The 60,948-nt window shown below is 42.1% G+C and overlaps 1 protein-coding gene and 1 non-coding gene across 2 annotated transcripts; one reads left to right on the forward strand and one right to left on the reverse strand.

Annotated features, from left to right (window-relative positions):
* The first annotated feature begins 12,338 nt into the window (after positions 1-12,338).
* RPF2 (ribosome production factor 2 homolog) lies at positions 12,339-54,223 on the forward strand. Its single transcript, XM_038001007.2, has 10 exons — positions 12,339-12,438; positions 15,252-15,384; positions 19,270-19,307; positions 22,248-22,287; positions 26,825-26,906; positions 29,468-29,544; positions 37,745-37,844; positions 45,090-45,192; positions 52,273-52,417; positions 53,505-54,223. The coding sequence occupies exons 1-10, from the start codon at positions 12,416-12,418 to the stop codon at positions 53,682-53,684; spliced, it is 921 nt and encodes a 306-aa protein (XP_037856935.1). The 5' UTR covers positions 12,339-12,415; the 3' UTR covers positions 53,685-54,223.
* On the reverse strand, positions 37,974-38,077 carry LOC119625451 (U6 spliceosomal RNA). The gene has a single exon (XR_005241650.1). It is a non-coding gene; the product is annotated as a U6 spliceosomal RNA (small nuclear RNA).
* Positions 54,224-60,948: the final 6,725 nt, after the last annotated feature.

Here is a 60,948-nt window from a genome sequence, read left to right on the forward strand (position 1 = left end):
CGCCTCTGTACTCTCGCCTGGGTGACACAGTGACACCCTGTCTCAAAAAATAAGTAAAATGAAATATTTTTAAATGACTTTAGGGACCCTTCTGAGTCCTTTAAATTCAAGGTTTTATTAAGTATATAAAGTTTTCCTTGGAGGCTGTCAAAAATTATTACAAAGTCAGTGACTTAACACAAATGTACTGTCTTACAGTTTTGTAGGTGAGAAGTGTGGCACAGGTCTTACCTGGGCTAAATTCAAGGTGCTGGCAGGAATGCATTCCTTTATGGAGGTTTTGGGTTGGGGGGCAAATCCATTTCCTTGTTTGTTTAGTTGTTGGCAGAGTTCAGTGCTTTGCAGTTAAAGGATCAAAGTCTTCTTTCCTTGTTGTCCATTAGCTCAGGGTCATTTCTAGCTTCTGAAGGCTGCCTTCGTTCCTTGGCTCATGATCCCCTTTTCTTCAGAGCCTGCAATAGTGGGTGAAGTCCCTCTCCCATTTTGAATCATTCCTGTTACTTCTTCCATCATCCCTCTCTCTGACCTACCCTTCTGTCTTCCATTTCCACTGTTAAATGTCTACTTGATTACTCTGGGCCCACTTGGATAATCTCCCTATTTTAAGGTCGATAATTTTTTTTTTTTTCTTTGAGACAGGGTCTCGCTCCGTCACCCAGGCTGGAGTGCAGTGGCGTGACCACAGCTTACTGCAGCCTTGAACTCCCAGGCTCAAGCCATCCTCCACCTCAGCCTCCTGAGTAGGTGAGACTACAGGCATGCACCACCATGCCAGGCTGTTTTTCTTTTTAACTTTTTTTTAAGAGATGGAGTCTCATTATGTTGCTCAGGCTGGTCTTGAACTCCTGGGCTTTAGTGATCCTCCTGTCTTGGCCTCTCAATGTGCTGGGATTATAGGCGTGAACCACTGCATCCCACCGAAGGTGTATAACATTAATTCTGGCCAGGTGCAGTGGCTCACACTTGTAATCCCAGCACATTGGGAGGCCGAGGTGGGCAGATCACAAGGTCAGGAGTTTGAGGCCAGCCTGGCTAACATGGTGAAACCCCGTCTCTACTAAAAATACAAAAATTAGCCAGGTGTGGTGATGCACACCTGTAATCCCAGCTATTCAGGAGGCCGAGGTAGGAGAATTGCTTGAACCCGAGAGGCAGAGGTTGCAGTGAGCTGAGATTGCGCCATTGCACTCCAGCCTGGGTGACAGAGTGAGACTCCGTCTCGAAAAAAAACCAAAAAACCAAAAAAACATTAATTCCATCTGCAAAGTCTCTTTTGCTAGATCATTTAATATACACAGGCATTAATACTAGAGATTAGGGCATGGAAATCTTTGGGGCTATTTTTAATCTACAATAAGTATTTTATCGAGAAAAAGAATTTTGAAGTGCTTAAGGATAAAGGAACAATTCCACATATTCCAGATGTAATTTTGCTCCTTTCCCACTTGAGAAAGATTATTGGAATTCAGCTGTATTCGTTATTTTATTATGGCAGTAAACTAAATCTGTGCTAGTTTATATTTTTTAAGTAAATTATTCACACCCTTTGATACTTTGTTACAGGTTGAGCTGTGTAAAACTGCCAATATTTGATTGTTTCCAACTACAAAAAACAGCAATTTCCTGTAGTTTAACCTAGTCCCAGTAAGTTACATACCTCATGTTAATTACATCTCACAATTGGTGGAGATATAACTATTTTAACAGATTAGAGAGCTCATGTTCTAGGATGAATAATTTTTTTTTTTTTAAATCAAGTTCTGGCTCTATCACCCAGGCTCTAGTGTAGTGGCACAATCTGGGCTCAGCAACCTCCGCCTCCTGGGCTTAAGCCATCCTCCCACCTCAGCCTCCCTAGTAGCTGGGACTACAGGGGTGTGCGACCACACCCAGCTTATTTTTGTATTTTTTGTAGAGATGGGGTTTTGCCATGTTGCCCAGGCTGGTCTCAAACTCGTGAATTCAAGTGATCCTCCTGCCTTGACAAAGTACTATAATTACAGGTGTGAGCCATCATGCCTGGCCCAAAGAATTTTTTTCTTCAAAAAGTTTTATATTTAATTGGAAAATGACTTATCTTGATAAAAAGCATTTTCAAATCATAAGCAGATGATTATAAGCATAATCTTCCCATGTCTATATGACTTTTTAATTTTTTTACTTTTTTTGAGATAATCTGTCACTCTTGTTGCCCAGGCTGGAGTGCGGTGGCACGATCTTGGCTCACCACAACCTCCACCTCCCAGGTTTAAGCGATTCTCACACCTCAGCCTCCCAAGTAGCTGGGATTACAGGCATGTGCCACCATGCCCAGCTAATAATTTATGACTTTTTTTAGTCTCAGTTTTTATTGACAGCTTATTGTTCCCCCTGTATGTATGTATAGGAGAGAATGCTCATTGCCTGACCCAATTATCTGTTCTCCTTTTTTTGCTTTGTATCAGAATCCCAGAATTTATTCAGGTTAGCAATGTGCCTAGCTTTCCTAGCAGATACATGTGGTCATATGACTAAGTTCTGGCATTGACATGGAATAAGAAGTGCTGAGTGATGGAAAAAAAGAAGAAAAAAAACAAGTGCTGAGTGGTGCTTCTGGGACTTCCTTAAACTTAAAGGCTTAAAAGGAAGCAGGTGGGCTCATCTTCTGTTCCTGCTGGAACATGGATGTGGTAGCTAGAGCTCCATCCAGGATTCTTGGACTTCAAAGTAACTTTGGAAATAGAAGCCAAGAATGGCAGAGCAGCAATATAGAAGACTGGGTCTTGATACTGAGAGATTACCCTGGACTGCTATGAGTAAAGGGTTAATAAAACCCTTTCTTTTTTCCCGTCTAAATGACCTCGAATTTCGCTTTCAGCACTGTTTCTCTGGAAACCTACTAGGCAAGGTAATAATGGAATGTCAGCTGTAATATTAGGCAATATTGTTTATGATTAAAAATGAGCCCTTAGCTGGGCGCGGTGGTTCACAGTTGTAATCCCAGCACTTTGGGAGGCCAAGATGGATGGATCACTTGAATCCAGGAGTTTGAGACCAGCTTGAGTGGTTTGGCAAAATCCTGTCTCTATAAAAAACAAAAAAAGTAGCTGGGCATGGTGGTGTGCGCCTGTAGTCCCAGTTACTTAGGAGGCTGAGGCAAGAGGATTGCTTGAGCCTAGGAGGTGGAGGTTGCAGTGACCCGAGATCACACCATGCCACTGTACTACAGCTGTGGCAGAACCTTGTCTCAAAAAAAAAAACAAAAAAAAAACAGACACCTTATTGGTAAATTGTTTGGACCAGGAAGAATAACACGTACTACAAATGCCCACTGGAAAACATGGGCTTTGGAATTCCTTAAGTGTGGTGTTCCTTATTGCAAATATTTCTGGAAGCAACACTCATGTACTGTTTCAACAGGGATTGGTTTTTCTGGAGCATAAAGCTTCTAAGCCTCATGGCTTCTGCACCCATCCAAAATGATCTAGTTTCTTTACCCCTCAGCTGACACTTGGGAGGCTGGAATAAAGACTCCTGCAGAAATAAGTTTCATGCTGCTGTGTTGCTGTGCTGTTCCTTGTGTATCCTGGAATACTAAGTGAGCTGGGTGCCAGATTGCGTTCCACAAGGCTTACTGGGGTCCTGTGATTGTGAGTGTCATTCCAAACCTGTAGCTATTGCTGATGTTTAGGCAGAGAAGGCATTGAGGCATTGCCATTTTCTACCTCTGGACTTCTTTTACATAAAGAGGGAAATTAGCTGCTCTCTTTGTTAGGTCACTCTGTAATAGCCAAACATAATACTAATTGATACATATATATTTTTTTTGTTTTGTTTTTTGAGACAGTCTTCACTCTGTCGCTGAGGCTGGAGTGCGGTGGCACGATCTCAGCTCAGTGCAACCTCTGCCTCCTGGGTTCAAGCAATTCTCCTGCCTCAGCCTCCCGTGTAGCTGGAATTACAGGCGTGAACCACCATGCCTGGCTAATTTTTTGTATTTTTAGTAAAGACCGGGTTTCGCCATGTTGGCCAGGCTGGTCTCCAACTCCTGACCTCAAGTGATCCACCTGCCTTGGCCTCCCAAAGTGCTGGGATTACAGGCATAAGCCACCGCACCCGGCCTGATACATATGTATTTTAGAAAACATGAAAAATATTAAAGAGTAGGCCAGGCACGGTGGCTCATGCCTGTAATCCCAGCACTTCGGGAGGCCAAAGCAGGAGGACTGCTTAAACTAGGAGTTCAAGACCAGCCTGGGCAAGACAGCAAGACCTCATCTCTATTAAAAAAATGTATAAAGAAATAAAATATTCCCGATTTGTAATCTTGCCAAAGAAACTGATCTACACTATAGTGTAGTTCTACCTTAAGTTGAAGAGGAAAATGAAATCTTAAATTCTGATGAAAACATGTGTTAAGCTCCTTACCTATTTATAAGTGTTTCAAATTTAGTAAAATAGTCTTATTTTTTAACTATATAATATTTTGTGAAACTAGAATTTCATTTATGAATTTCTTTGCCATTAATTGCCTTAGTAACTCAGTAGGATTACCTAAAAGCTAATGTTAGAACCAGAGTGCCTGTATAGTTATCACACTAAGTACTACTTTTAAAAAAAATTAATAATATTATTTTTAAAAAATAGAGAAGGGGTTTTGCCAGTTGCCTAGGCTGGTCTTGAGCTCCCGGGCTCAAGCCATCTGCCTGCCTCGGCCTCCCACTAAGTACTGCTTTTGACAATAAATACAGTGGATTGCTTTTGTTGACAAATAATACTTTTCAATTTAGAAGGATCATATCGTTGCCTGGGCGCGGTGGCTCACGCCTGTAATCCCAGCACTTTGGGAGGCCGAGGTCGAGGTAGGCAGATTCCTTGAGGCCAGGAGTTCGAGACCAGCCTGGACAACATGGCAAAACCCCATCTCTACAAAAAATATAAAAATTAGCTGGGCATGGTATTGCACACCTGTAGTTGCAGCTACTCAGGAGGCTGAGGTAGGAGGACCACCTGAGCCCAGGGAAGTCAAGGCTGCAATGAGCTGTGACTATACCACTACATTCCAGCCTGGGCAATAGAGCAAAACCCTGTCTCAAAAAAAAAAAAAAAAAAAAAAAGACTGTATTGTTAAGGTGCATCATGGAGAATTATTCCTTAAGCCCATTACAAAATATGTTTGCGGCTGGGCACGGTGGCTCACACCTGTAATCCCAGCACTTTGGGAGGTCACGGCAGGTGGATCATAAGGTCAGGAGATTGAGACCATCCTGGCTAACAAGGTGAAACCCCATCTATACTACAAATACAAAAACATTAGCCAGGTGTGGTGGCACACGCCTGTAGTCCCAGCTACTTGGGAGGCTGAGGCAGGAGAATCGCTTGAACCCAGGAGGTGGAGGTTGCAGTGAGCCAAGATCGTGCCACTGCACTCTAACCTGGGCAACAGAGCGAGACTCTGTCTTAAAATGTTTGCAAGTTCACTTATTTATTCATCATGTACTGCATGGCAGATCATAAATTTATAGACAGCCAGCTCAGTGAAACTATTGACGATATATACTTTTCTATTCGTATAGCAGCAGTTTTTAATTTTTTAGAATCTGTTTTTATTTCCTCTTGTTCCAATAGCTTAAGTGAAAATATTCAACTTTCCTAATATGTCTAAGGTTTACATGGAATTATCTTCCAGAAATGTTTGTATTGATTTTGGAGAGGAATTTGCTACATTTTATGACTTTGACCATTATTTCCTTGTGGAATGAGAAAATGCTGTTTATAAAATTGTCTACAAGTACATTTTACTTTATCAATACAGTACAAAGTAAATATACACCTTTGTTAATGTCAATTTGTAGCTGGTAGTTACTGATAGTACATGGGTTCAAGGCAGCCATACACCTGCCCTTTTTTTTTTTTTTTTGAGACAGAGTCTCACATTGTCACCAAGGTTGGACTGCAGTGGCACGATCTCTGCTCACTGCAACCTCTGCCTCCCAGGCTAAAGTGATCCTCCTACCATAGCCTCCCAAGTAGCTGGAACCACAGGCACATGCCACGACACCCAGCTGTTTTGTATTTTTTGGTAGAGACAGGGTTGCACCATGTTGCTCAGGCTGTTTCCTGAGCTTAGGAGATCCACCTGCCTCAGCCTTCCAGTGCTGGGATTACAGGGGTGATCCACGGAGCCCGGCCATACTTGTGTATCATTAATAAGAAAGTCAAAATAGTAGAGGTTCTACTTTTCTCAGATCCAAAATAAGATCTCTTTTACTATCATGTCTTGAAAATTTCATTTTGTACTCATATTTCATGCTCCCATTTGGGCACTGTATTATTTTCCACTATTGCTGTTAACAAATCACCACAAACTTGGTGGCTTAAACCAACATCAATTTATTATCTTACAGTTCTGGAGGTCAAATTCTTAGTTCAAGGCTGGGCGTGGTGGCTAACGCCTGTAATCCCAGCACTTTGCGAGGCCAAGGCAGGCAGATCACTTGAGGTCAGGAGTTTGAGACCGGCCTGGCCAACATGGTGAAACCCCATCTCTACTAAAAATACAAAAAAATTTAGCCGGGCATGGTTGTCCATGCCTGTAATCCTAGCTACTTGGGAGGCTGAGGTGGGAGGATTGCTTGAACCCAGGAGGCAGAGGTTGCAGTGAGCTGAGATCATGCCATTGCACACTCCAGCCTAGGCAATAGAGCAAGACTCTATCTCAAAAAAAAAAAAAAGGTTCGAGTCTTATGGGGCTAAAATCAAGATGTTAGTAGGGCTCCAGGCAGCTCCAGGAGAGAATCTCTTTCCTTGCTTTTTCCAGGTTCTAGAGGCTGCCTGAATTCCTTGGTTTGTAGCTCCTTCCTCCATATTCAAAGCCAGCTGCATTACCTCTTATCTCTCTCACTCCAACCTCTGCTTCCATTATCACATTTCCTTCTCTGACTCTTAAACTTCTACCCCCCTCTTATAAAGTCCATTGTCATTAGATTGGTGCTCATCTGGAAAATCCAGGATAATCTCCCTATTTTAAAGAATCTTAGCCCGTCCTGCTGCAGCCTCCTGGGTGGCTGGGGTTACAGGCTTCTGCTAGCATGCTCGGCTGATTTTTGCGTTTTTGGTGGAGGCAGGGTTTCACCATGTTGACCAGGCTGGTCTTGGACTCCTGACCTCAGGAGATCTGCCTGCCTCGGCCTCCCAAAGTGCTAGGGACCATGTACTTTCTTATAGGGGGTGCTGCTCTAGTATTTGTTTGCATTAGCTTCTTTCCAAAGAATTTGTCAAGAATAACTTGACCTATATTTAGATTTATAAAATATAATATTTTCTATACTTTTACTCAGCTGTATCGTACATTTTTTAAAATGGTGATTAGTAATTGTGTACTGTTAAATACTAATTTTTTCATGAGAGGCCAGTCCAAATTACATGTATATATCAAAACAACTACAATTTAAGGATAAATGAAATACAATTGTATTAACTTATCTTACAACATGTTACTGAAAAGTTATTAAGGGGAGAATGATAGGGACCATGCCATTCACAAATTATTTTCACGAAAACAATTACTTGAATTAATCAATTTAAGTGTGTGACACTTCTGAATATTTTGTTCATGTCATTCATTTGCTGTGCAAATTCTTCACTGTGCAGTGTACTCCCATTTGTATTCTGATAATAATGAGTGGGTTAATAAAGTTTTACTGAAAAAAAAAAAAGATTCTTAGCCGGGTGCAGTGCAGGCTCATGCCTGTAATCCCAGCACTTTGGGGGGCCGAGGCAGGTGGATCACAAGGTCAGGAATTTGAGACCAGCCTGGCCAATATGATGAAACCCCGTCTCTACTAAAAATACAAAAATTAGCCAGGCGTTGTGGTGGGCACCTGCAGTCTCAGCTACTAGGGAGGCTGAGGCAGGAGAATTGCTTGAATCTGGGAGGCAGAGGTTGCAGTGAGCTGAGATCACACCACTGCACTCCAGCCTGGGCGACAGAGTGAGACTCCATCTCAAAAAAAAAAAAAAAAATCCTCAATAACATCTGCAAAATCTCACTAACATCACCACCATTCTTGCCACTTAACAGCAGACATCACAAACTTTTCCAAAAAACTGAAGAGGAGGGAACACATCCCATCTCAATCTGTTAGGCCAGTACTAATCCAATACCGAAGCCAAACAAAGATTCCCACTAGAAAACTACAGGCCAATATGATGAATATAGACACAAAAATCCCCAGCAAAATATCAACAGACCGAATGCAGCAACATATAAAAAGGATCATACACCATGACCAAATAGGATTGATTCCAGGAATGTAAGGTTGGTTGGACATATGAAAATCAGTGTAATATAAAATGTTAATAGAATAAAGGACAAAACCACATGATCATCTCAATAGATGCAGAAAAAGTACACACAAAATCCAACACACTTGCATGATAAAAAGCATAAAAAGCATTCAACAAACTAGGCAAGTAAGTCAGGCTGGGTGCTGTGGCTTACGTATATAATCCCAACATTTTGAGAGGCTGAGGCAAGGGGATTGCTTGAGCCCAGCAGTTTGAGATTAGCCTGGGCAACGTGAGACCCCATCTCTAAAAAAAATTTAAGAATTAGCAAGGTGTTAATTCTTAAATTTTTGGGCTGTGAGACCACAGGCATGGTGGTGCATGCTACTCAGAAGGCTGAGGTGAGAGGACCGCTTGAGCGCAGGTCAAGGCTGCAGTGAGCTGTGTTCACACCACTGCACTCCAGTCTGGGCGACAAAGGGAGACCCTATCTCAAAAAAAAAAGAAAAGAAAAGAAAAGAAAAATCCAAGCTGCCTTTGTTGCAGAAATTGAGAAATTGACCCTAAAATTCATATGGAAATTCAATCTTGCAAAAGAGCAAAATCATAGAAGTCACATTTCTTAGTTTCAAAACTTACTACAATGCTATATGGTAATCAAAGTTGTGGAACTAGCATAATGAAAACCAGACAGATCAATTAAATAGAATTGTGGGTCCAGAAATAAACCCTTACAATTATGGTCAATTGATATTGCAAAAGGATGCTAAGACAATTCAATGGAGAAAGAATAATCTTTTCAACAAATGATGCTGGGACAACTGGATATCCACGTACAAAAGAATAAAGTTGAACCCCTATCTCACACCATATATCAAAATTAAAATGGACCAAAGGCTTAAATATAAGAGCTACAATTAAAAATGTTTGAAAGAAGACATGGGGCAAATCTTTGTGATGTTGGAATAGGGAATGGCTTCTTAGACACAATACCATAAGCACAGGCAACAAAAGGAAAAAATGGATAAGCTGCACAAGCAACAAAAGGAAAAAAATAGGTAAACTGGGCTTGAACAAAGTTCAAAAGATCTGTGCTCAAAAGGACATTAATAAGAGAATGAAAAAACCTAAATTGGAGAAAATATTTGTAAATTATATATCAGGTAAGGGACTTATATCTAGAATACACAAGAAAATATTAGAACTCAACAATAAAAGGACAACCCAATTTAAAAACTGGGCAAAGGATTTGGATAGGCATTTTCCCAAAGAAGATATAAAAATGGGTAATCAATCAGCACATGAAAACATGCTCACCATTATTTGCCATCAGGGAAATGAAAATCACAATGAGATAGCACTCATATCCATTAGGATGGCTTAATAAAACAGATGGACAATGCTAAGTTTTGGTGAGGAGTGGAGAAATTGGAACTTTTGGTAGATAGAATAATGCTTCCTTCAACTCCCAGCCCAAAGATGTTGAGAACCCCAAGTATCTGTGAATATGTACTTTACATGCCCAGAAGGAATTTGCTATACGATTAAGGATCTTCAGATTATCATGGATTATCCAGGTGATGCCCATGTAATCACAAGCGTTTTATTAAGAGGGAGTTAGAAGTGTCAGAGCATCACAGAAAAAGATGTGACAATGGAAGCAGAAGTTCAACTGATGATGGAGAAATGCCAAAGTATGCAGACAGTCTCTAGAAGCTGGAAAAAGCCAAGAAACCTATTCTACCCTGAAGCCTCCAGGTGGAATGTAGTCCTACTGACTTCTTCGATTTATTTATTTATTTATTTATTTACTTACTTACTTAAGAGACAGAGTTTTACTCTGTTGTCCAGGCTGGAGTACAGTGGTGCGATCTCGGCTTATCACAACCTCCACCACCCGCGTTCAAGTGATTCTCCTGCCCCAGCCTCCCAAGTAGCTGGGACTACAGGTGTGCCACCACACCTGGCTAATTTTTTGTATTTTTAGTAAAGATGGAGTTTCACCATGTTAGCCAGGATGGTCTTGATCTCCTGACCTCGTGATCCGCCCACCTCAGCCTCCCAAAATGCTGGGATTACAGGCATGAGCCACGGCTCCTGGCCTTCGTTTTAGACCTGCAAAACTATTTCAGACTTCTGACTTCCTGAAGTATAAAATAATAAATGTATGGTAATTTGTTACAACAGAAATAGGAAACTAATACCAAACCCTCTTACATTGCTCATGGGAAATGTAAGTGGTGCAGGTGCTTTGGAAAACAGTTTACCAGTGCCTCAAAATGTTACACTTAAGAGTTAGCATATGACCCAGCAATTTTACTCCTAGAGAACTGAAAACATATGTCCACACAAAATTTGGAAAATAATATTCAAAGCAGCTGGATGGGGTGGCACGCGCTTGTGGTCCCAGCTACTTGGGAGGCTGAGGCACTAGAATAGCTTGAACCCGGGAGACGGAGGTTGCAGTAAGCTGAGATTGCACCACCGCACTCCAGCTTGTGTGACAGAGCGAGACTGTCTCAGCAACAAAACAAAGCAAAGCAAAACAAAAAAACACAAAGCAGCATAATCCACAGTAGCCAAAAAATGGGAACCACTCAAATGTACATAAGCTGGCCGGGCACAGTAGCTCACGCCTGTATTCCTAGCACTTTGAGAGGCTGAGGCGGGTGGATTACCTGAGCTCAAGAGTTCAGGTAAGACCAGCCTGGCCAACATGGTGAAACCTTGTCTCTACTAAAAAACACAAAAATTAGCAAGGTGTGGTGGTGCGTGCATGTAATCCCAGCTACTTGGGAGACTGAGGCAGGAGAACTGCTTGAACCTGGGAGGTGGTGGGTGCAGTGCGCCAAGATCGCACCACTGCACTTCAGCCTGGGCGACAGAGCAAGACTACGTCGAAAAAAAAAAAAGTACCTAGGTTGACGAACAGATAAAGAAAATGTGGTATATCCATACAAAGCAATATTATTCAGTGCTAACAAAATGGAAGTACTGATCCACGCTACAACATGTATGAACCTCAAAAACAGATAGTGAAAGAAGTCAGACACAAAAGGCCATACGTTGCACGAATTCATTTATGTATGTTCAGAATACGCAAATCCACTGAACATAAAGTAGATTATTGGTTGCCAAGGGCTGGCAGGAGGGGGAAGTGGGGCTTGGACCGCTACTGGGTTTGTGTGTCGAGGGGGTTCTTTTTGAGATGATTAAATATTCTGGAATTAGTGGTGATGTTTGCACACCTTTGTGAATACACGAAAAACCAATGAATTGTACACTTTAAAGGGGTAAATTTTATGGTATGTGAATTATGTGGTAACTTAAAAACTGGGGAAAAAATCACGATCAGCAGTACCTTTTCTGCGCATTTTTTATGTACTGGGCAACTGTGATAGTCATAAACTCTGTCACGCTGATCACACAGTTGTCAACAGTGCCCATTTCACATTAATGTTTTTAGTGATTATGTGAGTACCTACCGTGCAATCAACCTTTCTAGCATCCTGGGATTCCCTGAAGAATAAAATCTGGTTTCTGAATACCTGACTCCAAGTATACAAACTAGCGTGTACATCAAACTGTGAGAGTCTATGTTACTTTTTTTTTTTTTTTGAGGAGTCGTCTCGCTCTGTCGCCCAGGCTGGATTTTGCAGTGGCGCGATCTCGGCTCACTGCAACCTCCCCCTCCCGGGTTCAAGCAATTCTCCCTGCCTCAGCCTCCCGAGCAGCTGGGGTTACAGGCGCCCGCCACCACGACTGACTAATTTTTGTATTTTTAGTAGAGACGGGGTTTCGCCATGTTGGCCAGGCTGGTCTCGAACTCCTGGTATCAGGTGATCCGCCCGTCTCGACCTCCCAAAATCCTGGAATTACAGGCGTGAGCTACCACACCTGGCCAATGTTACTTATAAGTATTACCTCGCACCTGTAATTCCGGGAAAGAGCCAGGGCAAAAATCCGTAACCAAGGGAACAGGGCGCGATTCCAATCAAAATGGCCGCCAACGCCTCCAGGCACCCTCGGCGAGGCCGTCCCCGGAAGTGGCGTTGCGCTCAGCTTCCGGTTCTGCCTGTTCCGGCGCACGTAATCGCCGGGTGCACGTGCATCCACTTAGTTCTAAGAGTTGCAGGGAGCAGTAGCGATGGACACTCTGGATCGAGTTGTGTAAGTTCGCTGGTTCTCCGCCCCGGGGAACGTTGGGGTGAAAGGGTCCCGTGATGAGGGTGGTATTGTCTCGGCCTCTCACTCTTCCTGGTTACCCCTCTTCTTGCCTGGGTGGGAGCCGATCGATCACCAGCCGGGGTTTTCCTCAGCGCGAGCTACTTGCCAGGAGACAGTGGGGAAGCTGTCAGGTGGGAGTCGCGGGATGGGATGTGGGATTGAAGCGTTGGCCGCTTTTATCCTAGTCAGTTGAAAAACATCTGACTTCCGAAGTATGAGACAGATTAGTTAGAGTGGGGTTAAGAGCACAGCCCTTGGAATCCGACAGATCTGGGTGACAGTCTGGCGCGTTCACTTAAAGCTTTGTGACGTTGGGTCATTAAATGTCTCTAAATCTCAGTTTACGCTGTAAAATAGCACTCATCATAGTCATACTTCTTAGAGCTGTGAGGGTTAGTTTTGCGAATGTATGTAGAGCCTTTGCTGCAGCACGTAGAAATGTTCATTAGTTTTGGTTTTTTTCCTTTTCGACTTTGTACACTCCTCTGAGTTGTCCTTGAATGATACCTGTTTTAAATTTGTTCAAGAATATTTATCATGCTAAACAGCCCTGCTGTTATTTGCTGTGGTTTTCTTGCTATTTACGTAGGTTAGTATGTATCCAAAACGACAGTTTTAGTCATTCAGAGATTTTGCACACCTGCTATTCCTCTAGTGTTTGGACTACAAAGAAGAGTCGTTTACTAGGTATTGGGACTAGTTTACACATTAATTGGGAGCCAGGCAGCTAATAAAACATGTTAATCGCTATTTGCATTTGTTGCTGTTTAATGAGTTACAAAAGATAGAATAATTTGTATCTTTATCAACCAGTAAATGATTAGAAGCTTTATATGTGACATTATCTCTGGAGGAGGATTTAAAAAATCTACATGGGAAACTAAAGTGCATGTACAGTCTCTTTCTTCCCAAAGTGTCCATGGGACTGGACGAGGGAGGGTCATAATTATTTGGGAGGAGAATTCTTTCAGTAGATGACAGAGAACTGTCTGAAAAATCAGGGCGCTCATTGTAGAGGAAGCAGAGGTGAAGCCCCTTTTTTGAACAGAAATGTATAAAAATATGCGATTCCTACTGTCACATCATAAAGTCAGAATAATGAATTTATTTTCCCTTAATAGTTTACAGGGTAATTGGTCTACATGAATTTTTAAATCTAGCTTAAAAAAAATTTTTTTTTTTGAGACAGGGTATCGCTCTGACACCCAGACTGGAGTGCAGTAGCCCGATCACAGCTCACTGCAGCCTCGACCTCCCCGGAATCAAGCAGCCCTCCTACCTCAGCCTGCCGTGTAATTGGGACTATAGGCACGCACCACCACAGCTAATTTTTGTATTTTTTTTGTACAGACAGGGTTTTGCGATGTTGCCCAAGCTGGTCTTGAACTTCTGGGCTCAGTGATCCGTCCATCTTGGCCTCCTAGAGTGTTTTTATTACAGGCTGTGGCCGCCCAGCCCTAGCTCATTTTAAAAACTGGCCTGTTTACTTGCTGTGTGATCTTGGGCACATTACCTGTCTGTTCAGTTGCCTCATCTGTAAAGTGAAGATAAGAATTGTAACTTGCCGGGTGTGGAGGCTCACACCTGTAATCCCAGCACTTTTGGAGGCCGAGGCGGGTGGATCACGAGGTCAAGAGGTCGAGACCATCCTGGGCTAACACGGTGAAACCCTGCCTCTACTAAAAATACAAAAAATTAGCCGGGCATGGTGGCGGGCGCCCGCAGTAGAATGGCGTGAACCCTGGAGGCGGAGCTTGCAGTGAGCTGAGGTCGCGCCACTGCACTCCAACCTGGGAGACAGAGAGACTCGACTCAAAAAAAATAAATAAATAAAAAAGAATTGTAACTCTCAGGATTGTGGTGAAGATTAAGCCTTAATAGAGTGACTCCAGGTAAACATCAACCTTATTATTCCCCATTGTTGGCAATAATGTTGACATTCTCAGCAATGATATTGGAGTGCAACAGTGTATACTTCCTGGCAGGCATTGTGGTCTTAAACCTAAAAGAAAGGTAAGCAGTCATTAGTCTCATGTTTAGTGAATGCCCACAGGCTGATCAGCAGTTGATGCTCAATTCTTCGTATTAGGGTACAGGATACAGTTTGACTACTTAAGGCTTGAAGAAAAAAGAGTAAAAATAGCGACAGTATTTACTTGAGCCTTTTATTTTTTACTTAAAAAAAGATTTGAAAAAGCAGTAATAAAAGAATGGTGGGAATATAAAAATGAAAGCTTTTTTTTTAAAAGCTAACAAAACACTTATTTAACAATCATAAGGAAATATATTTTACTGATATCTCCCAAAAAAGTGAGATTTTGGCCGGGCCTTGTGACTCACACCTGTAATCCCAGCACTTTGGGAGGCCGAGGCAGGCAGATCACCTGAGGTCAGTAGTTCGAGAATAGCCTGACCAACATGGTGAAACCCTGTCTCTGCTAAAAATACAAAAATCACCCAGGTATGGTGGTGTGTGCCTGTAATCCTAGCTACTTAGGAGGCTGAGGCAGGAGAATTGCTTGAACCCAGGAGATGGAGGTTGCAGTGAGCCAGATTGTGCCATTGTGTCCAGATTGTGTCCAGCCTGGGCGACAGAGTGAGATTCCATCTCAAAAAAAAAAAAAAAGTGAGATTTTGTTTAAGGGTGGAGTCCTAAATGACAAATGTGTTTTTAAGAATTTGCATATTAGTTAAGTCATGGCTTTGCAATGTGAGGAAGATGTTTAAGTAGTTATGAATTGTGCTTTTCTGAACAGAAAGCCCAAAACGAAGAGAGCCAAGAGATTCCTTGAGAAGAGAGAACCGAAACTCAATGAAAATATTAAAAATGCCATGCTGATTAAAGGGGGAAATGCAAATGCAACAGTGACACAAGTACTTAAAGATGTGGTGAGTATATATACTTAATCTTTAAAAGGTATCGAAGTCATTTTGGAATTTTCAGCATGCTAGGTTGGGCTGCCAGAGAAATACATAGATAAGCTTGCCTTACCATAAGAACTACTAATCTTAGAGAAGAGCTAAAGTTGGGGGGTTCTGTATCCTGCGAGGCACCAACTACTAGTTTTTCTTAAAGCAACTAGTTCTGTTAGTAAATTTTATTATTATCTTTTACGAGCACAGATGGGTCTGGTAGAGTGAAGGTCTCCCTTAGTAAATTTAAGCTGTTTTTAATTACTAGAATTTGGCTTACTCACATTTTAGGAAAAAATTTAATTTGTGAAGAGAAATAACTGCATATTGCTATATATTTAGTCATTCAACAACACCAGTTACTGTGCCTCTGCTGGGAGTTAATAGGTGAGACACAGTTCTTTCAGTGAGCTTAGAGAGACAAACATGTAAAAAGTTCTCACATTGTGCTGTGTTGGAGGCATGGACAGGGTAGGATGGGAAACAGTTAAAATCACATAAGGGAGGCCGGGCACAGTGGTTCACGCCTGTAATCCCAGCACTTTGGGAGGCCGAGGCAGGAGAATCACAAAGTCAGAAGTTCGAGACCAGCCTGGCTAACATGGTGAAGCATGGTGAAAACTAAAAATGAAAAGATTAGCTGGGTGTGGTGGCACATGTCTGTAGTTCCAGCTACTCAGAGGCTGAGGTAGGAGAATGGTCTGAACCAGGGAGGTGGAGGTCGCAGTCAGCCGAGATCGCACCATTGCACTCCAACCTGGGTGACAGAGACTCCATCTCAAAAAAAAAAAAAGAAAATCACATGGGGGACCCCCACACAGGGTAAGTTCCCCCAGAGATAACACTTCAGCTTCATTTTGAAGGAGAAGTTGGTGCAAGAAGTGGGAGAGAAAGAGAAGACCCTCTGAGACTGAGAAAGAAGTTTGTGCAAAAGGGAGTATGAAGGCGCGTTGATGCATTTGGAGAACTGTAAATAATTGGGCATGGCCAAAGGAGAGTGGGCTAGATGAGGCTAGAAGAAGAGGCATGGGTCATATAGTAAAATGGAGTTTGAATTTTAATCTGAAAGCTCCATGTAGTCATTGAAAGATAATAAGCAAGAGAATTAAAAGGACCACCAGTCTTTTTAATTGGCTTGACTAGAGAGGGTTGAGAGCAAATGTAGGAAACTAAACCATTGCTGCCAGCTAGGTGAAGAGCATCTGGAGTCCAGTGGTGGCAATGAAAATGAGAAATGACCAGAAAGAATAGATGTTGAGGGTAGAAGAGTTGGGAACTAGTGAAAAGTATGACTTCCCAGGTTTTTGGCTTGAGTGCCTGATGGGCAATAATGCCAATTAGAAAATGTGTCAAGTGGAGCAGGTTTGGAGAGAAAGGTGAAAGATTCAGTTTGGGACATGTGATTTAAGTAATGAAAATAAAAGCTTTGTTTTTTCTACCTCTGTAGCCTAGTGGCCAGCCCAGTGTCTGTACATAGTAGGTACTCAATATATAGGTAATCAATGAAAGAAAGGCCAGGCGCAGTGGCTCACACCTGTAATCCCGGCACTTTGGGAGGCCGAGGCGGGCAGATCACGGGGTCCGGAGTTCAAGACAGCCTGGCTAACATGGTGAAATTCCATCTTTACTAAAAATACAAAAATTAGTCGGGCTTGGTGGTGGACGCCTGTAATCCCAGCTACTCAGGAGACTGAGGCAGGAGAGTCTGCTTGGACCTGGGAGGTGGAGATTGCAGTGAGCTGAGACCACGCCATTGCACTTACTCCAGCCTGGGCAATAGAGCAAGACTCCATCTCAAAAAAGAAGGCATAGTATGTGGAGATATCTAATAGGTTATTTGACTAATTAGGCCTTCAGTACAGCTAATAGGTCTTTGAATTAAATCAATTAAGTAATTGAATACATTTTTGTTGTTATTGAGATGGCGTCTCACTTTGTCACCCAGGCTGAAGTGCAGTGGTGTCATCTTGGCTCACTGCAACCTCTGCCTCCCGGGTTCAGGCGATTCTCCTGCCTCTGCCTCCCGAATAGCTGGAACTACAGGCTCATGCTACCACACCCGGCTAATTTCTGTGTTCTTTTAGTACAGACAGGGTTTCACCATGTTGGCCAGGCTGGTCACAAACTCCTGACCTGAAGTGATCTGTCTGCCTCAGCCTCCCAAAGTGCTGAGATTACAGGAGTGAGCCACCACACCTGGCGTTGAATACATTTTTAAACTTGCCAAACTCTATGCCTGATAAGCATAGTCAATTCAGATGTCTGAATGCCTTATATAGGCCCATCCCTTTTTTGAAACGTTTGTCTGAATGTCATTGTGCTGACAGGACACTGCCCCTCTCATAGTATATCCATCAGCACAATGATCCTACATATTTAAGTAAGCTTTAAAAGCAGCACAATATTACAGATTACTACAATAATTAAAATCCATCATGATTATCAAAATTCATCTGAGTTATCAAGAAGAGGTGGCAATGTTTATTACACGGAAACAGGGAAATAGTTGGCCAAGAATCATCAAAAGTTTTATACTTAAAAAGGCAGATTTTACTGTTGCATTTTCTTTGTTCACCAACTCTGATAGTTGATGAATGATTATTATACCTTATTTTTCATTGTTTCCCTCATTTACCCATTTCTCTAATGCAAGGTAGTACCTGATGACATCTTTGTTATTCTCTATGGTAGAGCAGTACTGGCCATACAAGTAATAAATGATTATAGGCCAGGTGTGGTGGCTGACACCTGTAATCCCAGCACTTTGGGAGGCTGAGGTGGGAGGATTGCTTAAGCCCAGTACAACAGCCTGGACAACAAAGTGAGACCCCATCTCTATAAATTAAATTTTAAAAAATAGTAAAATACAGGCTCGACAACATGGTGAAACCCCATCGCCACTCAAAATACAAAAATTAGCTGGGCGTGGTGCATGTGTCTGTACTTGGGAGGCTGAGATGGGAGGATCACCTGAGCCCAGGAGTTTGAGGCTGCAGTCAGCTTTAATTGCACCATTACACTCCAGCCTGGGCAACAGAGTGAAACTCTGTCTCAAAATACATAAATAAAATAAAATGAATGATTATTAGTGGATGGGTAGAAGTAGGGGAAAAAATGAAGAACATTGAATAACAGGCATTTTTTAAAGAGCTGTGTTTAACCCCTGGCTAGTATTCTAGTTGTCATCATTGTGACTATTTCTGAGTTTTCTTATCTCCACACAACATCAACCTTTCCTGATATAATTTATTTTTTCTGTTTTTATCTACTACTTTTTTTTTTTTTCCGAGACAGAGTCTCACACTATCACCAGAGCTGGAGTGCAGTGGTGTGATCAAGGCTTACCACAGCCTCAAATTCCTAGGCTCAGGTGATCCTCCCACCTCAGCCTCCCAAGTAGCTGAGACTGTGGGCATGCACCACCATGTCTGGCTAATTTTTGCAGTTTTTTGTATAGACAGGGTTTTGCCATGTTGCCCAGGCTGGTCTCGAACTCCTGGGCTCGAGTGATCTGCCTTGTCCTCCCAAAGTGTTGGGATTACAGGCGTGAGCCACTGTACCTGGCATTGTTTCCCCAGAGAGAGACTGGACTAAGTTGAGTTTAAAGAAATAAAGGAAATGGTTTAAGTTTGATAGACTATTGAAAGGGCATAGAAACTTTTAAATAGGAAAGTCTAGTCCAAGAATATTAAGTTTATGTTTCAAGTTACTGTAAGTGATGAAAAGGGAGCCAGGAAGAAGGCCTCAGGACAAGATTGAGGCCCCAGAGCAATCTTGGAGAGTGACTGTTAAGATGTTTTATTTTTATTTCTGCTTTTCAGAATGTGTTTTGTTTTGAAAGCTATAAATTTTGTTTTACAGTATGCACTGAAAAAACCATATGGTGTACTGTATAAAAAGTAAGTCATGATTTCTTTTACTGTATTTTAAATGATTTTGTTTCGTTATAAAAGTAACCACTTTATGGAAGATTTGGAAAACAAAAAAATTTTTTAAAGATACTAAAATTCCTTACAGTTTTTAATATTATAATTTCTTTCTTTTGTTCTGTTTTTTCATTTGTATCGAATGTCCTTACATAGTTGTGACCATAGCATATGTATTTTATTTTGAAATACTTATAGATTTACAGAAAAGTGCAAAAATAATGCGGAATTCCCATATACCCTTCACCTGGCTTCTCCTAATGTTACATCTTGCATAACCATAATGCAGTGATCAAAACTAATAAATTAACACTGATTCACTAATGTCAATCAAATGACAGACATATTTGATTAGCATCAGTTTTTCTTTTTTCCTTTTTTTGAGACGGAGTCCTGTTGTTGCCCAACTGGAGTGCAGTGGCGTGATATCTGCTCACTACAACTTCCACTCTTCTGCCTTGGCCTCCCATGTAGCTGGCATTATAGGCACATGCCACCATGCCTGGCTAATTTTTTTGTGTTTTTGTTTTGTTTTGTTTTGTTTGAGACGGAGTCTAGCTCTGTCGCCGGGCTGGAGTACAGTGGCACGATCTCAGCTCACTGCCACCTCCGATTCCCTGGTTCAAGTGATTCTCCTCCCTCAGCCTCCCGAATTGGGATTACAGGCACATGCCTTCACGCCCAGCTCATTTTTGTATTTTTAGTCAAGACGGGGTTTCGCCATGTTGGTCAGGCCGGTCTCAAACTTCTGACCTTAGGTGATCTCTGCACCTCGGCCTCCCGAAGTGCTGGGATTACAGGCGTGAGCCACCACCACACCCGGCCCAGTTTTTTTTTCTTTCTTTTCTTTTTTTTTTTTTTCCCGAGACGGAGTTTCACTCTTGTTGACCAGGTTGGAGTGCAGTGGCGCGATCTGGTCTCACCGCAACTTCCGCCTCCTGGGTTCAAGCAATTCTCTTGCCTCAGCCTCCTAAGTAGCTGGGATTATGGGCATGCGCCACCATGCCCGGCTAATTTTGTATTTTTAGTAGAGACGGAATTCTCCATGTTGGTCAGGCTGGTCTCAAACTCCCAACCTCAGGTGATCCACCCATCTCAGCCTCCCAAAGTGCTGGGATTACAGGCGTGAGCCACTGCGCCCAGCTCTAGTTTTCCTTTTAATACTCTTTCTCTTCTAGCATCCCATGTTGCATTTAGTTTTCATGCCTCCTTAGTCTTCGCCAATTTGTGACAGTTCCTTAGTCTTTCCTTGTCTTTGATGACCTTGACATTTTTGACAAGTACTTGTCAGTTATTTTGTAAATTATCCCTCAGTTTGGGTTTAAATTTTCTCATGAATTGATTGAGGTTATGCATGTTTGTCAACAACACTACAAAAATGTTACATTTTCCTCATATATTCTTCTGGATTCTAATCCAGTGTTCTTAATTTTGTTGCTTAAATTGTTCTGTTTGGCAATTGGGAACCCCCCGTTTTTTTGTTTGTTTGTTTTAATTTGAGACAGAGTCTCTGTCACCCAGGATGGCGTGCAGTGGTGCGATCTCAGCTCACCACAACCTCCGGCTCCTGGGTTCAAACGATTATCCTGCCTCAGCCTCCTGAGTAACTGGGATTACAGGTGCCCACCATCACGCCCAGCTAATTTTTGTATTTTTAGTAGAGGCAGGGTTTCACCATGTTGGCCAGTCTGGTCTTGAACTTCTGACCTCAGGTGATCCACCAGCCTCAGCCTCCCAAAGTGCTGAGATTACAGATGTGAGCCACCACTCCCAGCTGGGAACTCTTGGGACGGAGTCTCGCTGTGTCGCCCAGGCTGGAGTGCAGTGGTGCAATCTTGGCTCACTGCAAGCTCCGCCTCCTGGGTTCACACCATTCTCCTGCCTCAGCCTCCCAAGTAGCTGGGACTACACAGGTGCCCACCATGCCCAGCTGCTTTTTTTGTTTTTTTTTTTTTTAGTAGAGATGGGGTTTCACTGTGTTAGCCAGGATGGTTGCAATCTCCTGACCACGTGATCTGCCCACCTCGGCCTCCCAAAGTTGGGAACTCTTTTAGTTTGGTTCCTATGACCTTTCAACATGCCTCCTGTTTTTGAGCACTTCCTTACTTTCTAACATCACAAAATTCTCTGGATTCATCTTGTCATTTTCCTTACCACAGCCCTGGAATAAGCTACAGTCATCCCTCAGTATCTGTGGGCGATGGTTCCAGAAACCTCCCCTTAGATACTAAAATCTGGGTATGCTCGTCTCTTACATAAAATGGCCTGGTATTTGCATATAACCCATGCACATCCTCCTGTATACTTTTTTTTAAAAATGCTTCCCATAAAAGCAAGTCACATATACTTTAAATCGTCTCTCGATTACTTATAATATCTAGTATAATGTAAATACTATGTAAATTGTTATAATGCTGTATTTTCTGGTTTATCCTGCTTTTTATTGTTCTTTTTTCTTTTTATTTCTTGATTAACTTTTTTTTTAGAGACGGGGTCTCACTGTCACCCAGGCTGGAGTGCAGTGGCATGATCATAGCTCACTGTTGTGAGCCACTGTGCCCGGCCCCCCGCTTTTTTTTAAAAACACACTTTCTTTTTCTATTGAATACTAGCAGTCTGTGGTTGGTCAGATCAATCCATGGATGCAGAAGGATGCATAATCCCTATGTACAGAAGACTATTTTCCACAAGCCTGTAAACTCCATGAAAGCGAGCATCTTGTTTGATGTAGTAGTATAGTGTCACTAGCTCCTAGAATGGTGGCCTGGCATATAGTAGGCACTGAATAAATATTTGAATGAATGAATATCCTTTCCATTTTTTTATCATCTGAATATAAAATTACCTTAATATATTAATTGTATATACTTATTGAGGTTATTAAAATTGTGGTCACTTTTTTGATATTCTTAGGAAAAATATTACAAGACCGTTTGAGGATCAGACATCACTGGTAAGTACAATAATCTTTATGATTTAAGAAAACATATAAGTAGTAATTATTCAGATTAATTCATTTGTTCTCCAAATTTGTGATTTTTTTTAAAATTAGAGGTCATCCTATGTGAGGGAATTTTGATGTAAAATGGAGAGGAAATATTTTTAAAAATATCTATAGATCTTTCTTTTCACTCTGGCTGGGAAATGTGTTATTCATTGCCTGCAAATATATTGATAAAATTTTTAAAACTTGGCCGGGCGTGGTGGCTCACGCCTGTAATCCCAGAATTTTGGGAGGCCAAGGCGGGTGGATCACCTGAGATTAGGAGTTCAAGACGAGCCTGACCAATGGAGAAACCCCATCTCTACTAAAAATACAAAAAAAATTAGCCGAGCGTGGTAGCAGATGCCTGTAATCCCAGCTACTCAGGAGGCTAAGGCAGGATAATCACTTGAAGCCAGGAGGCAGAGGTTTAAGTGAGCCAAGGTTGCGCCATTGCACTCCAGCCTGGGCAACAAGAGTGAAACTCCAGCGCAAAAAAAAAAAAAAAAATTTAAAACTTGAGTTGCATTTAAAGGACATAATGAATTTTCAAAAGGAAGTTTATTATAGGTCTATTTTTATAAAGCAAGTTTGAGTTCTAAAAATATGATTCTTCCTTCCGATGCTTTTACTTTTTTTTTTTTTTTTTTTTTTTTAAGACTGGGTCTTGCTATGTTGCCCAGGCTGGTCTCAAACTCCTGAGCTCAAGCAATCCTCCTGCCTCAATCTCCCAAGTAGATGGGACTACAGGTGTGCACCACCACAACCAGCTTGGATACTTTTAAAACAAGAAACACTACCTGAATTATTGGTAACAGATGTCATTTGTTTTCCTAGAGTTAATCAGATTCTTGTTTGAGTATATAGTCAACCAAAACTAAATGAAAAAACTAGTAAATGAAATCAAAGATTGTTTATAGTAAATGGGGAATGATGAATGGACTTTCAGTATGTGATATTAGTTTCTTCCTTAAGAAAATTAGTTTCTTCCTTAAGAGTTGGGCCAGACACAGTAGCTCACACATATAATCCCAGCACTTTGGGAGGCCAAGGCAGGAGGATTGCTTGAGCTCAGGAGTTCGAGACCAGCCTGGAAAACATAGCAAGACCCCGTCTCTATTTAAAAAAATTAAAAGAACTTAATATGATTATGTTTTCTTGATAGGAACCCGTTGTTTATTTTGAAATAGGGTCTGGCTCTGTTGCCTAGGCTGGAGTGCGTTGGAATGATCTCTGCTTGCTGCAGTCTCCACTTCCCAGACTCAAGCCATTCTCCCACCTCAGAAGGGGGCACTACAGGTGCACAACACAATGCCTGGCTAATTTTTGTAGAGATAGGGCTTTGTCATATTGCCCAATCTGATCTTAAACTCCTGAGCTCAAATAATCTGCCCGCCTTGGCCTCCTAAAGTGCTGGGATTATGGGTGTGAGCTATCGCACCCAACCAGGAACCCATTATTTGTTGTTGTTTTTTCCTTAAGCTCACTTGACTTTTGTAGTGTTTTTTTCTTTTAGTTAGCGAATTTTAAAAGAAAGAAATTAATGATTAATTAGATTAAAATCATATAATCTTATTGTAACTAACTGCAGTGAAAATTAAGATAGTATCGATAAAATGCATTTTACTCAGTTTTTTTCAAATTACTTTTATTTGTCTCATGTATTTTACAGTCATTTGTTGAAGAGATCCTGGAAGTAAAAATAAAAGATTTATCTCAGAAGTCTCTGTTTCATATACCACTTAATCAAGGCCTGGTTTTGTTTTGTGATACCATAATGCTTTTAGTTGCATGACCACTTTGTGGCAGTGTTCCATAGTAAAAGCTGTAGCACTTGAGCTTTTTTAGTCTAGTGTTGATATAACAGCTTTTCTTACTCTTAAGTTTGTGACATTCCCTCTCTTTGATCTCCTATCTCCAGATATAGGATATATTTATTAGCTCTCTGAATCTCAGACCTACAGAGCTCAAAATGGCTATGGAAGGAGTGGTTGTGTTGGAAATAGTGGTCAATTTTCTCCTCCTGACCCTCTCCACACATTTTTTTCACTACGATCTTGGAGAAATGAGTTTTGCTGCTTTAGAACAGGGGTTGGTTGGCAAAAATACACTGCTTGCAAACCAAATCCCTCTTTGTGTGAGGCTCATGAGCTAAGAATGGTTTTTACATTTTTAAAGAGTTGGTTAGGCTGGGCGTGGTGGCTCACACCTGTAATCCCAGGGCTTTGGGAGGCCAAGGCGTGTGGATCACCTAAGGTTAGGAGTTCGAGACCAGCCTGACCAACACGGATAAACCCCGTCTCTATTAAAAATACAAAATTAGCCAGGCATGGTGGCGCATGCCTGTAATCCCAGCTACTCGGGAGGTGAGGCAGGAGAAGCGCTTGAACCTGGGAGGCGGAGGTTGCAGTGAGCCGAGATCGTGCCATTGCACTCTAGCCTGGGCGACAAGAGTGAAAATCCATCTCAGTTAAAAAAAAAAAAGAGTTGGTTAGGTTGGGCACCATGGTTCATACCTCTAATTCCATTGTTTTGGTAGGGTGAAGTGGGAGGATTGCGTGAGGCCAGGATTTCTAGACCAGCCTAAGCAGCATATTGAGATCACATCTCTTAAAAAAGTAAGAGATTTTTTTTTTTTTTTTTGAGATGGAGTTTTTGCTCTTGTTGCCCAGGTCGGAGTGCAATGGCGTGATCTCGGTTCACCGCAACCTCCGCCTCCTGGGTTCAAGTGATTCTCCTGCCTCAGCCTCCCAAGTAGCTGGGATTACAGGCATGCACCACCATGCTTGGCTAATTTTGTATTTTTAGTAGAGACAGGGTTTCACCATGTTGGCCAGGCTGGTCTCGAACTCTGACCTTAGGTGATCCGCCCACCTCGGCCTCCCAAAGTGCTGGGACTACAGGTGTGAGCCACTGCGCCCGGCCTTTTTTTTTTTTTTTTTCTTAACAAGAGGCTTTCCAATTGATTTTTGGACTAAAACATGTTGATTCTAATTTTTCTGCTAAGAGTGGTGATCTCAGTAAACTGAATCAAAGCATGTGGGATGTGGAGACTATAGGTATAGTGTAAAAAGAGCTGTCTAGGATTAGAACCCCACACTTAGATTTTTTACTACTCTGAAATCTGTAATGAAAGTCTATACTTCTGAGAACCAAATGGATAAGATCCCTCTCTTTCTTTTATCCAAGATGTTGTCACTGTGTCACCCAGGCTGGAGTGCAGTGGTGTCATCACAGCTCACTGCATGTAGCCTTGATCTCCTGGGCTCGAGTGATCCTTCCTCCCACCTCAGCCTCCCAAGTAGGTGGGACTATAGGTGCTCACCACCATACCCAGCTAATTTTTTGTATTTTTCATAGAGACGGGGTTTCACTATGTTACTCAGACTGGTTTTAAACTCCAGATCTCAAGCCATCCACCTACGTCAGCCTTCCAAAGTGTTGGGATTACAGGCGTGAGCCACTGCACCCAGCCAGATAATTTTTTTTTTTTTTTTAAAGACAGTCTCGCTCTTGTCACCCAAACTGGAGTGCAGTGCTCTTGTCGCCAAGGCTGGTATGCAATGCTCTTGTCGCCCAGGCTGGAGTGCAATGGTGTGATCTCGGCTCGCTACAACCTTTGCCTCCCAAGTTCACTGAATTCTCCTGCCTAAGCCTCCTGAGTAGCTGGGATTACAGGCATGCACCACCACTCCTGGCTAATTTTTTTTTATTTTTAGTAGAGACACGGTTTCACCATGTTGGCCAGGCTGGTCTCAAACTCCTGACATCAGATGACCTCAGGTGATCCAGCTGCCTCAGCCTCCCAAAGTGCTGGGATTACAGGCATGAGCCACCTTACTGGGCCTCGTGTGTTTTAAATGTTTGCAATGATAGTAGTGATATCCTGTGAGTTAAAGGGATTTGTTCAGCAAATGAACACTTGGTGTGCTATTCCAAAATGACAGCATAACAAAATAAATGGTTTCATTTTATTTATTAACTGAATAGTTTTCATGTATTCTTAGTCTTGAAATGTACATCTTTTCCCTAAGTACCCCAAATCAGAAAACTTGAAGTAAAAAGCTAGAAATACTTTTCCCCTGTATTTTCCTTTCTGGTTCATTAAGTCTTCATTAACTTCCACTGGAAAAAAAAAAAAAAAACTGGTATAGTTGTTTTGTTTTGTTTTATTTTTTTGAGACAGTCTTACTCTGTCCCCTAGGTTGGAGTGCAGTGTCGCATTCTCAGCTCACTGCAACCTCTGCCTTCTGGGTTCAAGCAATTCTCGTGCCTCAGCCACTAAGGTAGCTGGGATTACAGGCATGTGCCATCACACCTGGCTGTCTTTTGTATTTTTAGTAGAGACAGGGTCTTATCTTGTGATCTCAAGCAATCCACTTGCCTCAGCCTCCCAAGTGCTGGGATTACAGGTGTGAGCCACCATGCCTGGCCTGAGTTTAAAGGTAAGATTCTTAAAGTTCTTAAATTTATGTGTTGACTAAATGGGATTTATTTGGTTTTATAGGAATTCTTTTCAAAGAAGTCAGATTGTTCTTTATTCATGTTTGGCTCCCATAATAAGAAGCGGCCAAATAATCTAGTAATAGGTAAGTATAATTTACTTTTTAATGTTTTCACTGTTAGAGTCAACTTGTTAGCAGCAGCGAATTCATACGGGTCTGGAGCAACTTGGTTCTTGCCTCTTCAGAGGAAATAATTCATCCAAGGGGCATAGGCAGAGTAAGAGACTGAGGGAATTATTTCAACAGGAGTAAAAGTTTATTAAAAAGTTTTAGAGCAGGGGCCTGGCATGGTGGTTCATGCCTGTAATCCCAGCACTTTGGGAGGCTGAGGTGGGTGGATCATTTGAGGCCAGGAGTTCGAGACCAGCCTGGCCAACGTGGCGAAACCCTGTCTCTACTAAAAATACAAAAATTAGCCAGGCATGATAGCGCATGCCTGTAGTCCCAACTACTGGGGAGGCTGAGGCATGAGAATTGCTTGAACCCAGGAGGTGAAGGTAGCAGTGAGCCAAGATGGCGCCACTGTACTCCAGCCTGGGCGACGGAGTGAGACCCTGTCTCAAGGGGAAAAAAAAAAGTTATAGAGCAGAAACAAAAGGAAGTAAAAGGAAATAAAGTACCCTTGGAGCGCCAAGCAGGCAACTTGAAAGATTCAAGTGTGCTGTTTGACCTTTGACTTGGGGGCTTTATACGTTGGTATGCTTCAGGGGTTTGGTGTCTCTTCTCCCTTGGTTTTTCTTTTCTTCTTTTTTTTTGTTTTCTGAGACGGAGTCTTGGTCTGCTCCATTGCCCAGACTGGAGTGCAATGGCTCAATCTCAGCTCACTGCAACCTCCACCTCCCGAGTTCAAGCAATTCTCCTGCCTCAGCCTCCTGAGTAGTTAGGACTACAGGTGCCCACCACCATGCCCAGCTAATTTTTGTATTTTTCGTAGAGACGGGGGGTCTCACCATGTTGACCAGGCTGGTCTTGAACTCCTGACCTCAAGTGATCTGCCCACCTTGGCTTCCTGAAGTGCTGGGATTACAGGCATGAGCCAGCATGCCTAGCCTCCTACCTTGATTTTTCCTTGGGATGAGCTATCTGCCTGTGCAGTGGCCTGCCAGCACTTGGGAGGGGCCACATGCACAGTGTGTTTTTTTGAGTTATACGTATGCTCATTTGAAGCATAGAGCAAGGCCATATACCAGTTAAAGTCTGCCATTTTGCCTCCTAGTGTGCGTGCTTGAGCCCACCTACCCAACTCCTGAGATCTTATTGGGAAGCTGCTGATTACTAGCCTCAGGTGTTATCTATTTCTTGGGAGCATGCCTCTCCTTGGCACTGGCTGCAACCAATTATTATTTTAGAGAGACAGTTAAACAGCCACCTGACCATCACCTGATGGTTGCCTGACATTCCTGGTTGGGGTGGGGTGAGTGGGCAGCCTCTCCTGTCCCGTGTATGTCTGCCTATCTACTGTAACAAGCTCTGTGACTCAGATTAACTGATGGTATTGAGGGATCAGGAGTAATCAATAAGCTGTAAACTAGTTTGATGGGGTTTTTTGGTTTTGTTTTCACCTTGTGACATTGAATAAAAAATTTTTAGATCATGCCAGGCACTATGGCTCACACCTGTAAATCCAGCCCTTTGGGAGGCTGAGGTGGGTGGATCACTTGAGGTTAGGAATTTGAGACCAGCCTGGCTAACATGGTGAAACCCTGTCTCCACTAAAAATGCAAAATAATAGCCAGGCATGGTAGCACACACCTGTAATCCTAGTTACATGGGAGGCTGAGGGAGAATTGTTTGAACCAGGGAGGCGGAGGTGGCAGTGAGCCGAGATCATGCTATTGCATTCTAGCCTGGGTGACACAGCAAGACTTTGTCTCAAAAAAAAAAAAAAAAAATTTTATGTCAGTCTGCAAGTAAAGAATGGGGCATATAAATAAATATGACCCTGCCAATACTGTGAAGTGCCACAAGTAAGAAAGAATATGAAAGATTCCCTGATAATTCATGTTTCTTAGAATACCATTGCCTTCTGTCTGTTGGAATCAAATTCTGGTTTAAACAGGAACCGTGGTCTCTTCGGGCTCTCAGCATCCCTGCCTACTTGGTTGTAGATGCAACGTGATTACTTTATACTTGCATTGAGTGTCTCTGAGCTCCCACATAGCATGGATCCATTGGAATTGGGGGTAAAAAATTATCCTAAGCTGTAGATTTTTTTTTTTAGTATGAAATATATATATATATACACACTAAATCAATATTAGAGTTAGTGTATCGACCCCTGTAAATTAACCTTTCTCTAATATCTATTGAATATGTAGATTTGAAAAAGAACCTTTGCCTCAGTGTATTGAGATTGAGTCTGGCATGCTCACTGGCTTAGGCAAGCCCTTTACCTTCTGTGGGCCATCATTTATTCTTGTATAAAATAAAGGAATTGGGCTAAGTAATGTCTAAGATCCTTTCAATGACTAATATCATAACAATAAGTAGAGTTGAAAATGTAAGAAAGTGGGATATGTTTGCAGGATTATAGGGACAAAGAAAAGAGGCAGATATTAGGACATTTTGAATACACAGCTCATGTGGGTATATGTAAGGTGGCTCTTTGGGAAAAATACATACTTAAAAATACATTTTCCTTCCAGGTCGTATGTATGACCACCATGTGCTGGATATGATTGAATTAGGTATTGAGAATTTCATCTCTCTAAAAGACATTAAGGTAAGATACTCATCGTAGAAATGAAAAGTATTTTGTAATGCTTCTCTTGGCCAGTAGTGACATCTTGTGGCGAAAAGTAGATCAAGGACTTTGTGTTTTTATTTTGACATGCTCTAGGATAAAAATGCAATTTTATTTTACCTTTCTTTTAAAAAGAGGAATGTATTTGTAGTGCATAGCAACATATGTGGACCTTGTGGCTGTTAGACTTCAGACTGTGGTTACTAATTCTTGTCTAGGCCATAGTTTAATTTGTTTTTGCTTTTTTCATAGTTTGAATTTATTATTATTTTATTTTATTTTATTTTATTTTTTTGAAACAGGGTCTCACTCTGTCACCCAGGCTGGAGACCAGTGGCATGAACATGGCTTACTCAGTCTCGACTTCCCAGGCTCAAGCAAGCCCCCACAGGGGCGTGCCAGCACGCCCAGCTAATTGTTTTGTATTTTTTTTGTAGAGACAGGGTTTTGTTATGTTGCCCAAGCTGGTCTCAAATCCCTGAGCTCAAGGGCACCCCCTGCCATGGTGTGAGCCAAAGCACCTGTAGGCCTATAGTTTAAATGCTGTCCTCTTCCTCTCAATTATCACAGCATCTATTTTATGGAACCTTAGAAAAACCTGTAGAATTTTCAAATTGAGTCCTCTTGTAAACCCAGGAAGCTCTGGCTGATTCTATAGTATTTTGGTTACTAAGCACCAAATGGCATCTCAGTTCACCCTTGGGGAGTTGTATCTTTTGTGTCATCTTCGTTTTAATGATACTATGAAATAGAGTGTTCTAACTCGGCTCTTAGGTACAAATTGGGCTACTATTCCCTCAGAACTCTGCTTCAGGCTTAATCTATCTTAGCAAATACATTATTTCACCTAGACCTTATAGCAATCTGGGTAAGGCCTAAGTAATTTTCTTTTTTGTGTAGATTTGGAGATTGTGGCCCGTAGGGGTTTCACTGGTGAACTAGAATCACACATATGGTCAGTATAACCAAGATTAGGACTCTAGGGCTTTGGGAGAAGTGATATTATTGTTGGTAATAGAAAATTATGTAACTACTCGCAGTTTATGGGTTTTTGAGGCTCATGGTCTAGTCGGAAGAATTGTAGCAAAAATATATAATTACTCTTTTCCCTGCCTGACTTTAAGAGAGGACATGCTTTCCAGGTTTGGGTAGAATTCCTGTACTAAGCAACTTTTTCCCATGAGTTTGGAAAAAAAGGTTCTTACCAGATCCCCATTTAGTCAGTCACCCCAGTTTCCTCAGGTACAGGTGGAACAGTGGTCTGAAATTGGATTTAGAGGCAGAACACTTGGATTTGAGGCCTGTCTTGGCTATTTAGATGACATTTGTGACCTGACAAGTTAATGGCTTCCTTAACCTTCAATTGCAATCAGATATAAAATAAGTATAACAACATCAAATGAGATAATATATGTGAAAGTGCTTATCAGTAAAGATAATATTTTGGGAAGTATTTTGTAAAGTATATAAACTGTGATGCTTGATTATGGTGGAAGCCCTCATATTATTTTCTTTCTGTTTTTTTTCTTTGGAGACAGGATCTCGCTCTGTCACCTAGGCTGGGGTGCAGTAGTGCGATTTCAGTTCACTGCACCCTTGACCTCCTGGGCTTAAGCAATCCTCCTACCTCAGCCTCCCAGGTAGCTGGGACTATAGGTGTGTGCCACTTCACCTGGCTAATTTTTTTTTTTTGTGAAGACAAGCTCTCACAGTGTTGCCCAGACTGGTCCCAAACTCCTGGACTCAGGAGATCCTCCTGCCTCAGCCTCCCGAAGTGCTGGGGTGCCCAGCTGTCATATTATTATAGTGTCTCTTTGGGAGCATGCACAAATCTCTGGAGATGACCAGCGTAACCCCATTTCACCTTTACCACTGCCACTAGCTTATCACCAGCTTAGTGGGAGGGAGCACTGGCTGATGAGCACATGCCAGCCCCTCTAGTCTTTCCATTTCACTTCCAAAGCAATGAAATACTTCATTCACTGTGCAGCTTCTAAACTGGACCACAGTCCAGGCTCTCATGCCTGTAAGCCCATCACTTTGGGAGGCCCTGGCAGGAGGATTACTTGAGGCCAGGAATTTGAGACAAGCCTGGGCAACATAGCGAGACCTTGTCTCGTATATGTATAAAGTAAACCAGCTAGGCGCCTATATTACACAGGCACAGGTGTGCCTGATTACACACCTGTAATCCCAGTAGTTTGGGAGGCCAAGGCAGGCAGATCACCTGAGCTCAGGAGTTCGAGACCAGCCTGGCCAACATGGCGAAGCCCCATCTCTACTAAAAATAAAAAAATTAGCTAGGCATGGTGGTGCATGCCTGTAATCCCAGCTACTTGGGAGGCTGAAGCATGAGAATCTTTTGAACCTAGGAGGTGGAGGTTGCAGTGAGCCGAGATCATGCCACTGCACTCCAGCCTGGGCGACAGAGCAAGACTTTGTCTAAAAAAAAGAAAATAAAAAAGTAAACTGGACCACAAAACCATTATTATCAGGTTTCATTTCTTTTTTTGTTTTCTAGAGGCAAGGTCTCACTCTGTTGCCCAGGTTGGAATACAGTGGTGGGATCACCGCTCACTGCAGCCTTGAATTCTGGGCTCAGGCTATTATCCTGCCTCAGTCTCCTGAGTAGCTAGGACTGTAGGTGTGTGCCACCCATCCCCGCCAAAAATTTTTTTTTTTTTTTAAGAAATGGGGTCTCACCATGTTGCCCTGGCTGATCTCAAACTCCTGAGTTCAAGTGATCCTTCCGCCTTGGCCTCCCCAACCACTGGGATTACAGACATGAACCACTGCACCCAGCCCAGGTCTCATTCTAAACAAGAACCGTTTAAATTGAACACTACATTTTCACTCATGGAGTATATATATAACTATAAATTTTATTAATTGAGAATGTGCTTACATTGGCAATTCTTAAGTGTACTCAGACTTATTAGGCAGTCCTTTTTTTTTTTTTGAGATGGAGTTTTGCTCTTGTGGCCTAGGCTGGAGTGCAGAGTGGCATGATCTTGGCTCACTACAACCTCTGCCTCCCTGGTTCAAGCAATTCTCCTGCCTCAGCCTCCCAAGTTGCTGGGATTACAGGCGCCCACCACCACGCCTGGCTAATTTTTGTATTTTTAGTAGAGACGGAGTTTTACCATGTTGGCCAGGCTAGTCTTGAACTCCTGATCTCAGGTGATCCACCTGCCTCAGCCTCCCAGAGTGCTGGGATTACAGGCGTAAGCCACTATACCTGGCCCTAGTCTTTCATTTTTTACCTCATGTTTTGTTTTTTGTTTGTTTGTTTTTTAATTTTCTAACACCAGTGTCACCAATACCCCATTATTTGGTTACAGGTTTATATTTTTAATTTGTTTTGGTACACTTTCCCTTATCTTCCCTTTACTTCTCCTTTATTTTTAAGATGTTTTGCTAGGTATTTCTTACCTCACCTACCTACTTTTGTTGCCAACCCTCTTTCCTCCGTTAACTTGTCCGTCCCCTCCACCATCCCCACCAGACAGAGTCTTGCTCTGTCACCCAGGCTAGAGTGCAGTGGCACGATCTCGTCTCACTGCAACATCCACCTCCCTGGTTCAAGCAATTCTCCTGCCTCAGCCTCCCAAGTAGTTGGGATTACAGGTGCCTGCCACCACGCCCGGCTAATTTTTTTGTATTTTTAGTAGATACAATGAGAACATTTAACTCTTTAAACAAGCTCAATGAGAATATTTAATATTAGACTCTACCAGGAAATTGAGTATTCTAGGAGCCTGTTTTCTCAAGATGGCCATATGTCGAAGGATGATTATATTGAATGAAATAAGACTAGCCTGGACAACATAGTGAGACAAATTAGCCTTGCATGGTGGCATGTGCCTGCAGTCCCATCTACTTGAGAGGCTGAGGTGAGAGGATCGCTTGAGCCCAGGAGTTTAAGGTTGCTGTGAGCTATGATGGCTCCACTGCACTCTAGCCTGAGTAACAGAGTGAGGCATCACATCTCCCTCACCGACAGAGTTTCACTCTTGTTGGCCAGGCTGGAGTGCAGCGGCCCGATTTTGGCTCACTGCAACCTCCGCCTTCCGGGTTAAGGAGATTCTCCTGCCTCGGCCTCCTGAGTAGCGGGATTACAAGTGTGTGCCACCACACCCAGCTGATTTTTGAATTTTTAGTAGAGACGGAGTTTCACCGTGTTAGCCAGGCTAGTCTTGAACTCCTGACCTCAGGTGATCCCCCCACTTTAGGCCTCCCAAAGTGCTGGAATTATAGATGTGAGCCACCGCGCCCAGCCAGCTCATCTGTTGTAGACTCCTACCTAGTTCAGGGTCTTCATGATGTGCATGTGACTAGCATTTTTTTTTTTTTTTTTTGAAATGGAGTCTCACACTGTCGCCCAGGCTGGAGTGCAATGGCGTGATCTTGGCTCACTGCAACCTCCACCTCCTGGATTCACGCGATTCTCCTGCCTCAGCCTCCCAAGTAGCTGGGATTACAGGCGCACACTACCATCCCCGGCTAATTTTTTGTATTTTTAGTAGAAACGGAGTTTCACTATGTTGGCCAGACTGGTCTCGAACTCCTGACCTCGTGATCCACCTGCCTCGGCCTCTCAGAGTGCTAGGATTAGAGGCATGGGCCACCGTGCCCGGCCGTGACTAATGTTTTTAAAAAATGGAATAGAGTAAAAAACATCAGTGCTGTATGTATTAAGTATTGGTTTTTTTTTTTTTTTTTTTTTTGGAGACAGGGTCTTGCTTTGTCGCCCAGACTGGAGTGCAGTGGTGCTATCTCAGCTCACTGCAACCTCCACCCCAAGGTTCAAGCGATTCTCTTGCGTCAGCCTCCCAAGTAGCTGGGATTACAGGCATGCGCCACCACACCCGGCTAATTTTTGTAGCTTTAATAGAGATGGGGTTTCACCATGTTGGCCAGGTTGGTCTCAAACTTCTCACCCTAAGTGATCTACCCACCTCAGCCTTCCAAAGTGCTGGGATTACAGGTGTGAGCCACCGTGCCCCGCCAATTACCGTTTCACATAACTTTGATTTGTATTTGTATGATGTGTATACTGGGTGACAACTTCAAATTTTTTTTTTTTTTTTTTTTTTTTTTTATTACTGTGCATTGTGGTCAAGATGGTTTGGAAGCCAAAAGTAGTTGTTGATGATGCTGTGCTTTTTGTTCCCTTCTGTATACCTAAATAGACTCTATAGACCTAGGGTCAGACTGGCATGGCTGGAGCATGGAAGACCTGTTAGACCTGGAATGTCCTTTCAGCTTCTCTGTCAGACAGACAGATGTTAGGCACATCTCCATCTCCTAAGTATAGACCGTTAACGTTCCGGGTTTGGAAGTAGAGAATGTCAACAAGAGTGGTCATGGTGAGCAGCAAAGCAACAGGTGACCTCTGGTCCTAGGGCAGAGGGTGTTTGGTTTTTGTACTGTTTTTGTTTTGTTTTGTTGCTGGATTTTGGATAGCCCTTGATTTTTGGTCAGAACAGAGAATTTATAGGAAGCCCAGACCAAGTCATTCACCTTCCTCCATAAATTACTCACTCAGTCAAAGAATTGTTACTCTTTCATTTTTTTCCTCTTTGGTGGCTTCTAAATCCTCTTTTTAATCACATCACATTCTATTTGGTATAAAAAATCTATAACTGGTGAAAATACTTTTTATAGTAAGAGTTTCAACACTGCTGATGAGAATTGGCCTATACTTTCTATAGCTTATATAAAATTACATTGCTTCTCATGTGAATGTCTAGTTGGTAGTTTAACCTAGCCTTCATTTTATTTTTATTTATTTATGTTTTTGAGGGTCTCCCTCTGTCCCAGGCTGGAGTGTAGTGGCGTGAGCACGGCTCACTGCAGCCTGAACTTCCCCGGGCTCAGGTGATCCTTCCACCCCAGCCTCCCAAGTAGCTGGGACCATAGATGTGCACCACCACGCCTGGCTAATTGTTTTGTGTTTTGTTTGTTGTTGTTTTTTTTTTTTGAGACGAAGTCTCTGTCGCCGAGGCTGGAGTGCTGTGGTGCTATCTCAGCTCACTGCAACCTCCACCTCCCATGTTCAAGTGATTTTCCTGTCTCAGCCTTTCAAGTAGCTAGGACTATAGGCACACACCCCTGCACCTGGCTAATTTTTATATTTTTTAGTAGAGACAGGGTTCCACCATGTTTGCCAGGCTGGTCTCAAACTCCTAACCTCAAGTGATGCGCCTGCCTCGGCCTCCTAAAGTGCTGGGATTATAAGGGTCAGTCACCGTGCCCAGCCTGTTTTGTATTTTTTTGTAGAGACCGCGTTTCCCAGGCTGGTCTCAAACTCCTGGGCTCAAGCGATCTGCCCATCTTGGCCTCCTAAAGTGCTGGGATTATAAGTGTAAGCCACCACACCTAGCCTATAGCCTTCATTTTTTTTTTTTTTTTATTGAGACAGCATCTTGCTCTATCACATAAGCTAGAGTGCAGTGGCATGATCTTGGCTCACTACAAGCTCTGTTTCCTGGATTCAAGCGATTCTCCTGCCTCAGCTTCTGGAGTAGCTGGGACTATGGGCGTGTGCCACCACGTCCAGCCAACTTTTGCTATTTTTAGTAGAGACAGGGTTTCACCATGTTGGCCAGGCTGCTCTCCAACTCCTGACCTCAAGTGGTCAGCCCGTCTCTGCCTCTGGAAGTGCTAGGATTACAGGCGTGAACCACTGTGCCCAGTCCATAGCCTTCATTTAAAAATACTTTTTATAAGATAGGAAAGGTACAGTGGTACAAATAAATTATAATTAAATTTATTTACTCGTTGAGACAAGGTCTCTCTCAGTCACCCAGGCTGGAGTACAGTGGCACGATCATGGCTTACTGCAGCTTCCACCTTCTGGGCTCAAGCGATCTTCCAGCCTCATGTTCCGAGTGTCTGAGACCATGAGCACTCACCAACATGCCCAGCTAATTTTTAAAAGTTGTTTTTGGCCGGGTGTGGTGGCTCATGCCTGTAATCCCACCACTTTGGGAGGCCAAGACCAGCGGATCACTTGAGGTCGGGAGTTCGAGACCAGCCTGACCAACATGGAGAAACCCTGTCTCTACTAAAAATACAAAATTAGCCAGGCGTCGTGGTGCATGCCTGTAATCCCAGCTACTTGGGAGGCAGAGGTTGCAGTGAGCCAAGATAGCACCATTGCGCTCCAGCCTGGGTAGCAAGAGTGAAACTCCATTTCAAAACAAAGGTTTTTGTAGAGATGAGGTCTCACTGTGTTGCCCAGGCTGCTCTTGAACTCACTCCTGGCCTCAGGCTGTCTTCCTGCTTTGGCCTGCCGAAGTGCTGGGTTTATAGGCATGAGCCATCACACCTGGCCTTAAATTTATTTTGATTCAGGGATGCTGGCCATCAGAAGGCTGTTTTGGTTGGTTGGTTGTATTGTGCTGTGTTGTGTTGTGTTGTGTTTTGCTTTTGCAAGTGTAACTTTTAATTTTATTCTTTGCATAGACTAATGTTTAAAAAGCCCTTTACATCATTCTTTTGCCATCTTTTATTTGCTAATGTAAATGAATGGGACAAAGAATGGTTTTTTTAGTATAGAAGTCTAGAAGCTTAAAAACGTCATCTTAGCCAGGCCTGCACCTTTAGCCCAGATACTTGGAGGATGTCTTGAGCCCAAGAGTTTGAGTCCAGACTAGGCAACACAGCGAGAGCCTGTCTCTTTAAAAAAAAAAAATCCCACCTCTGTTTTTACCTCTAATATCAGTATTCACAGACATAGTTTTAGAACAGTTAAAATGTGAAAACAAATTAGTATAAAGTACCGACTACTTTAAAATCAGTACAGGCCAGTCACCGTGGTTCTCACCTATAATCCCAGCACTTTGAGAGGCCAAGGCGGGTGGATCATTTGAGGTCAGGAGTTTGAGACCAGCCTAACCAGCATGATGAAACCCAGTCTGTACGAAAAATACAAAAAAATTAACTGGGCATGGTGGCACGCACCTGTAGTCCCAGCTACTTGGGAGACTGAGGCAGGAGAATCGCTTGAACCCGGGAGGTGGAGGTTGCAGTGAGCTGAGACTGCGCCACTGCACTCCAGCCTGGATGACAGAGTGAGACTCCATGTCAAAAATAATAATAATAATAATAAATAAAATCAGTATGTAAACAGTTTAGACTTTGGTAATTATATAATTGCTTTTTTTTTTTTTAGAACAGTAAATGTCCTGAGGGAACAAAACCCATGCTAATATTTGCTGGTGATGATTTTGATGTAACAGAAGATTATAGAAGACTAAAAAGTCTTCTTATTGGTAAGTATTTTAGCATTTATTATCTTCAGAGTAGCTCAGGAAGGCAGTCTCAGACTGTCACTGGTGGCAGTTTGCCACTTTGGGTTTGTAACTTCTTTTTTTCTCTTATTTTAAAAATAATATATACTGAAAATAATGGAGTACTTCACAAATTTGCAGGCCATCCTTACACAGGGGCCGTACTCATCTCTGTGTGCTCCCAGTTTTGGCATATGTGCTGCCAAAGTGAGCACAACTTCTTTTTCCTCCTTTTTTTGGACCTTTTTCTTTTTTTTCCCCCTTACCAGCAGCAAGAAAGTACCTAAGTGTCTCGGGAGAGTTAAAGCAGCTGTTGTACTGTGCAGACGATTATTTCCCAATGTGTTAGTAACTTAGGTATTACTTACATAGTGTTTCATAAAATTCCTGCACCCATCTCTTGTCATTCCTAGCATCATTTAAAATTAAATTTAGGAAGTTGAGGGATTAAAATTTTAAGATTGTATGTATCACTGACTTCCAACTCAAAAACCTTAATTAGTTTTTCTGAGTTGAATATACAAGGCCTTTCACAATATATAACCAATGTAACTTGGCCTTCTTGATCTCCTATTTCTTTTTTCCATTAGAAAGGGTTTATTGCCAATATATTATTCACATTTCTGTTGTCTATTCTGGTATTACTCTTACTTATCCAGTTTCTACTAATTCATTTCAGTGTCAGATCGTCAAGTTTCTTTTCTTCTCCAGGAAGCCCTCAGTGACCTTCCCGGCTCCTTTTTTTTTTTTTTTTTTAGATGGAGTCTTGCTCTGTTGCCCAGGTTGGAGTGCAATGATGTGATCTTGGCTCATTGCAACCTCCACCTCCCGGCTTCAAGCAATTCTCCTGCCTCAGCCTCCCAGGTAGCTGGAATTACAGGCTCCCGCCACCATGCCTGGCTAATTTTTTTTTTTTTTTTTTTTAATTTTTAGTAGAAATGGGGTTTTGCCATGTTGGCTAGGCTGGTCTTGAATTGCTAACTCCAGGTGATCCACTCTCCTGGGCCTCCCAAAGTGCTGGGATTACAGGTATGAGCCACTGTGACAGGCCCCGGCTCATTTTTACTTTGCACTACCATCATCATCCTAAGTGCCAGGCATATAGTAGGCACTTCATATACACTGCTTCATTCTAACAAGAACTTCGTGAGGTTGTTCTACAGATAACCCACACCTAGTGAACTATGCTAGTTCTTAATGATTTGTGTAATGAATGTAAGGACTACATCCTTTTCTGTTTTTTTCTCCTTTATGAGACAAGTCGTGCTCTGATGCCCAGGCTGGAGTGCAGTAGCTTAATCATGGCTCACTGCAGCCTCAACCTCCTGGGCTCAAGTGATCCTCCTACCTCAGCTTCCTAAGTAGCTGGGACCATAGACACATGCCACCACACCTGGCTAATTTTTAAAATTTTTTGTTAAGACAGGGTCTCACTGTGTTGCCCAGGCTGGTCTTGAACTTCATGACTTAAGCAATCCTCCCACCTCAGCCCCTCAGAGTGCTGGGATTACAGGTGTGAGCCACTACACCCAGCCTCCATGATTTTTAAAAGGTTACTAATACTTAGCATTCCGTGATTCTATTTGCCAGCTCTTTTATAACTCTGGAAAGTAATTTAATTTTCCAAGAGATTGGTACTAATTTAAAGGGTCTGTGTCTCTGTCTCTCAATTTTTTTTTTTTTTTTTTTTGGAGACAGCATCTTGCTTTGTCATTCAGGCTGGAGTGTACTAGTGTGATCACGTCTTAATGCAGCCTCAACCTTTTGAGCTCAAGCAGTCCTCTACCTCCTGAGCAGCTGGGACTACAGGTTCACACCACCATGCCCAGCTACGTTTTATTTTAATTTTTTGTAGAGATGGGGGTCTCCCTATATTGCCCAGGCCGGTCTTGAACTTCTGAGCTCAAGCGATCCACCTGCCTCAGCTTTCCAAAGTGCTGAGATTACAGGCATGAGCCACTGCACCTAGCTCTCTCCAATTTAAGAAAATCTTACTGAATTTTTTGCTTCTTTTCCTTCATGGGGTTTGAGAGATTCAGTTTTTCCTGCACAGTGCACTGTTACTCTCAAAGCAGCAGTCCTTTATGTTCCTATTTCACCTCAGTGTTAATAGCCACGAGGCCTCCATCTAATGCTCAGTGGCATTTTCTACTTTATTCCATTTGAGCTTTTCTTGCACCATGCTTACAAGCTTATGCTACACTTTTTGTTACCCTTCTTTTAAATTTTTATATACTTTGCCCTAGATCATTTTTGAAAAATTGATGGCATATAAAGTTAAGTTGTATGCACGAGCTTTACAAATCTGAGCCCACCAAAAAAACTTTGTGACAAACATATTGCTTTCATTTTTTCTTTTTGGGATTATTTTTGGTCTTTATTATCAGGATTATAATTTTTAGGGGAAAAAACCCAGTCACCCATTCTTGGCATTGTAATTTTTAGAACTTATTTCCCTTATTAAAGAACCGTTATTATCTGTTTAATCTTTACAAAAGTTCTTGAGTTCGATGACATTCCCATTTTACAGATGGGAAAACAAACAAGGGCTCTGAGAACTTAAATGAGAGCTATTAAGTAGGTAAAGCCACATTGAAACCTAAAGCTTCCAAAGCCTGAGCTTTTCTTCCCCTACTGTCCATCTTGCCTATGGTGAACATATTCCCATGATCCCTTCTAGAATCTTTATAGGTTCTTATCCACATTTTCCATGAATTCGTACATGAAAGACAATGACCAATATTTCCTTCTTTCTTATATATCCCAAATTATCAAGGCTATTTTTTTTTTTTTTGGGACAGAATCTCACTCTGTCGCCCTGGTGTGATCTCAGCTCGCTGCAACCTCCACCTCCCAGGTTCAAGCAATTCTCCTGCCTTAGCCTCCTTAGTACCTGGGACCGCGGGTACATGCCACCACACCCAGCTAATTTTTTATATTTGTAGTAAAGACTGGGTTTCACCATGTTGGCCAGGCTGGTCTTGAACTCCTGACCTCACGTGATCTGCCTGCCTTGGCCTCCCAAAATGCTGAGATTAGAGACATGAGCCACCGTGCCTGGCCAAGGATATTATTCCAACCAAACTGTCAGCCAGATTTTCAGCTAAGATTTCCATTACTTGTACTCCATTGACCCCGATTTTCTGCCTTTTTCTCTTTCCCCTAGGTCTCCCATATAATTGTTTATTGTCAGTGAGGCAGATACTTACAATTTGTTATAACAGAGAGAGCTTTTGTTTGCATTTGTTTAAATGTTTGTTGTATTTTAATAAGCCCCACCTTCTCATTATTTTGTGCTTCCACTAGATGGCAGGAATAATCACATAATGCAGTGATGAGTGGAAGGGAGTGAAAACCAAAAAGGAATCTGTACAGAAGCAGAAAGGTAGAAGAGGAACAGATTCAAACTGTAGGGCACTAAGGGAAGTTGGGTTTTCAGTATAAATAATGAAGTAAAACAACTGCTCCTTGGTTTATGTTGTGTGTTCAAATGAAATATCAGTAGGGAGCAAGAAATATATGAAGGGCTTTCATTTAGGAAGCTCCTTTTTTTTTTTTTTCTTGACCAAAAAGAAAAGTTGACTTTTTTTTTTTCAGGCGAGATACCCATTTTGTTCATTCTGAATTTGTTTGCTTTTTTTTTTTTTTTTTTTTTGAGACAGGGTCTCATTCTGTTGCCCAGGCTGGAGTGCAGTGGCACAATCATGGCTCGTTGTAGCCTCAACTTCCTGGTCTCAAGTGATCCTCCTACCTCATTCCCCTCAATAGCTGGGATCCCAGGTAGATGTCATCACGCCCAGCTAATTTTTTTTATTTCTTGTAGACATGAGGTCTTGCTACATTGCTTGGGCTGGTCTCAGAGTCCTAGACTCAAGCAGCCCTCCAGCCTCAGCCTCCCAAAGTTGGAGGTGTGAGCCAGTATGCCTGGCCTATTCTTCCCTTCTTAAATGGTAGCCTATCATTTATGTGGTTTTTTTTAAATTTGGAGTAGAGGAATTTTTAATTCTGATTTTCATTATGTAATTGAGAAAACTGAGGCCTAAACAGGTGAGTAGCTTTTCTAAGGTCATGCATTTACCAAGTGGCATATTAAAGTTTTGAATTTAGTTCTTTTTATAGTACATACTTTTATTTCTTATTTATTTTTTGAGATGGAGTCTCACTCTGTCGCCCAGGCTAGAGTGCAATGGTGCAATCTTGGCTCACTGCAACCTCCGCATCAGCTGTTCAAGCGATTCTTCTGCCCCAGCCTCCTGAGTAGCTGGGATTACAGGCATTCACCACCATGCCTGGATAATTTTTGTATTTTTTGTAGAGGTGGGTTTTCGCCACATTGGCCAGGCTGGTCTCGAACTCCTGGCCTCAGGTGATCCACCCATCTTGGCCTCCCAAAGTGCTGGGATTATAGGCATGAGCCATCATGCCCAGCCATGCATTTATTTATACAGTACTATTATATTTCAGGTTCTCAGGTTCATAAAGTTATTTATCATACTTCTTGGTCAAAATCCTTACAGTATATATACCACTTGCATGAGATCGTTCCCAACTAGAAATGATCTTTCTCTCCTCAGAACTTCCAGAATGGTTTATACTGTTCTCCTTTAATGTGCTATTTTAAATTGCAGTTGTTTATATGTATTCATATCTACCTAGAATGCGGGGCCCCTGGTAGAAAGATACTATATGTCATTTATCATTATGCATAATAGGTGCTCTGGTAGAATTTGTTAAGTGAATGGATTCTTGCCAGTGGTATTCATGTATAAACAATACTCTGTTGTTTCTAGCCAGAAAATATGCTGTTAGCTGTATTTGCTTTCGGTTACTAAGTACTACCATTTATGCCCTCCCATTTTCATTCATTACTTGTTTGTGTTACCTTGATGATTTGCAAACTTTAGGGAAATTTCAGTTTGGCAGTTAAGAGAAAATGTTGTAATAAAAGGATAACTACTTCGAACTATTGGATACAGACTGAAAATCCTTTTATATTCATAGTCTTAGAAGTTTTGACCTATTAAAGAGTACTTTTCCATGTGCTTATTGTGTTCCTAAAGTTTTCTCCCAAAGCCTATGGAAAAAGCACAGATGCCCTGAAAATTTTGCATTATGAAAGTTGTTTCGGAGCAGACTGGAATGTACATATTTTGTTCCCCAGAACTACTCTGACTTCTGTAATGCCACACCAATGAGTGGGCTTGGCATTGGTGTGGCATTACTGAAGCATAACTTGGCCACTGAAGGAGAGCCAGGCTTTGGCAAAATCATGGGAAAGCTCTTTATTATGATATTTAGATTAAAATATCTTGAAAAGTACAAATTTGTTTTATAAAAATGTCCCAGGCCAGGCGCATGGTGGCTCATGCCTGTAATCCCAACACTTTGAGAGACCAAGGCAGGAGGAGTGCTTGAGTCCAGGAGTTCGAAACCAGCCTGGGCAACATAGTGAGACCCCATCTCTATATAATATATGTATAAATATATGTAATATGTGTACTTTTTTTAAATTAAAAATGTTCATTAGGGTTTTTTGTGTTTTTTTTCTCGATTGGGGGAGTAGAGAAGGGAAATATATAAATGTGCCTGTACACTTGTGTTTGTTTTATACACATTAATGCTGATTTTTTTTTTTTTTTTTTTGAGACTGAGTCTTGCCCTGTCGCCCAGGCTGGAGAGTACAGTGACACGATCTCGGCTCACTGTAATCTCTGCCTCCCAGGTTCAAGTGATTTTCCTGCCTCAACCTCGCAAGTAGCTGGGACTTCAGGCACGTGCCACCACACCCCGCTAATTTTTTGTAGTTTTAGTAGAGACGGGACTTCACTGTGTTAGCCAGGATGGTCTCAATCTCCTGACCTCGTGATTCGCCCGCCTCGGCCTCCCAAGATGACAGGCATGAGCCACCGCATCCGGCCTGTGATTTTCTTTTGGTTAACCACAAGAAGGGAAAAGCAGACAACAAAAGATGTGTACATCTGTGCACATGGAGATCATCTGCATCTTATGGGCTAATGGGAAGAGGGAAAGAAAATGCTAGGTGGCTACAGAATGGGACTAGAATAGAATTTCCTACTTACTACATCACCTGCCTTGGGCAGCTCTTCCTAAGCAAACTTGGATACATTTTTATATAGAACTTTATCTTAGTCAAATGTTATTCATGAATTTCCATTTAGCCTTCTTGAGGTTCGATTTTCTCAGCTGTAAAATTAAGGTATCACACTTGTTTTCCAAACTTCTTTCATAGCCAAGTCCGTGTAGTATCTATAGCGTGCAGTTCACTGGAGATTTTCTTTTAATTACTCCTCTTTTTATGTTACTGCTTGAGATGGGTTTTGCTCTGTTGCCCTCACTGGAGTCCAGTGGTTCAGCAATCCTCCCACCTTAGTCTCTCCAGTAGCCGGGACTACAACCTGGCTAAATTTTTATACTTTTAGTGGAGATGAGGTTTCATCGTGTTGCCCAGACTGGCCTCAAACTCCTGAGCTTAAGCAGTTTGCCCACCTCAGTCTCCCAAAGTGCTGGGATTACAGGCATGAGCCACTGTGCCTGGCCGACTACTCTTTTTAAAAGGAAACTTTATATCCCTGTCATAAATGGAGAATGGTACAGGATAAAATAAATATGTAGTAAATTATATCTGGCTTTGTATCGTTAAAATGCTCGCATGTGCCACCAGTGGTATGACTACCACTTTGTGAGAAAAAAGCCTATCCCTGATATCCAAGGTTCTTTTCTGGCATTAACAGTTTATAAAGTTTCTTATCCTTTGCTCATATAATCAAAATTTCTTATTAGAATTTTTTTCTTGTTGACCTCCCTCATAGAAAAAAAAATTGAAGCTAATTTGATTTTAATAGTCAGTTTGAACAATCATTTTTATAGAAATTTGCTGCCTTCATCTACCTATAGGTTAAAATTTTATGCTTTGATTTACATTTTTTTAAAGTTAATATTCTTAATGGATATGATTTTTTGTTGCCGAGCTGACTCAGAGGAAGAACTTCAAAACTGAAACATTAAATGTCTCAGTGAACTAAACATAGAAATAAAGTCATGAGATTAAATGCTTAAGGGGTGAGACCTTCAGACATTTTTCAGGAATCGTTTTTTGTGCTTTTTTAGATAAGTATTGGAACAAAACTGTTTAGAATGCAGTTGTAACTGAATTTTGCAAGTATTTGTTTTGTTTTGTTTTGTTAACAATTTAATATGTGCTTTTAGATTTCTTCAGAGGCCCCACAGTATCAAATATCCGCCTGGCTGGATTAGAGTATGTTCTGCACTTCACTGCACTGAATGGGAAGATTTACTTTCGAAGCTATAAGTAAGAGCATTTCTTTGCATATTTTCTTAATCCTCAGGGTTAGCGTTTAAAACTGTGTGACTGTTTTATAGAGCCTAAACTTAGAATTGGTATCTGGCCAGAAGGTGTTTTGGAGAGTTGGCGGGATAGCAGTGGCACCAGCTCTCTGCTGATCCTCAGTCCTTTGCCTCTGAAACCCTACTTTTCCAGTGCCCCAGAGCATCTGATACCGCAGTGTCACTGAGCCAGGTGCACCAACTCTTCCTGGCTTTATGCAGCATCTCTTTATTGTTCTTGGTTGGATTCACAGCACTAAGCCACAAATCCTTGGCCAGCCGAAGCAAATCTCAAAACCCTAAGTCTAAACAATTGAGTCTAAAAGGAATAAGAAGATTCAGTGGCTAGATTCATTTCACCCTGTCTTTCTAGCCTAGGCCTTCTACCCCTACTACAGTATAAATATATTATAACTTAAGCAGGCTGAGCACGGTGGCTCACACCTGTAATCCCAGCACTTTGGGAGGCCGAGGCAGGCAGATCACTTGAGCCCAGGAGTTCAAGAGCAGCCTGGCCGACATGACAAAACCCTATCTCTACTAAAAAAATATAAAAATTAGCCCAGCGTGGTGGCACATGCCTGTAGTTCCAGCTGCTCAGGAGGCTGAGGCACAAAAATCGCTTGAACCCGGGAGGTACAGTTTGCAGTGAGCCATGATTGTGCCACTGCACTCCAGCCTGGGCAACAAAGTGAGAGCCCTGTCTCAAAAAAAAAAAAAAAAAAAACAAAAAAAAAAAACCTCTTAAGCAGATTCTATGTTTATTAAAGAATTAATGACATGCTGTAATTGTGGTTCTTGAGGTAAGTGTGTGACTTCTCTTTTTTAAGGCGTTGGTACTGGCTGACAGAGCACACAGTTTCCTAAAGAATACACTGACTCCCACAAATTGCCTTTCTCTGTACATTGAGTTTAGACTTTGCTGTACATTTTGAGCTGTGGTGTGGCTGGCGTCACAGCCTGAGAGCTGACAGCTTGGTGTTGACAGTGTCTTCTGTATGGTAGTGCTGTTTGTGCAACCATTTGTATCTAGCATTTCGTGCATGGTTTTTGTTTTCCTTCACAATGAAATACATGACTGATGTCCAATGAAATGTCCAAATGAAACTTATATATTCACCTCTTGTCAGCTAGTAATTTCCATCTTGGGCTCAACCATATTAAATCAGAGACACTTAGTTTTCTCCATATGATTAATACAACCACTTCCGGTTTTCTATTTTCATCTCACTAAAAATAAAATAATAAGGCAAAATGCAATAAAATACCCAATGATCATAAGATGTAGTTAGTGACTTTATAAGTTTTAGCTAATTAAGATCGAAAGCCCTAAGTCTCCTGTTTGAGTTTCCATATGTGATCTGGGGGCTTCTAAGTATGTATTATACTATACAGTAGATGACTGTTATTTAGAGAACAAGAAATAAAAGATGAAAAATCACTAATATAAAAAGGTACTCAGGCCGGACATGGTGGCTCACGCCTGTAATCCCAGAACTTTGGGAGGCCAAGGTGGGTGGATTGCTTGAGGCCAGGAGTTCAAGACCAGCCTGGCCAACATAGCAAAACCCATCTCTACTAAAAATACAAAAATTAGCTGGACATGGTGGCACACGCCTGTCCTCCCAGCTACTTAGGAGGCTGAGGCAGGACAATTGAGCCCAAGACTCAGAGGTTGCAGAGAGTGGGCGGATCACTTGAGATGAGGAGTTCAAGACCAGCCTGGCCAACATGGAGAAACCCCGTCTCTATTAAAAAATACAAAAATTAAGTGGGTATGGTGTCGCACGCCTGTAACCCCAGCTCCTCAGGAGTCTGTGGCACAAGAATTGCTTGAGCCTGGGCCACACGCCTATAATCCTGGCTACTTAGGCAGCTGTGGCACAAGAATTGCTTCAACTTGGGAGGCAGAGGTTGCAATGAGCTGAGATCATGCCACTGCATTCCAGTCTAGGCGACACAGTAAGACTGTCTGAAAAAAAAAAAAAAACCTTATGTTGGCTGGACACCTGTCATCCCAGCACTTGGGAGGCCTAGGCGGGTGGATCACCTGAGGTCAAGAGTTCCAGACCAGCCTGGCCAACATGGCAAAATACCGTCTCTACTAAAGATACAAAAATTAGTCGGGCATGGTGGTAGACTCCTGTAATCCCAGCTACTCGGGAGGCTGAGGCTGGAGAATTGCTTGAACCTGGGAGACAGGTTGCAGTGAGCTGGATCACGGCATTGCACTCCAGCCTGGACAACAAGAGTGAAAGAAACTCCGTCTCAGATAAAAAATAATAAAATAAAAATTGTATAAAATTACCTTTAAGCTATGTGTATAAACTGTATATGAAACATAAATGAATTTTGTGTTTGGACTTGGGTCTCATCCCCAAGATATCTCATTATGTGTATGCAAGTATTTCAAAATCTGAAAAAAACAGAAATCTGGAACACTTTTCTTTCTTTCTTTTTTTTTTTTTTTTTTTTTTTTTGAGACTGAATCTCACTCTGTTGCCCAGGCTGGAATGCAGTGACGCAATCTCAGCTCACTGCAGCCTCTGCCTCCCGGGTTCATGCCATTCTCCTGCCTCAGCCTCCCAAGTAGCTGGAACTACTGGCGCCTGCCACCATGCCTGGCTAATTTTTTGTATTTTTAGTAGAGACGGGGTTTCACCATGTTAGGATGGTCTCGATCTCCTGACCTCGTGATCCACCCGCCTTGGCCTTGCAAAGTGCTGAGATTACAGGCGTGAGCCACTGCGCCCGGCCTGGAACACTTCTTTTTTTGAGATAGGATCTTGCTCTTGCCCAGGCTGGAGTGCAGTGGCATAATCTCAGCTCACTGCAACCTCTGTCTCCCGCATTCAAGCGATTCTCTTGCCTTAGGTGGATATGTATGCCCTCTGTGTTAAACATAGAGGGGATACAAGGGAGATAAAAATATAACAATAAAAAATTGTTGAGAATAAGAAATGAATAATAACAGTAGCCTAAAACTATTCTGTGTTGAACGGTTTCACAGAAAGTATTCACTTGTATTTAGTGAAAAGGATTTATTTGTAAAGAAGGATACAGAGAAAAACAAAATAGAGAATTATCAAGTCAGACTTTAGAACAAGAATAAACTGGCCCAGCGTGGTGGCTCATGCCTGTAATTCCAGCACTTTGGGAGGCCGAGGTGGGTGGATAACCTCAGGTCAGGAGTTTGAGACCAGCCTGGCCAACATGGTAAAACCCCATCTCTACTAAAAACACAAAAATTAGCTGGGCAACATGGTGTGCGCCTGTAATCCCAGCTACTCAGGAGGCTGATGCAGGAGAACTTGGGAGGCAGAGGTTGCAGTGAGCCAAGATCGCACCACTGCACTCCAGCCTGGGTGACAGCTAGACTCCATCTCAAAAAAAAAAAAAAAAAAAAAAAAAAAGAATAAACTAGCAGTAAGGCCGGACACAGTGGCTCATGCCTGTAATCCCAGCAGCACTTTGGGAGACTAAGGTGGGCAGATTATGAGGTTGGGAGATCGAGACCATCCTGGCCAACACGGTGAAACATCATCTATACTAAAAATACAAAAAATTAGCTGTACATGGTGGCGCATGCCTATAATTCCAGCTATTTGGGAGGCCAAGGCAGGAGAATTGCTTGAACCAGGGATTCGGAGATTGCAGCCAGCCTAGATTGTGCCACAGTACTCCAGCCTGGCGACGAAGCAAGACTCCATTTCAAAAAATAAAAATGAAAACAAAAACAAAAAACTAGCAGTGTAACTATAATGTATAGATCCACCAAAAATGTGATTGCTAGAATCACCTTTACACTAGCATGACATCTTTCATAATGAAAAAAAAAAAAAGTTTGAATTTTTAAAATCAGAGACCCCAGTATGTAATTTTGATCACTAGATGTTCCATATGTGCCTTGTAATACTTGTTAGCTATTAATTTGAAATAATAAATGGACAGTGTGATTGAGAGTGAGCTGCTACTTGAAAGAATCACTAAACATGTGGATCAGCTTAGCTTCCAGAGGCTGTGCCACACTTGAGGAGCATTGAGCATGGGAGGAAGGAGTGGTCCAGGGATTCTGCATCACCTCTGAGCCTACTGACCTGGCTCTGAGCTGGGCTCAGCCACCCGACATGGGCAGGTCACCACTTCTCAGGGTCTTTGTTTCTTCCTCTGCAAACTATAGCAATACCGTTTAGGTAATTCTGAGGTCCCCGTAAGATTGACAGTACTGCTTTATAAGAGTAAAGAGGTACTCATAGATGGGCATATACCAGAAAGTATGTCTGACTTAACTCGGCTCCCCAGGCATTCTTTGGGCTATACTGTGGAACCCTTTCCTTCTCTGTTACTGCAAATTAGCCCTTAAGCAGTTTGAAAATGGTAATATTTAATTTTCACACACTTTATTTGTGAAGATTAATGAGGCTTATAAAATGGTTTTGAGCTTTTTGGATGAAAGGAACTCTAAACATGAAATTATATTAATATAACCTTTAACATGATCTTTTGGGTGAATAAATCATAGTGTTACTGACCACTGTTCCTATACATCCTGTAGTAATTATTCCTTATATGTGAGTGACTGTTGATATCCCTTGGGAAATTCTATTCACTTTAGAGTCAGGGCCATTAATATGAAACAAAATTGTTAGTAATGCCACATGTGCCTTTGCACAATGGTTAGGCCTTAAGGGGGAGAATATGCAAAACAAAGTGTTAGCATACTTTAAAAAGCAAACACAACATTCTAATAGAGGAGTTTACTTAATGAAAACAGACTTTCAGCCAGAAAAGTGTATGAGAGGGAGAAAAATGAGGAAATTACAATTTGAACAGTAGTAGTAATGTCACTCTTCCTCAAGAAATAGGCAAATAATATTTAAAAATATGTAGCAATTACCAGTTAGCATATCTACCAGCTTGAATCCATCTGAGAGAGAAAGAACTGGGTTCTGTTTGCAGATAACTAAAAGCCAGAGAATATTTGCTTAAATCAGTTTGCTGTTCCAGTAAACATACTCACTGAAATGATTAAGATCAGATCATCTACACAGACAAGTATGGCATTGTACTTAATTCTTTAATGAAACAGCAACATAGGCAGTTACACATAGTTATTTGGAAATCTTAATTTTATGTACCACTCAAAAAATTAATTCATTAGGACATTTGTGTGAATAAAAAGGCACAATATTAAATTATTATGTGTACCCTGAAGCTATGTACATCTGTTATGCATCAATTTTTAAAATTATTTTTAGTTAATTAAAAGGTACTTCAGTTAATTCAAAAGTGCTTTTGGCAGTGTATAGTAGTACTTGGGTGATTTGAATCTATCAGACATGCCATGAGCTGTTTTGAATTCACAAGTTTTCTAACTAGCTGAAAATTAGCACTTTAACTGGAAGAAAAAATTTTAGTTGAAAATGTAAATACACGTCCTTGATTTCTTTTTTGTTTGTTTTTGAGATGGAGTCTCGCCCTGGCACCCAGACTGGAGTGCAGTGGCGCTATCTCGGCTCACTACAACCTCTGCCTTCCGGGTTTAAGCGATTCTCCTGCCTCAGCCTCCCGAGTAGCTGGGACTACAGGTGCCCGCCACCACGCCCAGCTAATTTTTTGTGTCTTTAGTAGAGATGGGGTTTCACCATATTGGCCAGCTGGTCTGGAACTCCTGACCTCAGGTGATCTGCCTGCCTTAGCCTCCCGAAATGCTGGGATTACAGGTGTGAGCCACTGCGCCAGGCTGCTCCACCATCCCTTTATCCTGCCTGTACTCCCCAGTTCCCCTCCACCAGTGTTTCCAGATCCAGAGTTGTTTAGTCATAGGCTATTCAGAAAGTTGTGGTTTTGTTATTTTAAGATTTTAAAGTTCACTTCAATGTAAGGAAGTTAGTAAATATCTGTGCTATGATATTGATTCCGAATGGGTTGGTTTAACTCTTACAGTCTTAGATAAGAACTTGTTAATCGTACAAACATACTGTTTCAAAGAAAAAGCCAATTAAAATTATTTTTATACATATATAAGTCTATGAGTAAGAGGAAGTCAAATCAAAGGATTTTATTTCATTTCTGAGAATTTTGTATCTCACTTGCTGTTTCTTAACAATATTGTATAATTTTATTTCTGATTTTTAAAAATAAGCAAACTGGCCGGGCGCAGTGGCTCAAGCCTGTAATCCCAGCACTTTGGGAGGCCGAGGCGGGTGGATCACGAGGTCAGGAGATCGAGACTATCCTGGCTAACATGGTGAAACCCCGTCTCTACTAAAAATACAAAAAACTAGCCGGGCGCGGTGGCGGACTCCTGTAGTCCCAGCTACTCGGGAGGCTGAGGCGGGAGAATGGCGTGAACCCGGGAGGCGGAGCTTGCAGTGAGCTGAGATCACGCCACTGCACTCCAGCCTGGGCGACACAGCGAGACTCCGTCTCAAAAAAAAAAAAAAGCAAACTGTCCTTTACCTCAGGGAAAAAAAATTTTTTTAAATTTGATATTTGTGCGACCCTTTAGCTCAAAAAGGGATAAAAGACTTAAAAAAAAAAAAAAAAAAAAAAGCCAGGCGCGGTGGCTCGTGCCTGTAATCCCAGTACTTTGGGAGGCCAAGGCGGGCGGATCACGAGGTCAGGAGATCAAGACCATCCTGGCTAACAAGGTGAAACCCTGTCTCTACTAAAAATATAAAAAATTAGCCGGGCGTGGTGGCGGGCGCCTGTAGTCCCAGCTACTCAGGAGGCTGAGGCAAGAGAATGGTGTGAATGTGGGAGGCGGAGCTTGCAGTGAACCGAGATTGCACCACTGCACTCCAGCCTGGGCGACAGAGCAAGACTCCATCTCAAAAAAAAAAAAAAAAAAAAAAAAATGGTTTATAAAACAAAAAGTGACCCAAAGGATATGCTTGGCTTGAATGTATGAAGTATTTAAGTAAGTCTCTCTAAACATTTTATGTCATTTAATGGACCTGTAAATCCCCTGAACAAAAAATATTTGGTGGAGAGGACTTTTATGAAAGTCATAGCAACATTTCTTTTTACCTATTTCCTAAAGGTTGCTGTTGAAGAAATCTGGTTGCAGAACACCACGGATTGAATTGGAAGAGATGGGACCCTCATTGGATCTGGTTCTGAGGAGGACACACCTGGCATCGGATGACCTTTATAAATTATCTATGAAAATGCCAAAAGCTCTCAAGGTATATGACTTAGAGCTTGGTGCCATATTTATTTGTATATTCTACTTTAATCCTTTTTGTTTCCAAAAAGGATTTGTGGCATATTGTATTAAAAGACAAGGATAGGCCCAGCATGGTGGCTCACGCCTGTAATCCCAGCACTTTGGGAGGCTGAGGCGGGCGGATCACGAGGTCAAGAGATCAAGACCATCCTGACTAACACAGTGAAACCCTGTCTTTACAAAAAATACAAAAAATTAGCCGGGTGTGGTGGTGGGCGCCTGTAGTCCCAGCTACCTGGGAGGCTGAGGCAGGAGAATGGTGTGAACCTGGGAGGTGGAGCTTGCAGTGAACCGAGATTGCGCCACTGCACTCCAGCCTGGGCGACAGAGCAAGACTCCATCTCAAAAAAAAAAAAAAAAGACAAGGACATACATAAAGAGATCAATACAATAGATTAAACTAGGACTCACAGAGCCAGGAAAAGGAGAGAGAACCAAATAAGCCAACAATAAGGGATAATAAAAAGAAAGAGTTGCACAACCCAGACATGAGGTTTGGCTAAGTGCCTTCTGATAGTCAAGACTGCTGTTTTCAACAAAAGGAAGAGAGTTGTTTGGGACGCTGTAAAGACTGAGGATTTAGAGCACAGGGTATGTAAACCATATGTGCATAAAATGTGTTTTGACTTTTTAAGTAGTTTTAAAAGACAAGCAGAAATGTAATCCCTAAAATGCCAATAGAAATTGAAATGATAGTCACAACTCCTTAAGCTAAACACAAGATATTTTCTTGATGTTTGACAGTGGTTAGTGTAGTTTATAGTTTTGTTTTTCAAAGTGTGGCCTGACAGTTTACCTGGGAATTGTGCAGAATATCAGGCCCTACCCTAGACATACTGAATTAGGATCTGTGCTTTAGCAAGATCCCAAGTGATTTGTATGTACACTTAAGTTTGAGAAGAAAAGTATATAGGGCTATATATACTCTGTCATTGAAGGGGCAGGCACTAATGGAAGTTGCTACTAAGATAGTTGTTACAGACTAGGTTTTTACTGGCTCATTATAGTAGAAGGCCATTAAATATATACGAATTCTTTTGTCGTAGCCAAAGAAGAAGAAAAATATCTCCCATGATACTTTTGGTACAACTTATGGAAGGATTCATATGCAGAAGCAAGACCTAAGCAAACTACAAACCAGGAAAATGAAGGGGTTGAAGAAGCGACCTGCAGAAAGGATAACAGAAGACCAGGAGAAAAAGTCAAAAAGAGTTAAAAAAAATTGATGGAACTTAGCCAGCCACTACTGTTTCATTGTGTTCTACTTAAGAGAATTATCAAGCGTCAGTCCATTCAGAGTTTCTTATGAGATCTTATTATATATATATATATATATATATTTTTTTTTTTTTTTTTTGAGACGGAGTCTGGCTCTGTCTCCCAGGCTGGAGTGCAGTGGCCGGATCTCAGCTCACTGCAAGCTCCGCCTCCCGGGTTTACGCCATTCTCCCGCCTCAGCCTCCCGAGTAGCTGGGACTACAGGCGCCCGCCACCTCGCCCGGCTAGTTTTTTGTATTTTTTTAGTAGAGACAGGGTTTCACCGTGTTCGCCAGGATGGTCTCGATCTCCTGACCTCGTGATCCGCCCGTCTCGGCCTCCCAAAGTGCTGGGATTACAGGCTTGAGCCACCGCGCCCGGCCTATTATATATTTTTATAACTTGATAATTTTACAATATTTTGAACAGTAATATACTAGTATTAAGTGTAAAGTAAGCCTTTTATTTGAGACATTACACTCTGGTGTGCCATTTTCTCTTGTGACATCCCCTGCCTTCCACAAATTCTTCTTTCTCATTGAGTGAATGGGTGGGTGAAGAGGGATCTCCATAACGAATGGAATTTTTTTGAATTTCTGGCCTTAGTTAAAGGAAGACATAGAAAGCAGAAATGACCCGCAGGAGCTGTGTAGACACGTTGAATATGAACTACCTGGAAAGTTAACCTCCTTTCCCAACATAGATCTACAACCTGATTTTTATTTTCTACTTTTCTGTTATTTTGCCGGAAATCCTACTAGTTGACAATTGAGATTTTAAGCTTTGTGGCTGAAAATATAGATCTCTGAAAGGGATGTATCTGATTATTGATACATTACACTACTGTTGATTAAGAGACTCTGCTACTAAGTAGAGCCCCACCCCCCTTCTCTGAGAGGAAGCCTGTGATTTTTGGTTTGTTTGTTTTTAAGAGATGGGGTCTTGTTCTGTCACCTAGGATGGAGTGCAGTGGCACAATCACAGCTAACTACAGTCTCAAACTCCTGGGCTCAAGTAATCCTCCCACCTCAGCCTTCTGTGTAGCTGGGATTACAGGCATGAGTCACTGAGCCCTACCTTTTTTTTTTTTTTTTTAAGCAGTGAGGTCTTGCTGTGTTGCCCAGGCTGGACTCAAACTCCTGGGTTCAAGTGATGCTCCCACCTTACCTTCCTGAGCAGCTGGAGCTGCAGGTGTTAGTCCACTGCACCTAGCAGAAAGGCAGTGATGGGGCAGAAATGAAAAAGGAGAAAACAGGTGAGTTTTAAGGTGCAGGGCACTTTAGGGTACTGGGTAGCCCTAGGTAGCTAAAGGTTGCATGAAGGCCTTGGGCATTTGCAGATGGTGTAGAAGCCAGCCAAAGCCTAACTACCTGTTTTGAAAGTTTCTTGAAGACAGGCCCTGTGCCTAGGAAAACAGAAAAAAGCTTTCTGCTTCCTCCTACTAGTATTGCATACTTGTTTTTCCAGAACAGGGTGTTAAGTTCCTTGATTCAGTCCTTGACAAAGAATTTCCTTTATACAAGTGCCAGTTATGTTGTAAAAGTACAGACATACGCAAATCATAATTTGTTACATGAAGTACCAGTGCTTTTGTTTTTGTTGTTTTTTGAGACAGTCTCACTCTGTAGCTCAGGCTGGAGTGCAGTGGCACGATTTCAGTTCACTGCAACCTCTACCTCCCCGGTTCAGGCGATTCTTCTGCCTCAGCCTCCCGAGTAGCTGGGATTACTGGTGCCCACCACCACACCTGGTGTATTTTTTTATAGAGACAGGGTTTCACCTCAATTCCATGTTAGAGAGCTCCGTGCCTGTGTGTACATGCATTTATGTAAGCTTGCTCAGGTGCAGATCAACAACGCTGGCACTAAGCAAAAGTTTGAGCCTCACTCAGCTTTACCTTTTACCTTTCCGTTCTCTTGTGAATCCATTCCTTAGCTTTCCCTAGTCCTCTCCAGATAGCTGTTACTCCCCTCTTGCCAGAAAAATCAGGGAGCTGGTATTATTTGTACTTTTAGTTTGATTATACATTTAACCAGACCATACAGTCTTGTATCTGAATCAGACATTTGCACTTTCTATCTAAATGAGAAGAAAGGGCTAAAATAAGTCATTTGCTGCCATCTGGAGGTAGATGGACAATAACTGAGGAGAAGGGGAGCCATGAAAAGAACATCAGGAGCGATGGATGCATAGTCCTTCCCCACATCCTCGCTCCTCACTGGTAGGAGGCAAAGCAATGGGTCCTCCTCACCAGCCGCTTATGGGACCCTGCCATTCCTGGACCTCTCTATCAGGAAGACCTACCCGAGCACTACTGGAAAATCAGCCAATCTTAACCCAAAGACGGCCATGTTTTCTGTATGTGAGATGTCTTAAGGGTGTTTTTGTTTGTTTTAATCAGTAGCCCTCTTGTTTGAGATTTGGCAATACATTTCTGTTTTCTAGGTAATTTCTGTGTCTGATGGTAGAGGATCTGATAAGTATTGGAATGCTTCCTATTTGCTGTTAGAAGCACCAAATAGTATTGCTGAAGTCTAACAGAGACTTTTGTTGAGAATACCTTGTAGTGTTATACCATCTGGAACTCTTGAGCTGCCATTTATATCACTTTCTGTGGAAAGCACATCTTAATTTTCAGTTGTCCTTACTTTAGAGTACAACATATATAAATTCGAGACTATGTATTCATTTCAATGGAGGTGGTAAATTGCCTGTTTTAAGTGTTACTTAATGTTGGATTTTGGTAGATGAGGAAAGCAGTTTGGTTATTTGTTTTGTTTTAAATACCAAACTTCTTGTATTTTTTTTTTCTGGAATATTAATACTATTACCAAGCTATTTTTTCATGGAATTTGGGTTTCTTTTTTTTTTTTTTTTTTTTTTAAGTGCTGTTTGTTTTCTTGGTTATTGAACATAATCCAAAGTAGAGATGTTATTATCCAATTCAAGAAAAGAAAGGGAGAACAAAGCCTAACTTCAAGTCAGTTTTCATTTATTTGATTAGCTACTTAGATGATCTCTCCTTCCTTTCCTTTATATGTTTAGCTACTTCAGGCTAAAAATGGAAAGCTTCAAAATGGAAGAAGTTAAAATTACTAAACCCACTGCTAAGATCTGAACAACAAAGGAAGATTTGCTTTTATTGAATTTCAGAAATTGGTGCTTTATCCACCCTAAAATTAAGAGACAGTGCAAAAAAATACGGGCTTCATTGTGTTCTTAATGCACTTTTACTTAGAAATAGTCAAAACATAACTGCATTTAAGACAAATGCATCCTAGCATATATACATTATGAAATTGTAGAGAATTCATTGACAGAAGCTATTCGAAAAAGATGAAATGGGCTTGCTGACTTGAGGTATATGCTAGCTGTGAGAAGAAAGTCAGCTTGCATTTAGATGTTAATTATTTGCCTCTCATACTAACAACTTGAGTTGCTCAAGTTTAAAAACAGCAAGGATGTCACTGTGTTTCCCGTATCATCCAGAGTGTGCCAGTTAGACCATGTTAGGAATTTTAACTTTGCCATCATTGAATTGAAGCTATTGTGCACTCTTTCCATTTCAGAGCTCTTTGAGAAAAAGTTTTTATTTTATTTTTTTGGAGACAGAGTCTTGCTCTGTCGCCCAGGCTGGAGTGCAGTGGTGCGAACTCTGCTCACTGCAACCACCGCCTCCTGAGTTCAAGCGATTCTCGTGCCTCAGCCTCCCACATAGGTGGGATTACAGGCATGCGCACTGTGCCCAGCTAATTTTTGTATTGTTAGTAGAGACAGGGTCTTGCCATGTTGGCCAGGCTGGAATTGGAGTCCTGACCTCAAGTGATCCGCCCACCTCGGCCTCCCAAAATGCTGGGATTACAGGTGTGTGCCACCGCGCCCAGCTCAGAAAGTTTTTAAATATAGCATAAATACATTTTGTTTATTAGAAATCAGGTGTCACTGTTGCATAGGCTGGGGTGCAGTGGTGCAGTCATAGCTCACTCCAGCATCAGACTCTGGGTTCAAGCCATCCTCTCGCTTTAGCCTCCCAAGTACTTGGGACCACAGGCAGATGCCACCACAGCTGGGCTAGTTTGTTTGTTTTTTTTTGTAGAGACAATGTTTCACTATGTTGCCCAGGCTGGTCTTGAACTCCTGACCTCATGGAATCCTCCCGCTGCAGCTTTCCAGAGAATTGAGATCACAGGCGTGAGCCACAGTGCCCAGCCCATAAATGCATTTTATTTCTGTTCTTGTTTTTCCATTAAACTTCTGTCCTTCCTTCCCCAACCCATCTCATCCCCACCCCCATTCCTCTCACCCATGCTCAAGGAATCAGAAAGTGGGTTCCAAACATGGTGAAAACTCTGGCTCTGGTTTCATACAAGCTGGAGCTTGTACGAAAGAAGGCAGATAAGGGAGAAATGGCAAAGTATGTAGAACTCAGCAGTTAGGGCATTTGCCAAGCAAAGATCAAAGCCCCTGAGCCGTAAGTGCTTTACTGGATTGAGATTGATTCCTCAAACTGAAAACCAGCCTTCTGAGGGCTCAGACAGACGCAGAGTGGCAGATGTTGGCTCTGTGAGGCATGCCCTCCGACCCAGCTGGAACTCAGGACTGCACAGGCACCATCTGTGGGCACTAGATCATCGAGTAGGAGGAGGAACCTGCAACCAGAGTTAGAGCCAAGCTAAAGTCGAGCTTGTGTTCTGGTAACTCCCTCTGTCCCTCTCACTCACTGGATGAGTTCTGAAGGAGGTTCCTGAAAGGCAAAGCACAGCCTATTTAATTTCTGCATTTGAAATAGATTTTGAAGATTCACATTTATCAGCTTGAGCAAACAGTTTATTTTCCCACTCTCTGACCTGATTTCCCCAGAGTCACTTATCTGACAAAGCAAATAGCATAGTGACTTGACTGATGAGAGACATCAGTTTAGATGACACCACCTGCATCAGCCCCTCCAGCTCAGCCTTTCAGAGGCTGCTCTGGGTTTATGGCACTGGGAGAGCATGAGAATTCTTTACTGTCCCCATGAGGCCCCATTTCATCCATCTGGCTCCTCACTCAAAGCTAGTCAATGCCACAAATATGTTTTGAATTTTACCCCCAGCACCTTCCTCCATGAAGGGATACCTTGGGGAAGGATTAGACAGAATCTTGGAAAATCAATCAAAGCTCAAGTGGCATGAGAGCTCCTCAAAAGCAGCATCACCATACGGGCAGCAGAGTATGTGGGAGTGGCAGACAGGGCAGTGTTGTGGGAAACTGTGGCGTTAAATGAAACCAACCCAACCCTCGCCTGCTACTCTGAGAGCTCAGCTGAGATTTAAACGGACAATGAAAAGATACAGTGCATAAAACCATGGGCAGCATCAATTAGTAATACGGTTTTCTAAGAAGAGTGAAAATGTTTGCAGACTAAAGAAATGCAAAGGGCAATCAATGTGGCTTTGTTTTGTGGTAGTAGTAGTAGCAGTATGACAAAGAATTTTAAAAGGGGACTTGATAAGGCAACTGGCATAATACCAGCTAATGAAATTCCCATGTTATCTCCATTCTTAGAAAATGAGAGGAGTGGCCATCATGATTGAGAAGTGGGGCTCCAGAAAGTAATTCTATCCTAACCTCAAGGTGGGTGAAATATGGCATGGAAAGCACCGGGCTGCTTGAAATAACTTTGAGTCTCCGTTCCAAACATGCACATTCAGTTAATCTTGAAGGAACTATGGGGATGTAGAATGAGGCAGAGAACTGGTGACAGATATCTTCTGGTTTTGACTCTGGCAAAATTATAAGAAAAATCATTAGGTATGTGCCTCATGAGTTCTTACTTAGAATTGGTAATAGTCATTGTAGGAGCCAGCCTGGGTTCCCTGAGAGCTAAGAGTGTTAACCTATTTCATTTTTTAAAACAGGTACTTTCCTGGTAGATAGAGCATTGAAGTCAAAATTGTAGAGACAAATCTCTAAATTTGTTTTACTTGGGAGAAAGAATTGTAACCATAATAAATTTGTTGCCTGAGGCACACAGCAAGTCAATACGCTGGGACACCAGGTTGCAACAGAGAAAGAAGAAGAATCGTAGAAATTTGAACCAGGAAGTCAGGCATGATGGCTCACACCTGTAATCACAGCACTTTGGGAGGCCAAGGCGGACAGATCGCTTAAGCTCACGAGTTCAAGAACAGCCTGGCCAGCATGGCGAAATCCTATCTCTACTAAAAATACGAAAACTGGGCATGGTAGTACAAGCTTTTTATTGCAGCTACTCAGGAGGCTGAGGCAGGAGAATCGCTTGAACTCAGGAGGCGGAGGTTGCAGTGAGCTGAGATCATGCCACTGCACTCCAGCCTGGGCGACAGAGTGAGACCCTGACTCAAGGAAAAAAAAAAGAAAAAGAAAAGCAAAATTTAAACAAAGAGATGGGAAGAAACCTCAGATACAACTCTGAGGAATTTGAGGTTAGGATTTTTTAGGGTTTTAGAGATTGTTAGTTGATCAAAGAGTGCAGAGTGAAGTCGTAGGACAGGGAGATGAAGAAACTATTCTCACACTGATCCCCTTCCTCTGGTGGGATCTTCACACTCGTTGGCATTAGCTGTTTTGTTGGAATTCAGAGTCTGAAAAACATCTGTTTGTTTTGGTTTTTGAGATATGGACTTGCTCTGTCATCCAGTGTGATTATAACTCACTGCAACCTTGAACTCTTTGGGTTCAAGCAGTCCTCCAAACTCAGCCTCCCAAATAGCTAGAACTACAGGTGCGCACCACCAGGGCCAGCTAATTTTTAAATATTTTTGTAGGTAGATACGGGGTCTCGCTATGTTCCTCAAGCAGGTTGAACTCTGCCTCAAGCAGTCCTCCCATCTTGGCCTCCCGAAGTGCTGGGATTTCAGGTTTTGCCACCACACCTAGCCCTGAAAAACATTTTAAGTGATCCTTAAACAAAAGTGTTATGATCTAATGTTCAGAGACCCTGTAGGAACAATAGGAATGCAAGTCAATTCTTAGTCTTACGATCCTGATGTCAGAAATCCTGTCCATCATACAGTGGGGATGCAGATGGTCAGTATCTAGTGCTAGGTGACTTAGCAACAAGGAAGTGGGCCAAAGGGCAGCCTGATTCATGCTAAATTATAACTACATTTCTGGCCAGAACCTGACATGCAATTCTTGTCAACCCTGTGGGGGCGGTTTCAGAATATTAAGTTCGGGCATACATGCAGACTGGGTGGTCTTCGGAATGTC

This window comes from Chlorocebus sabaeus, chromosome 13 (genome assembly GCF_047675955.1).
Source record: "Chlorocebus sabaeus isolate Y175 chromosome 13, mChlSab1.0.hap1, whole genome shotgun sequence".
Lineage (NCBI taxonomy): Eukaryota > Metazoa > Chordata > Mammalia > Primates > Cercopithecidae > Chlorocebus > Chlorocebus sabaeus.

Bases quoted from the DNA above. Each gene is read 5' to 3' on its own strand.
- RPF2 (XM_038001007.2), top strand. From the start codon at position 12,416: ATGGACACTCTGGATCGAGTTGT. The intron at 22,288-26,824 runs GTAAGTACAATA...TTGGTTTTATAG, and splicing joins TTGAGGATCAGACATCACTG to GAATTCTTTTCAAAGAAGTC. The intron at 26,907-29,467 runs GTAAGTATAATT...TTTTCCTTCCAG, and splicing joins GCCAAATAATCTAGTAATAG to GTCGTATGTATGACCACCAT.